The sequence below is a fragment of the Phyllostomus discolor genome, chromosome 6 (genome assembly GCF_004126475.2).
Source record: "Phyllostomus discolor isolate MPI-MPIP mPhyDis1 chromosome 6, mPhyDis1.pri.v3, whole genome shotgun sequence".
Lineage (NCBI taxonomy): Eukaryota > Metazoa > Chordata > Mammalia > Chiroptera > Phyllostomidae > Phyllostomus > Phyllostomus discolor.
In genome coordinates this window covers 170585166-170652598 of record NC_040908.2, presented here as the reverse complement: position 1 = coordinate 170652598, position 67433 = coordinate 170585166, and the positions used below count along the sequence as shown (strand labels likewise).

General features: G+C 69.1%; 2 protein-coding genes across 2 annotated transcripts; both read right to left on the bottom strand.

Moving 5' to 3' along the window:
• Positions 1-31919: 31919 nt before the first annotated feature.
• On the bottom strand, positions 31920-43908 carry IFITM10 (interferon induced transmembrane protein 10). The gene is made up of 3 exons (XM_036030035.1): positions 43378-43908; positions 42063-42518; positions 31920-32526 (listed from the first exon to the last, which is right to left on the bottom strand). The coding sequence occupies exons 1-3, from the start codon at positions 43906-43908 to the stop codon at positions 32377-32379; spliced, it is 1137 nt and encodes a 378-aa protein (XP_035885928.1). The 3' UTR covers positions 31920-32376.
• Positions 43909-46550: 2642 nt separating this feature from the next.
• Positions 46551-54887, bottom strand: CTSD (cathepsin D). Its single transcript, XM_028515429.2, has 9 exons — positions 54707-54887; positions 52706-52865; positions 51026-51149; positions 50383-50501; positions 48943-49166; positions 48062-48184; positions 47746-47890; positions 47546-47644; positions 46551-47426 (listed from the first exon to the last, which is right to left on the bottom strand). The coding sequence occupies exons 1-9, from the start codon at positions 54772-54774 to the stop codon at positions 47259-47261; spliced, it is 1230 nt and encodes a 409-aa protein (XP_028371230.1). The 5' UTR covers positions 54775-54887; the 3' UTR covers positions 46551-47258.
• Between the last annotated feature and the right edge of the window lie 12546 nt (positions 54888-67433).

The following is a 67433-nucleotide window of genomic DNA, read 5'->3' as shown; positions in this document are numbered from 1 at the left end:
AGCGCCGTGGTGGTGACGCCAATACAGAGAAGTCCAAGGGGCGGCTCCGGTTTGTCAGTGCGGCGTTTTTACTGAACTGTGACAGGTGGAGGGAAAGTGGGCGTGACGTGCGGGGCAGTGCCCAGGAAGCCCCTGCAGCCATTGGCCCCAAGCAGCACAAGGACGCTCTGGCCGCCCCCCCCCCTCCGGGGAAATGGGGCAGCGGCGGGGCCCCGGGACACCTGCTCCCTGTCACCGGCCACGGACAGGTCAGGGGACCAGGGGAGGGATGAGTCAGGGACATCGGAGTGGCCTCTGCCTAGCCACCTCTGGGTTCCTTCTATGGGGGCCGGGAGGGTGGGCCCAGGTGGGATTGGGGAGCAAGGGACGCAGGACAGGTCGTGGCTGGGGAAACCTGGGTGAGTAGGACTCACCTGAGGCTCCAGGTCGGAGCCTCAGATCTTGCACTGGCAGCAGACGGGGCCGCAGCAGCTGGACTGGCAGCAGCGGGGTTTGCAGCAGCTGGACTGGCAGCACATGGGCACACAGCAGCTGGCGCCACAGCCCCCCTTGCAGCCCCCACAGGAGCCACAGCCTCCACAGGAGCCACAGCCCCCACAGCCCCCCTTGCAGCCCCCACAGGAGCCACAGCCGCCCTGGCAGCAGCTGGAGCAGGAGCAGGCGGGCACACAGCAGGCGGGCACACAGCAGCAGACAGGCTTACAGCAGCAGACGGGCACACAGCAGCTGGGGCCGCAGCCCCCACAGCCGGAGCCACAGCCCCCGGCGCAGCCACAGCAGCCCATGGTTCTGGTGGTGTGGGTGGAGTGGGTCAGGGGAGCAGGTGCAGAGGGAGGTGGTCAGGTGTGGGGCCTCCTGAGCCTGGGACCTTTATACACCTGCCGGGCCAGGTGAGATGCTGGGCACATGGTCACTTCCTGTTTGGGGTCCTGTTTGTGCTGTTCCCCAGGGACCCGCTGCATTCCCGAACGACCTGTCGGTTTCCCGGGCTTCCCTCTGCAGCGCTAGCCTGGGTCCGCTTAGCCCACGCCCTGCGCGCGGCCCTCTCACCGCGGAGGAGCACGGATACCGGCTCAGAGACCGGACCCCGTGGCCCTGCTCGCTCCTGAGCAGCACCGCCCCGGGAGCCCCCTCTCTGCTTCAGAGGAGCCTGGGCCTGGTCCCCGCTGTCCACGGGGAGCGCCCGGCGCTGCCCTGGGGCGTCAGCCTGCTGGTCTGCAGGCCCCTTCCCCGGGAGACCTCGCCGGGGACCCTGAGTGTGAACGGAGGTCCCTGAGTCGGGTGCTCATCCCAGGACTCGGTGCGTGCCCCGTCCTAACAAGGGTGCTGCTCCGGGCCCTCGAGGGCCAGGCCCGTCCACTTGGCCCATCTCCCAGGCGGCAGTGCCGGTGGACGGAACTCGGGACGCCCAGTGGAGCAGACAGACGGACAGCGGATGCCAAGTACCTGCAGGTCTCAAGGGAACCTGGCGTGGTAGGGCTGTTCCTCCTGCTGCCACACGGTGTCGCCAGTGAGTCCTGCCAGGCGCTGGAGGGGACCTGCAGGTGACTTGCAGCCCGTGGGTCTCTTCCGCTCCCCGTTCCTCTCAGCCCCGCCCCCCAGCCCGCCCCGTCAGCACCTGCACAAGCAGGGATCACCTGTCCAGACAAGACCAGGCCGCCCCCCCACCCATTCTCTCACCGTCCACTGCGTGGGCCAAGCAGGAAAACACAAACACGAAAAAACGAAAGCTGGCCGTTCCGAGAAGCGAGCGTGCGTCTTCACCGCGCGATCGGCTCAGCGCCCGCGCAAACCCCCGCGCAAAGCAAACCACCTCGCCTGGGGGCCGGGGTTTGTTTCCTCGCGCTGTGACTCACGGTGCAAAGCCAGAGAGAGGCTTTGAAGGAAATACAACTTATAGCAACACAAACAAACAAACAAGCAAAAAAACAAACCAAAAAACCCGGCTTCACTGGGAAGGAACCAAAGCAGGAAATGAGATGCCCCGAATCACCTGGGAACGCCACACAGCTGCGGAGGTCACACGGTAACACCCGTGTGAGGTCGTGCGCGTGGGGGAGGCCGTCCGGTGGGCGCCGGGCGGGGGCGCGGTTCCTCCCGCTGGGCTCTCCCGCGGGTCACGCCTGGAAAGGAGAGGAACTCCAGCCGTGGCTGCTGGGGTCCACGTGACCTCCACGTGACCTCTCGTGGGGTCGTGGTGACCTCCCCTCTCAGTCCTCGGTTTCGTCTTCTTTTGCTTTTCTTCGCACACGCGCCCTGTGCCTGAGTCAGAGGCCATGCACTGATCTTGTCTGAGAGCCCGTGGCCAGGTGGAGGGGTGCTTGCCCGGGGCGGGGGCGGGGACTTGCAGAAACGCGTCCCTCACCTGTCACCCGAGGGCAGTGGGGGAGGCAGGCAGGGGGCGGGATAATGACGGGGTCCGAGGCAACCGGGAAGTGGCTGCAGGCGGGGACCGCGGAGGGAAGGAAGAGCTGGCCTGACACGTGGCCAACACGACACGCAGCATGTCCGGGAAGTGCGCACGCGTGCAGTGGGCGCTGGGGACGCGGGGTCCCGGCAGGTGTATAAAGAGCCCCCCCGGCCCAGGAGGCCCCACACCTGACCACCTCCCTCTGCACCTGCTCCTCTACCGACCCCACCCACACTCACCAGAACCATGGGCTGCTGTGGATGCGCCGGGGGCTGTGGCTCCGGCTGTGGGGGCTGTGGCCCCAGCTGCTGTGTGCCTGTCTGCTGCTGTAAGCCTGCCTGCTGCTGTGTGCCCGCCTGCTGTGTGCCCGCCTGCTCCTGCTCCAGCTGCTGCCAGGGTGGCTGTGGCTCCTGTGGGGGCTGCAAGGGCGGCTGTGGCTCCTGTGGAGGCTGTGGCTCCTGTGGGGGCTGCAAGGGTGGCTGTGGCTCCTGTGGGGGCTGTGGCTCCTGTGGAGGCTGTAAAGGTGGCTGTGGGGGCTGTGGCTCCTGTGGGGGCTGTAAAGGTGGCTGTGGAGGCTGTGGATCCTGTGGGGGCTGCAAAGGGGGCTGTGGCGGCTGTGGTTCCTGTGGGGGCTGTGTGCCCGCCTGCTGTGTGCCCATCTGCTCCTGCTCCAGCTGCTGCCAGGGCGGCTGTGGCGGCTGCGGCTCCTGCGGGGGCTGCAAGGGGGGCTGTGGCTCCAGCTGCTGCGTCCCTGTTTGCTGCCAGTGCAAGATCTGAGGTTCTGACCTCGGGCCTCGGGTGGCCTTTGTGGTCACAGGGCCCCAGGCTCCCAGCCCAGAGTCTGGGCTCTGTGCGGCCACTCTCTGACTTGGTCATGTCCATGCTGGGCCTTCCGAGACCATCCTCGTACCACCCGGAGGCAGAGAACCTTCCGTGCCCACCACCCACCTCTTCTCCCCACTGCCCCTCCCGCTCCCGACCTCACTTGACACCCACACCGGCCCCCGGGGGCCGTGGGGCAGCTCCTTCCCTTGGACCCAGAGCTGCCCCTGGCTCAGGAGTCGGACCCCCTCAGGCTGCCCTGTGTGTCCAGACCTGACCCCGGGCCCTCCAAATAAACTGACCAAAGCAACGGCTCCCCTTGCCTGTGTCCTCTGTGCTGGAAAACCCGCATCTCTAGCTTCCTGCTGGAGTCACACCTTGAGGACCAAGAGCAGAGTGAAGCCAGGCTCACGGCTGGGGGGTGGGCTGAGGTGGGGGGCCGTGGCCCAGGGGGAGGCGGTGGCAGTGGGCGGGGCCATCCTGCGCAAGGGGTGGCGGAGGGCCACGCGGCGTCCCAGCGATGGTCACACGCTTCTCTGCATCCCGGCTAAGTGCCCACAGCAGCGTTAGGGGTGCACCATGCCCCCCGAGGTGCCTGTGTTGGAGTCTCCCAGCAGTTCCCAGTCCCGGCCCCATTTGAAGCCAGAGCCCCCGCCGCCCCCCACCCGCCCCGAAGCCCAGGGACCGGCTGAGAGGAGTCGCCCTGGAGCCAGGGGGCGGGTGGCTGTGTCCTCGTCAGAAGGGAGTTTGGGACCCAGACCCCCACAGGGCGAATGCCGAGTGGACGAGGAGGCAGAGACGGGTGATGCGTCTACAAGCCCGGGGACCCCGCAGAGTGCCCGCAACCCCCAGAGCCGGGCGTGGGGCCTGGACCGGACTCCCCCTCTCAGCCCCGTGGCCCCTCGGCCTGGGACATCAGCCTCCGGGATGGGGGGACGGCCGTGTTCTGTGGTTTAGGCTGCCGGGCCTGTGGAGCGTGGCCAGGGGCCGCAGAGGCACACGCAGCAGAGCACCGTGGGCTTAAAGGGGCTGAGGATGGAACGACTACGTTTCTCCAGTCCTAGAGGCCATGCCCCCTGGCCGTGGGAGGACCCCCGTGGGTCCGCTGGCCCCCAGGGTCCTCTGGCCTCGGAGGCTGACTCAGCGTCCTGGGCTCCCGCACCTGCTGGGACCGTGGTCCAGGGACCGGCCATCTCGGGGCTGCTGCTCTGGCCAGCTGGGACGCCACCACCCCGAGATGCCCACGGGCTGGTGGCAGCTTGGGGGTGCAGGTCCCGGACACGGGGAATGGGCAGGGGCTGGCGGCTGCAGAACCGGCCTGGCACGTGTGGCCACCAGGGGGCGCCGGTGACTGAGACTCGGCCCTGCAGCTCCAAGGGATGACAATTGCAGGGACCGTGGCTGAGCCCCAGACCTGGGTGGTGGGGTGGGGGGGGGGGGTGGCGGGGTGGCGGGGTGACAGCCTGGCACACGGGGCACCCGATGGTTCCGTGGCTGCCGGGGGCTCTACAGTAAGAACGAAGCTTGGCCCTTGGACACAGAGCAGAGCTGGGCATTATCGCCACCTGTTCCTACCTTTGCTCTGTAGAGCCCGGTGGGGCCCGGGGAAGGCCCCGAGGGGCGGCCGGGGAGCAGAGGACAGAGCCGGAGGGAGGGAGGGAGGGAGGGAGGGAGGGGCGAGGTGCAGAGTGGGTCGGGGGCAGTCGGGGGTGAAGGCGGGCGGGGAGTGGAGCCCGTGTCCCTGCCGCCCCCCGCCCCCCGCAGGCCCACGCTCAGCCGCTCTCAGGGGCGTGGGCCTGCTCCGGCCACCCCTGACCTCCCCTAACCGGTGGGTGGCCTGCCTGGGTCCCCGTCCTGTGTCTAGTCCTGCAGGGATCCTAAGGCCCTCCTGTGGGGGACCACAGACGGGTCACTAGCAACAGCTCAGGGCCCTGGGGAGGGTGTCTCTGGGGCTCCCAGGGACCCACCCACGGGGCCCACCCACCCGCCCAGTGCAGGTAAGCCTCGCAGCCCACCGACCGGTGTGAGTCCCACTGGAAAACGCCCCCTCAGGGGCATCCGGGCTGGCGCTCGACCAGTCGGGGGCCGCGGCCAAGGGGCCCCGCAAGCTGCCACCAGAACTCGCTGGCGAGAGGCCACCGAGTCCCCCACAGCCTCCTCCTCCGACGCCCAGGCCTGTCTTCCCTGTCCCCGCGGTGGTGTGAGCCCCTGTCACCAGGGGCAGCGGTGGCCGGACAGGGCTGCCACTCTCACGGGACACGGGCCGGCCGTCCACAGTGGGGAGCGGTCCGAGGTTCCGGAGCAGACGTCCACAGGCATCTGGGTGGCAGGGATAGGTCTGCCCCCACCGGGTTCGTCTGCCCCAGGATGGATACTCAGGGCCCGGCCGGAGCAGCTGACCGCCCCCCCCACCCCGAGGCCCCTGACCGGCACTCCGGCTCCTCATGGGCACGCCCCGAGCCGGCCTTCTCCCAGCTCTCCCGCACTCTGGCTTCCCCCCCAGGCTCTTGGCAGCCCCTCCGTGAAGCACTCTCGGGGGGTGGGCTCCCCAGACCGAGGAGACGGCACTGCCTGGCCCCCGGCTGCGCCTGGGCCGCACAGGGCCACTGTCGCTGCAGCGTGCCCAGACTGGGGCCTCAGCGGAGGTGACTGTCCTTCGTGCGTGATAACGCAGGCAGGACACCGGGCCGTGGGACCCCCGTGTCCTTGCCCCGTAAGTGGAGACCTCCACTGGTGTCAAGAAGACGGGACTGATGTCCCGTGAGCAGGAGTAAGGAGCACTCTGCACTCCCGCTGGCCTTGGGGTGCGGCGTCCCTGACCTGGGGACCCGGACGGCTCCATTCTCTGCGTGGCCTCAGGGACCCGCCGTGCACCAGCGTCCTTCCCGTGGGTCTGAAGGCGTGCCACCCCCAGCACAGAGGGGCACAGGTTCTGGGTGAACATGGACACGCCCAGCCGCTTTGCAGACAGTGCTTTCAGGACGGGGCGTCCAGCCTTGTGGCGTCTCGGGCCACACGTTCAAGACACAAACACTGACGCACACCTGTGGGCAAAACCGAGGTCCGTGCATAATTTCCGTGACGTCGGCCACCACAGGCCAGCAAAGACGTCCTCACATCATCGCCCGAATGACGCAGCGGCCCTTTCAACAATCTTTTTAAAAAAATACTTGATTCATTCATTTTTAGAGAGAAGGGAAGAGAGGGAGAGAAACATCAAAGTGTGGTTGCCTCTTGCTCGCCCCCCCCTGAGGATCTGGCCTGCAACTCAGGCCTGTGCCCTGGCTGGGAATCGAACCCGTGACCCTGTGGTTTGCTGGCTGGTGCTCAATCCACTGAGCCACACCAGCCAGGGCTCGATAATCTTTCAAAACTGAGCAGGTCCCAGGGTTTTGATCACGAATACAGAATGTGTACATATCTAAGTAATAAAACTTAAACTTGCTAATAAAACTAAGTCGTGTTTTTAGTAAATTTATGATTTTGTGCAGGGCCACATTCTAGCCACCCTGGGCCGCGTGCGGCCCTCAGGCCATGGGCGGGACACCCCTGCTTTAGGAGCTTTAATTCCCTGCTGTTGAGTCAAGGTAGGTGCTTGCATCTGGCTGAGTGATTAAACAAACAACAAACAACAAAGAAACACACAGACACTTTGTCCAGGGCCTTGGCTCTGACATTTCTTCCCCGAGAGAAGAGTGCAGAGCTGGCCACCAGGTGGCAGTGTTGCCCCAGGAATGGGGCACACCCTTCCAGGGCAGACCCACGAGGCTGGTGCCCTGACCACCCTGGGGAGTGCCCGCCTGTGGGACCGTGGGTCCTCGCCCTGGCCTGAAGTGACAGCTGCAGGGGACCGGGGCGGGGAGTTGGGGGACAGGCTGCTGGGCCCCCCCTGGAGGGACGAAGTGTTGCTGGTTCTGTGTCTGGGGAGACAGGGGAGGAGGGGGAGGCTGGGGACCCAGGCCTTCTGGCGGGTTCCTGGGGGGCACCTTGTGTGCAGGACCTGGCAGCCCCGCCCCCGCCTGCCCCGGACAGCACCCCCGCCTGCAGCCGGGTGTTCCACGTCCCCCTGCCCCTCCCGCCGGGAGGCGTGGGTGGTCGGCCAGCGGCCATGGCTGTGGGCTTGACCTCTGAGCCCCGGCAGGCCACGCTGGGTGCGGGGTCAGTACCAGCCGGACCGTGGCCATGGCTGTGGTGGCGGGCAGCCTTGGGTGGGTGGCCCTGGACCATCACCTGCATCCGGGCGAGGTGTCCCCGGGCTGGGGGGGGGCAGCCCTTCCTCAGCCCGTCTCCCTGCTGTGTCTGGAGCCAGGTGTCCTGGAGCCCAGGGGGGACGTGGGGCCCCCGCATCACATGGCTGGGACCTGGGCTTCCCTATCCCCCCCAGAGAATCCCGCAGGCCGGGGGTTGGGCCCTTTCCCGTGACTCGGGAGAGTGGCAGTGCCCAGAAACCAGACGCAGGGACCCCTCTCTGACAGGGCCTAGCGTGGCCGCCGGCACTGCCGGGCGGTGTGGCCCTCGGCCTCTGGTCCCCAACAGCCAGGTGAGGGTTTTAGCTTCTGAGGACAGCAGCCCCTCCCACCGTCACCCTCCCCCCCCACTGCCCTCTCTCCTGCGGCACCTTCCCCGGGCACCGCACTGCCGAGGGGCAGGGCCCAGACTCATGGGACGGGACACGGCCGTTGTCCGGAGAGTGAGCCCCGCCGCCTCTGGGTGGCGCCCGGCTGCTGCTCCGCTCCAGGCCGGGCGCTGGCTCCCTGCCGCCCCGGTGCCCACTCCCGTGCATGGGGCCATGTGAACAGCGGCCCAGACGGCCAGGGCTCCAGCCCTGTGGAGCCGCTCTGCTCCGCTGTGCTCTGCTGTGCAGGGGCACCCTGTGCACGCCCCGCTCACCACCGTCCCCTCCCGAGGGTCCCCTCCGGGCCACCTGCCCCGCTGTGTGCACCCTCTGTGTCCTCCGGCCCTCTGGCCCCCTCTCTGTCCTTGTCTCTCTCTCTGTCCCTCTGTCTGTCCTTGTCCCTCTGTCCCTGTCCCTCTCCCTGTCCCTCTCTCTGTCCTTGTCCTTCTGTCCCTGTCCCCTCTCTGTCCGTCCCTCTCTCTGTCCCTCTGTCTGTCCTTGTCCCTCTGTCCCTGTCCCTCTCCCTGTCCCTCTCTCTGTCCTTGTCCTTCTGTCCCTGTCCCCTCTCTGTCTGTCCCTCTCTCTGTCCCTCTGTCTGTCCTTGTCCCTCTCTCTGTCCCTCTGTTCCTCTCTCTGTCCCTGTCCCTCTCTCTGTCCCTACCCCCTTTCTGCCCCTGTCCCCTCTCTCTGTCCCTGTCCCCTCTCTCTGTCCCTGTCCCCCTCTCTGTCCTTGTCCTTCTGTCCCTGTCCCCTCTCTGTCCGTCCCTCTCTCTGTCCCTCTGTCTGTCCTTGTCCCTCTCTCTGTCCCTCTGTCTGTCCTTGTCCCTCTCTCTGTCCCTCTGTCCCTCTCTCTGTCCCTGTCCCCCTCTCTGTCCTTGTCCTTCTGTCCCTGTCCCCTCTCTGTCCGTCCCTCTCTCTGTCCCTCTGTCTGTCCTTGTCCCTCTCTCTGTCCCTCTGTCCCTCTCTCTGCCCCTGTCCCTCTCTCTGCCCCTGTCTCTCTCTCTGCCCCTGTCCCCTCTCTGCCCTGTCCCCTCAATGTCCCCTCTCCCCCATGTGAGTACAAGGGAACGGCCCCCAGGGGCCCCCCACGTGCAGCAAGGAGCCGAGGCCTGGAGCCTGTGTTTGGAGGAGACGCCCTGACTGTGTCCTCGGTGCCACCCGCCTGTGACTTGAGTGAGCAGGTGGCCGACGTGGTGCCCTGTGCTGCCACACGAGCAGTGTCCCTGCTGACCAGCGGCAGAGCCAGGAGCCCCTGTGCTCACGCAGACGGGCCGACGCCCCCATGGAGCCCATGTGGACAGAGACGGCTGTGGCCACGGAGGGGCAGGGCTGTGCTGGGACGGGGGCTGCTGTCTGCCGTCCTTGACACTTGAGTGGGGGACACTGTGCTGTCCGGCCTGGAGGGTCCGAGGCCGGGGGAGGGTCACCTTGGGGCCCGGAAATGGGGCACGGCTCTCCCCGGGCTCCTCGTGGCCGGGCTGGTGAGCGGGGCTCGCCGCAGGGTGGACGCAGACCCGCGCCGGCCGCCGGCCCTGAGGCAGGGACTCCGTGACTCATCAGCGTCCTTGTCCTCTTCCCCGGAGATAAGCCTCCGTGGCCTTGACAAGAGTCCCACGTCCGACCGAGACAGAAACTGCTTGCATGGGGGAAACACTGTTTTCCAAAAGGCCAGGGGGGGTGTCTTTGTAAAACATGAGACCCCAAAGCAGTGCCCCTAAAGTGAGGACTGAGTCAGGGGGTCCCCCTTGTCACCACCGTTGTGGGGCACAGTGGGGACAGTGGCTGGGGCGTGGGGGCTGCAGGCGGCAGGGCTGAGGGGGGTCTCGGGAGGTGGGGCATTCAGGGCACACGACATCCTGGGCACACAGGGACCCCGGGCCACACTGGCACTTGCCTGCCTGGTGGGGACCGTTCCTGGGCCCCGAGTTTCTTGTCCCCTGAGCCCCCCTCGGCTTTCTCTGCCTGTTTTTCTCTGTTAGTCTTTCTGTTTTCGCCGTTTGGACTAGAATTGCAAACGCCCTTCGCCCCGCAGGGCCCCCCGGTCCCGGCCGGGATGCGTCAGCGCGGAGGCATCTGCAGGCGGGGCGCGGGCCCGAGAGGGCGTCAGGGTGACAGCAGATGGCCCTGAACAAGGGGCCGGGAGGACAGGGACGTGCATCTCAGCAGTTGTGCAACGCAGCGGATGACGGGGAGAGAACATCCTGGAGAACATTCCGGGCCCGGGGCGGCCTCGGGGGGAGGATGAGTCACACGCCCCACACAGGCCTGCTGGGTCGGGGAGTGCAGGGCGGCCCCTGCACCTACGTGCACCCGGCACCAGGCACCCGGAGGCCCCGAGGGAATGTGCTGACCCCGCGTTCCAGGGCCGGAGCGGCACCCCCCTGCCCCGCCCGCCGCCTGCTCTGTGCCTGCCGACCGGGGTCGGCGATGAAGGGACTTGACCACCGAGGGGACACCTGCTGCCCGGAGGAGGACAGTGGGCACAGGGAGACCCTTCCCTTCTGTCTCTAACTTGAAGCCCCTTGTAGCAGTGACTGACGAAAATAAAAGCGCAGAGGAGAGGGACCGAAAGGGGAACCGAAGCCCAGACCCTCACAGAGCCAAGGCCAGCTGTGGGTCTCTGGCCTCGGTGAGGCGGGTGGGGGCCCGTGCCCACCGGCACAGCCCTGGAATGTCCGTGGACCAGCTCCTGGCTCGTGGGGGGCGGCAGGTGGGGCCGCCACCGGGGACCCCGGGCACAGAGCCGCCCTTGACCGGACCGGCAACGTGATGGCTGACGCGGGGAGCAGCCAGGAGGAAGGGACACACAGAAGCAGCAGCCGGGCCCACGGTCGCGTCACCTGGGTGTCACACGGACACGGTGACGGGGGCAGGGGCCCAGGCTAGCGCGTCCCGCAGAGCCGGCCCCCGCACTCTCCCGCGTGGGTTCACGCGGCCCCCAGGGGAAGACCCCTGGCCCCCGGTCAGACCGGCGGGAGCACAGCAGGAAGTGCCCGAGGCCCCGTGAGGGCGGGAACGGGGAGGGGGTGTGTGTCCGGGACCCCCGTCACCGCGCTGTGCTGGGGACACGGGTGGAAGAAGACAGCCTCACTCAGGAGCCACAGTGGCAGTGAGGACGGACGCAGGGCAGGCCTCAGAGCGGCCGGGACTGGACTGGCGAGTGGGGGGACGGGGGCTCTTCTCCACCCCCCCTCCCCACTCAGGGGGAGGCAGACGTGAGCTCCAGTGGGGAGGGGGACGGCAGGTCGCCCTCAGTCCCCGCTGTGGACGTGCGGACGGGCAGGAGCCCGGGCGGCGCAGACCCGTCCAGTACGTGCTCGGGGACAGGAGAGTGGCCCGAGGGCACGCTGCACAATGCCTCACTCGGGGACGTGCCGGGGAGGGGGCGGTGTGACGGAGGAAGACAGAGATGCAGACGGAGATAGACTCGGAGAGCAGACAGACCTGGAGGGGAGGGGGGGCGGGCGGGGAGGAGAAGGAGGGGGAGAAGGGGGAGGAGGAGGGGGAGACCCGAGGGAGCCGGGGTCCCAGGGACAGAGACACACTCAGGGGGTGGGAGGCCGGGCCAGTCCAGGCCACGGGGGTGCCCCCCGGAGGTGGAGGGCAGCGGGCAGGCCTGTGGGCACTGAGGACACAGGCAGAGAGAGTGACCTCCGCCGTCTCCAAGGGGCTCATGGCCAAGACCCTCTGGGGACAGCCCCCCGACCTGCAGGCTGACACATCAGCCGGTCACTGTGTCAAGGACGCAGACAGCACACGCAGCACCACATGTCCTCCGGCTGCACGCGGGCCGAGACCGCTCCCCTTTCCAGAATGGACTGAGCTGGGCCCAGCTGCGTCCAGCTCAGGCCCCAGAGGAGGACCCCAGTCAGGGTGGCAGGGCCTGACCCCCAGCCCAGGGCCCTGGCGCCCTTGCACAGAGCAGCCAGCAGGGGGCGCAGGGACGGCACCGGCACAGCCAGCTGCCTGGCAGCCGGGAGCAGAGCCTGCAGCCAAGGGCAGCCCTGGCAGCCGGTGCCAGCCCAGCCCCGGGCAGCAGGCAGCACTGACCCCTGGGGGCGCCCAGGGACTGAGGACACTCGGGCGCCCTTGCCCACCCAGGGGCCTGGGTGACCAGCTGCAGGCGGGGCTCCATCGGGGGCCGGGGCTGGCCTGAGCCCACCAGCCCGGGTGCTGCTGGGCTGGGTGGCCCCAGTGGGGGGAGAGCCGGTGTCCACCTGGGCCAGGCCGTCCTCTCCCATAGAGCTGGGGGTCGGCCCACCTCGCCCCCTGAACCTGGGCCTTCACCCTGAAACCCTCATCGGGGGCGACGCCCCTAGACCTGGGCCCAGAAGCCCCAGGCGCCCCTTGCCCGGCCAGGAGCTGGGACCTCTCGGCCAAAGGCAGCTGCTGCACTGCCCAGTCCGTCCTGTGAGGACAGGGCTCCCTCTCCAGCCAGGGCCAGGGGTCAGGGGGTCATGACACTCACGTCCCCTCTGACCCAGCACAGTCTGACCCCATCGGTGTGGCTGCCCCCAGGCTCACCGGCCCCCCGTCCCCAGGTCAGACAGGAAGGGTCCTCAGCCTTCCCGTCCCACTGCAGGAGGGACACGCTGCTGGCATCGGCCACTCTGAGCAAACCCCAGCAACCAACCACCCAGGGGACCTCACAGCCAAACAAGGGCAGGGAGTGGGGGCCACCTGCCACACGCAGGGACAGAGTTGGCTGCTACATGTTTCTGGGGGCTGCACCATGCCTGAAGCACCCAAGCCAACACGAAGTGTCCCCCACGATTCTGAGGGTGCTGACCCGCATCACTGAGGAGGGAGGAAGGAGAGGAGAGACGGGCAGGACACAGGGCTGAGCCGCCCGGGTCACAGCGTGGCAGCCTGGCGGACGTGACCAGAGCCGTGTGAGCCGGGCGCAGCGGCCGGCCGGGCGCGGCAGGGACGTGGGAACTCCCGGGGAGCGGCCCGCCAGCGCGCCCAGGGCCCCAGCTGTCCCTGGGCCTGACGCACAGTTTCCTGGGCCCCTCATCTGCACAGACACCCAGAGGCCGCTCTCAGGGTGGGGGGGTGCTGGTGACAGGTTCCCACCGCTCTGCAGAGAGGAGCGGCCGCCCTTGGAATGCGAGCGAGCCCGAGCCCCGGGCGCGGGGAGGCTGATGCCGTGGGAAAGGCCCGGGCCGCCTGCACCCTTGGCAGGGGCGCCGCTCCGCGGCGGCCGGGGCAGGCCGGGCGCAGGAAGCACCGCGGGGCCGTGGGAGAGCCAGCGGGGCGCCCGGCTCAGGGTTGGGGTCCACGGTAGCCAGCGGTTGTCTGCCGTGAACGCCAAAGTGTTCAAACCTAGCCATTGTCTCTGAAAGGGAGTCACCCCACAGAACCCCCCGGAACAGGGGCTTCCAGCAGGCAGAGCAGCAGTTCTCCGGGACACCGTTGGAGAGTCCACACCCACAGTGGGTGGGGTGGTGTCAGAGGGGCCCCAACACACAGCCCGGCTTCCCCCCGCCCCCTGCCCCTTCTGCTCCACGACCTGGGCACCAGGAGTGAGCCCTTCAGGGTTGCACGGGGCTGCTGGAGCCCCTGCCATTGCATCGACGCTCCCTCCAGAGGGCAGAGAGGGGCCCGACCAGCCTGCAGTGGGGTCTGCACAGTGAGAGACTTAGGCACAGATTTGCCATGGGACCCGGCACCCTCAAGAGAGGTGTCACCCCAGATGGGGGGCACAGAGGCTCCCATGGATACATGCTTGCCCGTGTCCACAGCAGCCGGAAGGGGGCAGCCACCCGAGGGTCCCTTCCCAGGTGGATGGAAGCGCCAAAGGGGCTCCCCGACCCCCTGGGACGTGACTCAGCCTCACAAGGGAAGGACAGTCGGGAACTGCCCCACAAGAGGAGCCTCCAGGACACCCAACGTGGGGAAGGCAGTGGGAGGGAGGGCCGGCCGGCCCCCCAGGGAGTCAGACAGGGGGAGCGGGTCCTGTCTCTGTGGCCGGAGAGCAGGCGGGGCCCGGGCGGGGGGACCAGGCCAGAGCCGGCTCCGTGTCCCGTCTGAGGGGAGGAAGGGGATGTGCCCCACACCTTGAGATGTGGGCAGCCCACTCAGCAGCGAGCAGAGTGGGGTGCGAGGCGGCCCCAGGGCCCTGTGTCCTAGGAGCCAGGGGCCTGGGCGCCATGTGGTCTGCCTCTGCTGGAGCCCCCACTGCTGGAGCCACAGCCCGGAGCCTCCGTGCAGCCCCTGGTGGCTGAGGGGACTAGGGTCCAGGACAGGGCCGTGGGGCAGGGTGGGGCCTGCACCCCTGGGTCAGGAGCCCACTCCCCCCGGCTGCTGCAGCTCTGCCCTCTCCTTTGGGGCTGGCCCTGGTCCCCACCAGGCTCCTGCCCGGCCGGGGGTGACCACGGATCTCTCCCTGAGGCCTCCCCTGTACCCAGCCGAGGGGGCTTCTCAGCGTCTCTGGACAGGCACAGACCCCGGAGCCCACTCTTGGCCCCGGCTCCCAGAACACAGCAGGGGTCGCGGCCCCCTGCCTGCCAGACAGGTTTGGGGGATGGAGCCAGGCCCCTGCCCTGCTGCTAAGGCGGCTCCTGCAGGCTGCCGGCCCCTCCGCCCTCACTCAGCACCCCACGACCCTCTCCCCACACTGCCAGCCCCGCTCAGGACCCCTGGACCCCCGACAAGGCCGTCAGGGACGGCCCGGCTAGCCCGCAGTGGCCGAGGGTCCCGGGGCCGGGCGGGCGCCCTGCACAGTGTCAGCACAACATGAAAGGGGGTGGGGGAGCAACGGTGTCCTGTAAACAGGATGATTTCCCAACGCGAAGCAGATTCCAGCCCGGACAGCAGATACAAGCATGCGTCAGCGGCCCCTCCCCGGGGGCCCGGGTCTGCAGCGCCTGCTCTGGGGCCTGTCACGGTGGCCGCTGACACGTCTCAGGCCCGGGCGGGCCGCTCGCGCATTCCTTCCCTAAATCCCCCAGATCTCCGCGCTCTCGGGTCTTCTCAAACGCGCAAACATTGGGCAACCCCGGGGCCATGTGAGAGAGGCACGGGATGTTTTCTCGCCTGGAAAACGCCAGCTAAGGAAGTCGACCCGGGTGTCCGCCCACCTTGGGCCCCGCCGGCCCCTTATCTCTCTGGGAGGAATGTGCTGAGGCCAGGGCCCGGGCGGAGGGCCGGGCGGCACCCCCACCCCGGCTGCTTCAGGGAGCCTTGGAGCTGGGCCTGGGGAAGGGGCCAGCGCCCGTCACTGTGGGACACGGGGGTCTGGGTGCCGTGGGCCCCGATGCTGCCTGCGGCCGTGTGGCAGCACCAAGGACAGTGGCCTGGGCTGCAGTGTCAGGAAAGAGTCCGGCCTCCCTGCCGGCTGGCTGTGTCCCCTCTGCTGTCCCTCCCTGGGGTGTGGGGCTGGGCCCTGTGAGTGGGCAGCTAGCTGCCCCCTGTCCAGAAGGAGCCGGGACCCTCATTCCCAGAGAGGGCTCCTGCATTGCTAGGCTGGTTCCCTGTGAGCTGCCCCCCTGTTAAACCTCGTGCTGGTGACCGGGGCCAGCCCTGTGGGCTCCGGCCGGGGGCCTGTGTCGTCCCCTGGCTGCACAGCCCGTGTCCCTCACCTCTGGTCTAGGTCCCCACCACAGTCCCTACCCGGGCGTGGTGCTGGTCCCACTCTCTGGGGAGCCCCCCTCCTGCTCCCAGTCAGCCCCCGGCCTGTGGGGCGTCTGGCTTGGAGTTCATGGTGGGGGGCTGTCGGGGCAGTGTCTACTCCCCCCTGGCACCCTCAGAGCCCTGGGTCCACCCCACACCTCTGCCTGGTGAACCCCTGCCTGTGTGACCCTGACCTCCAGGCCTGGGCTGGAGACCCTGTTGGTCCCGGCCCTTCCCTGCAGCCAGGAGGCCGAGGTGTTCACAGGCCCCGTGGTTGAATGAAGGCAGGAGTCATGCTCTGTGACGCTTTGGACGTGTGGGAAGTTTGCACCTGAGCGCCCGTGGGTGCTGCTCTCCGGGGCCTGGCTGCCGCTCCCACCCCTGTTTACGGGCGGCACAGCCGGGCTGTGGCCGAGGCGGCCGTGGGCCCCGGGGGGTCTGGGCCAGATTCTGCGCAGCCCTGACCCACGCTGGCACCGGGGCCTCGGGGTCCCGCACAGCATGGTGCCCTCCCCAGTGTCCCTCTCCTCTGGCTGCCACGGCCCGGTCAGTGGGGCTGAGTCAGAGGGGCCCCCAGGGAGAGGCCCCTGCACCCCAGGAGTCGGTGCTGCTCGCTGTCCTGGGGTCCCCGGGAAGTCTAGTCGGTCCCTATAGTTGTATTCCTGGAACACTGGCTTGCAGTGGCTCTCAGACGAGGGGACCGAGGTGACTGCGTCATGGCCCTGCCCCTGAGGGTGTCCCGGTCAGTCCACGGTGACCCCGAGGTGCCATGTGGTGGCCTCTGTGGCCCACGGCACCCTGTGTTCCCGAGGCCTGGGTGGCCGACCACAGGCAGGAGTAGGGGGTCTGCTGTTTGGTCCTGAGGGCCTCGCTGCGGGGCCGGCAGGGGTCCTGCTGCACCCACAGCTGACATGCCTGGACCTGGGCAGGCCCAAAGCCCGCCGGTGACCCGTGGCCGGCTGTCACGGGGCCGGAAATGGGGTGCAGGGGGACCCCTCTGAGGGAAGGGAATGAGCCCCACCCCCCAGTTTGGTCTCAGCATCTGGGGTGTTGGAGAGCCACAGAGAAGGGGGCTTTGAGGGGACCTTGGGGGGGGGGGGGTCACTCGGACAGGCCCGGCCGCTGGTCCGAGGGGCCAAGGGAGAGCTGTTTCCCAGGAATCTCAGCGCCAGGAGGCCAGAGGGGCCTTGTTTACCGTTTCTGGCCAGCACAGCGATCTCAGGCCTCTCCTGATAAGGCACCTAAGCCTGGGCTTGAGCTCCCTGGGGCCTGGGGGCGCCAGCAGGCACCACCTGGAGCCGCAGGGATCAAGGCCGCCTCCTCCCCTCCCTGGGGCCCTGTGACCTCGTGGCCCGAGGTCAGGCCCTGCCTGGTTCAAGCTGGTGTTTGTTCTGTGGCTGCCACGTCCCTGCTGGCCCTGGGCCGGCCCTGGCCCGCGCTGGCCCGGGCGAGGGGCGAGCAGGGACCCCCATCCCCTGGGGGTGCCCGGCAGCCCAGGGCAGCGCTGGGAGGCTGGGCTGCGACCCCTCCTCCAGGTCACCCCGGAGGAGGCTGCAGCTCAGAGGGACAGAGTGGTTGGTTCACAAGGTCTCACGCGGGTGGGGGGTCCGAGCCAGGGCCTGGACCCCGAAGGGTCTCAGCGTCCTCAGATGTTGTGTGTGGGAGTCAGGAGACAGTCTGAACCCTGCACCCTTCTCTCGCGGCCAAAACAGCCCCCTCCCCGGGAGCAGGAGAAGCCCAGGGGTCCCGGGGGCTCCAGCAAGGCTCGGAGCACAGCCCCTCCCGGCCTGGTGACAGCCCACGCCCGTCCCCCCCACGCCCGGCTCTGCCTCTGAGCAACACTTCCCGCCCAGGTCGCCCCTCCATGTGCGTAGGCTTCGGGCGTCTCTGGGGCCTGGCTGTGTCACTCCGCACGACGGTTCGGGGACGGCCCCTGCCACTGCTGTGTCCGCGGCCCCTCCTCTGCCGCCCAGGGGGACCCTGTACGGAAAGCGTGGGCCTGGGTTGGGGGTCCTCAGCGCGCCCTTCTCCCCAGCTCAGCAGGCCCTGCTCCCCCCACCCCCGTGGGGCTCTGTCCATCCAACGCCTCCACCCCCAGCACTCGCCTCAGTGGCAAAAATCCACCGGGCACCGACCACGTGCCGGATGGAACACGGAGGGGGGACTATTCCAGGGAGACTCGGCAGGCGACGTGGTCACAGGACCCCGACCCCACACGTGGCGGGAGCGGTGGCCACGGCGGGAGAGGCTGCACGGGTGCCCCAGCTGCTGCGGAGGACGGGGGGGCGGGGGGCACTCAGAGAGCTAGCCAGCCACATCTCCAACCTCCGAAAGGAGACTTCAGGAGAGGGCCAGACAAGATGGCAGCTGCCAGGCCTCTGTGTCCACACCGCCGTGGGCGCTGGCGTGGGAGCGTGGGGAGGGCTGAGAACACCCAAAAGGGGGGTGACCTGCCGGCACCCCCAGGAGCTCGGCGGGAGGTCGGAGCCCCCGAGACCCCGAGGTTTCTGTTCGTGGAAACAGCCGCCGACAGCCATGCCCGCTCAGAGCCGAAACACCACACACTCCCACGGGGAGCTCCTGGGAGAAAAACTCACACGGAGACAGTTTAGTCTAAAACAAAGCACCCCCTTGGAGCCCACTCCCCGCCCAAAGGCAGGGTTCGCGCAGGCAGAGGAAGGCGCCGGGCCGCCCGGTGCCCCCCGGCCGGTCGCACGCACTCGGGGGGCCCACGGACGTCACGGGCCCCGGGGGCAGCGCGGCGAGGGGCTATTTTTACCCGCCCGAGCGCCCTCGGAAGCTCGCCTCAAAGGTCATGTGTGCGGAGCAGCTAGTAAACTTTTGAAAGCGAACCACAGAGGCCGCCGTCGAGATTTCCCATCGAGATTTCCCAGGCAGTTGGCGAGCGCTAACGCAGACAGCAGACGGCGGGGCCCGGGGACAATGGGGTCCGGACACGCCCGTGGAGCCCGGACGGACGGACCTGTGTCTGCAGTCAACAGGAAAGGGGGGGACGCAGCCCCCAGGCTGGCGCCCCCCTCGCGTGCCCGCCTGGAGCAAAACAGCTCTTCACTTGGACACGAAAGTAAACTCCGGAGCGGTCAGCAGCCGGACAGGAAGGCCGGAGGGCGGCCGTTCTGAGGTGACGTGCAGGACCCGCCGTCGCCCAGGGCCGGCTCCGGCCGCGCCCAGAATTCCGAAGCGATGACCGAAGGGTCTCGGAGACTCCCTGCACCCCAAGCAGCACCCCGGGGGCGGGGGGACGTCCCCAGGAGACGAGGGGCTGCAGCGGGCGGGGATGCCCTCGTACCGCACACGGCCGTCGGTGCAGGGCTGTGCGGGCCGCGGGCACCGGTCAGCGGGCAGAAGACCAGCCCCGACTGGGGGCCGGCCCGGGCGCGGGGATGGGGACTCGGGGGGCGCGGTGGGGGGGGCTCAGGGTCAGCTCCGTGTCTGAGTGTGTTCACGCAGGGAGTGATGTCGGTCACGGTTGTGTTCTCAGCAACCTCTCTGAGACCTGCCCGTTTAGATGTAACGCCTGCCCCGGCCCCAGGGAGCACCCTTGGGAGACGCAGGCAGCCCCGGCCCCAGGGGAGCGGGACCCCTGGTCAGCTGACCTTCAAACGTGCAAACCAGAGTCAGGCCCGAGGGACCAGGCCCTCAGGGTTCAGGCCTACAAACCGCAGTGGCCGGGAGCGTGACGCCGGGGAGGGCACAGGCAGACGGGACAGGAGGGACCCCATGTGAGGCTCCACTCGGGGCTCCCCTGCGGGAGAGCCCATGAAGGTCCCCGGGGGGAGGCTGGTCCCTTCCACCCACGGGGCTGGAGCTGACAGCGTCCCGGGGGGACCCCTGGCCCGACCCCCACACCCCCTGATGAAAAGTTGAACCCCAAGCGGACCACGGGTTTAAACGTGCAGTGTGCCACGTTTAGGAGAAAACAGGGCGCCATCTTCCGGGCGCCTGAAACGCAGCGTTGAAACTGTGACCCACCGGTTTCTAGACCGGCAAGGAGGACAGGACCCCCTCAGGAGGACCGTCTGGGCCCCCCAGGACAGCCCCGCGCTGCAAGGCCAGGACAGGCCCAGGCTGGCCCATGGGGCCCGGGAACCTCGAGGTGGGGCCGTCACGGGCAGGGCCACAGCACACCCCCCACAGCAGACCCACGGGGGGCCGAGTCCCAGGGGACGCGCAGGTGGCCGCCGAGCGCCTGGAGAATGTCCAGCGTGACCCACCAACCGGGCCGCACAGAGACGCCCCCGAGAGCAGCCCCCACGGAAACACGGCGGAGCCCCCGGCCGGCACCGGAGGCAGGAGGCAGGGCGGGCGGGGCTGCAGGGCGGGAGATGTGGGACCCCTCTGGAAAGGAGTTCGACGGTTTCTTAAAAACGCACACGCACCCTTCCGGGTCGGGCAAAGGGCGGCCCCGAGGACTGACCCCCGCCAGGAAGGGGGCCTGCGCCCACGCGGGGAAATGCACGCCCTGGGCAGGGCAGCTGCCACCCACCGCAGTGTCCTCCCCGGGCGAGCAGCCCGGCTGCAGCGGTCCGTGGGCACCCCGGGGCGCCCCCACCCGAAGGAGACCGGGGGAGGTGTGCCGAGTGGGCGCCCAGGCTCCATGCAGGGGGAGAAAGGGCCTCCAGGGCCCCGTGCCGTGTGATTTAGTCTCTGAACCGGGTCCGGAGAGGACGTGGGGACGCCGGGACGGCCAGAGAAGGTGGCCCGGCCAGGGCTGAGTGCTCGCCTCGTGGGAGAGGGGCCCGGGCCTGCGGGCCTGCCACCGGGACCACAGTGCTCACGGCCGGAGCACCCGGCGGGGGAGGGGGCAGGCGACGTGGGAAAACTCTGAACTATTTTTACAGCTTCCTGGGAATCTAAAACTGTTTCCCATAAAAGTTTGCTTTCAAAAGCCCTGACGAGCTTTCCGCAAGAACTCGCTCCCGAGTTACCTTTTGTGCGAGCAGACCACGTAAGGGGGGGGGAGTGTCGCTCACACAAACAAAGCCCCAGGAAACGTAAACCAGCCGTGAGGGAAGCAGGCCTCGGGGTCAGGGGACGACACAGGCCCCCGGCCGGAGCCCACAGGGCTGGCCCCGGTCACCAGCACGAGGTTTAACAGGGGGGCAGCTCACAGGGAACCGACCCAGCAATGCAGGAGCCCTCTCTGGGAATGAGGGTCCCGGCTCCTTCTGGACAGGGGGCAGCTAGCTGCCCACTCACAGGGCCCAGCCCCACACCCCAGGGAGGGACAGCGGAGGGGACGGACACAGCCAGCCGGCAGGGAGGCCGGACTCTCCTGACACTGCAGCCCAGGCCACTGTCCTTGGTGCTGCCACACGGCCGCAGGCAGCATCGGGGCCCACGGCACCCAGACCCCCGTGTCCCACAGTGACGGGCGCTGGCCCCTTCCCCAGGCCCAGCTCCAAGGCTCCCTGAAGCAGCCGGGGTGGGGGTGCCGCCCGGCCCTCCGCCCGGGCCCTGGCCTCAGCACATTCCTCCCAGAGAGATAAGGGGCCGGCGGGGCCCAAGGTGGGCGGACACCCGGGTCGACTTCCTTAGCTGGCGTTTTCCAGGCGAGAAAACATCCCGTGCCTCTCTCACATGGCCCCGGGGTTGCCCAATGTTTGCGCGTTTGAGAAGACCCGAGAGCGCGGAGATCTGGGGGATTTAGGGAAGGAATGCGCGAGCGGCCCGCCCGGGCCTGAGACGTGTCAGCGGCCACCGTGACAGGCCCCAGAGCAGGCGCTGCAGACCCGGGCCCCCGGGGAGGGGCCGCTGACGCATGCTTGTATCTGCTGTCCGGGCTGGAATCTGCTTCGCGTTGGGAAATCATCCTGTTTACAGGACACCGTTGCTCCCCCACCCCCTTTCATGTTGTGCTGACACTGTGCAGGGCGCCCGCCCGGCCCCGGGACCCTCGGCCACTGCGGGCTAGCCGGGCCGTCCCTGACGGCCTTGTCGGGGGTCCAGGGGGCCTGAGCGGGGCTGGCAGTGTGGGGAGAGGGTCGTGGGGTGCTGAGTGAGGGCGGAGGGGCCGGCAGCCTGCAGGAACCGCCTTAGCAGCAGGGCAGGGGCCTGGCTCCATCCCCCAAACCCATCTGGCAGGCAGGAGGCCGCGACCCCTGCTGTGTTCTGGGAGCTGGGGCCAAGAGTGGGCTCCAGGGTCTGTGCCTGTCCAGAGACGCTGAGAAGCTCCCTCGGCTGGGTACAGGGGAGGCCTCAGGGAGAGACCCGTGGTCAGCCCGGACCGGGCAGGAGCCTGGTGGGGACCAGGGCCAGCCCCAAAGGAGAGGGCCAGAGCTGCAGCAGCTGGGGGGCGTGGGCTCCTGACCCAGGGGTGGGGGCTCTGGGAATGCTCCCCGTGTCCACCCAGACTCCTCCTCGTCCTGTCAGGCCCCCAGAGCCACATGGACACAGGTGGCATCCGTGGGTCTCTGTCCCCTGCTCTGTGGTGACGGCACCACGAGTTGTGGGACCAGTGTCCCCACAGGCCACACAGAGCTTGTCTGACCCCAACCCACAGGACCCCCGAGTGGCTGAGGCCGGTGAAGGCCTCTGGGAGAGACCGTGGTCAGCAGGGAGTCTGGCTGTTGCTGGGCCGGAGCTGCCCCCCGCCCATCCCCCAGGGCTGCAGGTTTGCAAGGACCAGCCTCAGCCTCCCGGGGGTCTTCCCAGTCGCTGGACAGAGCTTCCCGGGAGAAACCCAGCCCCTCTGTGCCCAGGCCCCTGGCTCCTCAGACACAGGGCCCTGGGGCCGCCTCGCACCCCGCTCTGCTCGCTGCTGAGTGGGCTGCCCACATCTCAAGGTGTGGGGCACATCCCCTTCCTCCCCTCAGACGGGACACGGAGCCGGCTCTGGCCTGGTCCCCCAGCCCAGGCCTCGCCTGCCCTCTGGCCACAGAGATAGGACCCGCTCCCCGTGTCTGACGCCCTGGGGGGCCGACCAGCCCTCCCTCCCTCCCACTGCCTTCCCCACTTTGGGTGTCCTGGAGGCTCCTCTCGGGGGGCAGTGCCCGACTGTCCCCTTGTGAGGCTGAGTCACGTCCCAGGGGGTGGGGGAGCCCCTTTGGCGCTTCCATCCACCTGGGAAGGGACCCTCGGGTGGCTGCCCCCTTCCGGCTGCTGTGGACACGGGCAAGCATGTATCCATGGGAACCTCTGTGTCCCCCATCTGGGGTGACACCTCTCTTGGGGGTGCCAGATCCCATGGCAAATCTGTGCCTAAGTCTCTCACTGTGCAGACCCCACTGCAGGCTGTTCGGGCCCCTCCCTGCCCTCTGGAGGGAGTGTCGATGCAATGGCAGGGGCTCCAGCAGCCCCGTGCAACCCTGAAGGGCTCACTCCTGGTGCCCGGGTCGTGGAGCAGAAGGGGCAGGGGGCGGGGGGAAGCTGGGCTGTGTGTTGGGGCCCCTCTGACACCACCCCACGCACTGTGGGTGTGGGCTCTCCAACGGTGTCTCGGAAAACTGCTGCTCTGCCTGCTGGAAGCCCCTGTTCTGGGGGGTTCTGTGGGGTGACTCCCTTTCAGAGACAATGGCTAGGTTTGAACACTTCCACTGGCGTTCACGGCAGACAACCGCCGGCTACCGTGGACCCCAACCCTGAGCCGGGCGCCCCGCTGGCTCTCCCACGGCCCCGCGGTGCTTCCTGCGCCCGGCCTGCCCCGGCCGCCGCGGAGCGGCGCCCCTGCCAAGGGTGCAGGCGGCCCGGGCCTTTCCCACGGCATCAGCCTCCCCGCGCCCGGGGCTCGGGCTCGCTCGCATTCCAAGGGCGGCCGCTCCTCTCTGCAGAGCGGTGGGAACCTGTCACCAGCACCCCCCCACCCTGAGAGCGGCCTCTGGGTGTCTGTGCAGATGAGGGGCCCAGGAAACTGTGCGTCAGGCCCAGGGACAGCTGGGGCCCTGGGCGCGCTGGCGGGCCGCTCCCCGGGAGTTCCCACGTCCCTGCCGCGCCCGGCCGGCCGCTGCGCCCGGCTCACACGGCTCTGGTCACGTCCGCCAGGCCGCCACGCTGTGACCCGGGCGGCTCGGCCCTGTGTCCTGCCCGTCTCTCCTCTCCTTCCTCCCTCCTCAGTGATGCGGGTCAGCACCCTCAGAATCGTGGGGAACACTTCGTGTTGGCTTGGGTGCTTCCGGCATGGTGCAGCCCCCCGGAAACATGTAGCAGCCAACTCTGTCCCTGCGTGTGGCGGGTGGCCCCCACTCCCTGCCCTTGTTTGGCTGTGAGGTCCCCTGGGTGGTTGGTTGCTGGGTTTTGCTCAGAGTGGCCGATGCCAGCAGCGTCTCCCTCCTGCAGTGGGACGGGAAGGCTGAGGACCCTTCCTGTCTGACCTGGGGACAGGGGGGCCGGTGAGCCCGGGGGCAGCCACGCCGATGGGGTCAGACTGTGCTGGGTCAGAGGGGACGTGAGTGTCATGACCCCCTGACCCCCTGGCCCTGGCTGGAGAGGGAGCCCCTGTCCTCACAGGACAGACTGGGCAGTGCAGCAGCTGCCTTCGGCCGAGAGGTCCCGGCTCCTGGCCGGGCAGGGGGGGCCTGGGGCTTCTGGGCCCAGGTCTAGGGGCGTCGCCCCCGCTGAGGGTTTCAGGGTGAAGGCCCAGGTTCAGGGGGCGAGGTGGGCCAACCCCAGCTCTGTGGAGAGGATGGCCCGGCCCAGGTGGGCCCCGGCTCTCCCTCCCCTGGGGCCGCCCAGCCCAGTAGCACCCAGGCTGGTGGGCTCAGCCCCGCCCCGGCCGCCAGTGGAGCCCCGCCTGCAGCTGGCCACCCAGGCCCCTGGGTGGGCAAGGGCGCCCGAGTGTCCTCAGTCCCTGGGCGCCCCCAGGGGTCAGTGCTGCCTGCTGCCCGGGGCTGGGTTGGCACCGGCTGCCAGGGCTGCCCTTGGCTGCAGGCTCTGCTCCCGGCTGCCAGGCAGCTGGCTGTGCCGGTGCCGTCCCTGCGCCCCCTGCTGGCTGCTCTGTGCAAGGGTGCCAGGGCCCTGGGCTGGGGGTCAGGCCCTGCCACCCTGACTGGGGTCCTCCTCTGGGGCCTGAGCTGGATGCAGCTGGGCCCAGCTCAGTCCCTTCCGGGAAGGGGAGCCTCCTGGGTCCACAGGAGGTGGCCATGGCGTTGCTCAGAAACGCCCGTGGCTGCTGTGGTTCTGGGGTGGCTGTGGCCTCCTTGTGGTGTTGGGGTCTCCAGCTGGGGCTCCTGCAGGCCCCCTTCAGGCCTCAGACAGGGAACCCCTCTGGAGTGTTCCCGTCTGTGCTCAACCCCCCCCCGCCCCCCCGACCGGGCGGTCTGTGCAGGCGGCCTCATCCTGGCTGTTCCCCTTCCCCACCAGGGGCTGGGCCCTGTCCCCGGAGTCACAGAGGCTGGTACGGACTGGCCTGCCCCTGAAACCTGTCCCTGTTCACCTGGAGCCTCCGTCTCCCCCGGCAGCACCTAGCGATGTCTCGGACCCCCGGCCCCTACAGACAGGTGCCTGCTGTTCAGGCCGATGGTCAGTGGCGTTTGTCACGGCAGGCGGAGCTGGCCCATCACCTTCTGCCTCCGCCTGGGGACACGTAGAGTGAGACCCCAAGGGTGATGCAGCCGGACCCTGACCAGACAGAGGACAGTGGCTCACGGGGGGGCAGGCAGAGGGGGCCCCCAGGGGAGACCCACAAGGAGCTGGGAGGTCCCGTGAGCGGCACTGGCTGGGGGCGGGGGGGCAGGGGCTCGGTGCGCTGTGCTGTCCAGGCTGAAGTCCTCCCAGCAGCTGGCAGGAAGGGACCGTCCGTCCACCGGACACCGAGGCCCAGAGGCCGGGGCAGCCCCCCCAGGTGCCCCCACCCCCCGGAAAGGCGCCTTCTCAATGCCGGTGCGGCCAGAATCTTCCAGGGCAACAGGCCCGGTGGCTGTCAAGCAGTGGAAGCAGGGACCCTTCCGTGCCTCGGAGAACTCTCCTCCAGGGAAGGAAAACGGGGTGGGGCCCTCCCTGCCCAGGGTGCTCCCCTGCTCTGTCAACCCCCCTGAGCGGACGATGGGACCTTCAGGGCCTGAGAATCCCCGTGGCAGGCGGGAAGCAGAAGACTCCACCCCAGGCGGGGTCAGGGCTGAAGTGACGGTCAAGGCTGAAGGTCCAGCTGCCGACAGACCCGAGGGGGCTCCGGCAGACCCCAGCTCACCCATCGCCTGGTCACTGCTGTCCCAGGGTGTCCGGGCTGGGCCTCCGCTGTGCACAGTGCCGCCACCAGGTGGCACCCTCTCCCTCCCACTATCGGTTGGGCATCTCCCCACTTAATTTTCTCTTTAGTGGTGATGCCCCCCCCATTACGGTTGGGAGCTTGGAGCGGAGAGAAAGAGGCACGGGGGGCATGTGACTTGGTGACAGTCACAGTGGGGACTGGTCTCCCCAGGACGCAGGACGCCTGAGTGATGGGGACAGGGGCTTGCTCGGGCACGGGGACCTGGAAGGACACAGGTGCCAGCAAGGGGACGGGGACGCCACCCCTGAGGCCAGCGAGGGTGGGAGGGCACCTTCCTTGTGGGCTGTGGGCCAGCGCCAGGGAGGCGGGCCCCGAGCTGTGGCGGGACAGTGGGGGTGGCCGTGAGACCTGGGGGTGCACGTGGCGGGGGCGAGGGGGGAGCCCAGTGGCTGTCTGGCCCGAGGTGAGGTCCCTGCTCTCGTCATAGCCCCTGGAAAGCCCGGCAGAAAGGTGATGGGGAAAAGGGAGGGAGGGCACAGAAGGTCACCTCAATATGGGGGGCTCTGCTCCAGGCTGGGGGGGGGCTGGGGCCCCGCTGCTCTGAGCCCACCGCCCCCGAGGGGCCGCACCATGCCCCTGGGGGAACCCAATGCCGGGTCCAAGCTCCCCTCGGTCCTTGTCCCTGAACCCTGGGGAAGCTGGGCCTGTCCCCCAAATGTCCCCGCACAGGGCCCTTGCGAACACCAGGGGGCGCCCATGGACTGTGCAGTGGCTGCCGGCAGGCTCACCAGGCTCCGCCTGCAGATGGCGGTCGGAGGGCACCGGCAAGGGTCAGAGTGCAGCTGTGCTCTCCGGGCCTGAGAGGGGCCAGGGGCTCACCGTCCCTTCCGGGTCACCTTCCAAGCATCCGCCACTGCAGTCACTGCAGCCCCACTTCGCAGAGGGGAGCTGGGGGTCCGAGGGGCCAGGAGGCCACGTGGCTGGTGGGGGCCCAGGTGGCTCCACAAACAACTGGGCCTCGCCCTGTGGCCTGTCGCCGGGAGGTGGCCCGGAGCCCCCAGCCCATCCCAAGGGGGTGGGCGGTGACGGGTGCCGCCTCCGTGGTGGGGTCCCGTGACCCCCCAGGGCACCCAGGGCTCAGGACCAGAGTGGACCCAGGCCTGTGGCCGGCATTCAGATGCTCCCGTCGGTGGGAATGAAAATGCACTCGCAACCGCGTGCCCCTGAGAACCCACGCCGGCCCCTCCCAGGGGCGGGGGGCTGGCGGGGCGGGGCAGGAGCTCAGGGGGGGCTGGTGGTGCGCGGAGGGCCCAGGCCCTGCTGCCCCCACTCTGAACGAACATCTCCCTCCCTCCCTCCCCCCCTCCCTGCTCTCTCTTCCTTTCTGGCCGACCCCTCCCGTCCCGCCAGCCCCAGCTCTGGCGGCCACTTCTCTGCGCCCCGTTCCCGTGGGCTTGGCTCTCTGACTCCGTGGATCCCGTGTGTGAGGGACACCGCCCCGCGCTTGTCCCCTCTGTCCGACCTTGACAACGCGCCCTCCCGAGCCACGTCCCGCTGCCCAGATGCACGTCCTGCTCACACCTGTTTGGGACAGGCCCCCGGGCCGCTCCCTGGCCGCAGCCGGCGCTGGTGCCACCACCACCACCCCCGCAGCGAGCACGGGGCGCGCGGAGTCTTCCAGCCGCCTGCTGCGGAGGGTCGTGCCGACGCAGCCCTGCGCATGCGCCTTCCTGCCCGCCCTCTCCGGGGGCGCCGGCAGTTTCGTCACACCGTCCCCTGCGTCTGCGGCCCCCCCGGAGGGTCCCCCGAGGGCCGTGCGGTGCCTCTGACACTGGGCGGAGGAGGTGCTCCTGCTGGGAGCTGACACCCCCGAGGGCTCGCACTCCGCACCCAGGTGAGGTGCCGGGATAAGACCCCCGTCCAGGGGAGACCAAGGCAGCAATGCGCTCCTCGGTGCGAGACTCGGGTGGTCGGGGTGTCTCCCCGAGAAGGGTCACTACAGGCCCCCCAATGTAGGTTCAAGGCCGCAGTTCAAGTGTGTCGGTAGGCCCGGCAGCCACCTGCGTGCAAGGGGACCCGGCGTGGCCTGGATGGGGCGCAGGGACGTCAGCGAGAGGAGGAGTCCTTGACCGCGGCCTCAGGTTTGCTCCAGCCCAGGTGCACATGTGCCCACGGCCCGGAACCGGGAAACACGGGGGAGGCAGCCGCGGCCAGTGAGAGCCCCGGGAAGCCCAGCGTCACGGCAACGGGGGGGGGGGGGTGGCCCACTGGGGGCGCAGCTCCCCTCCCCCTGGGGCTCAGTGGGTGGAGCCTCAACCAGCCTGCCAATGTCTGCGAAGTCTGCTGGTTCGGTTCCCAGCCGGGGCTCAGGCCTGGGCTGCAGGCCACGTTTCTCTCCCTCTCTTTCTCCCTCCCTTCCCCGTCGCTAAAAACAATGATGACGGAGTGAAGGGACCAAGAGCATGCAGACCCGTGTGAGCTACGCCGGGTGTGCAGGGCAGGCGTCCAGCCCCCAGAGGACACTGCCGCTCCTCCGGCCCCTGAGACGGCACCGACGTGGGCCAGGCCCCCGGGGCGTGATCCCCCCGCCCTCTTCCCCGTCTTTCTGCACCGTTTGCTCCCCCAGTTCTCCGCCCGGCCAAGGGTCACGACGGCTCCCGCGCACGCTGCACGGGTAATGAGGGGACCGCCGGAGAAGCAGCTGACGGGCCGGACAGCAGGCGAGTGTGCGCAGCTCGGAGCGTGCGCTGGGCGGCCGGAGTGGGCGGGTCTTGCCTGGCCACCGCCTCTCAGGCCTGTGTGTGCCAAACGGCACATCCCGGGCCACCCAGGCTGCCGCCACTTCTCGTGGAACGCCGCTGGGCTGAGCGAAGAAACAGCCGTGTCTTTGTTGGAAACCGTGACGAGAAAGTCCCATGTCTCCTGTCCGACCATTTGACGTGTTTGGGGACGGAGCGCACATGCTCCGCGGCCTGTACGGGAGGGCCGCGCGGGAGCAAGGGCCGCATCCGCGCCGGAGAGCGAGGACAGATGGAAATCGCCGACTTCAGTGTCCAGGGCGACACGCGGGAGTGAGAGCACGTGGACCGCGCAGCACGCAGAACGAGACGCGTGGGAGGGCGACCAGTGACGGGGACGCCGGGCCACAGGGAGAGCTCGGGGCCGCCTGGCGCCGCCCGCTGCCATGGGCACAGACGCGGAGCTGGGGGCCCCCGGGCCGGGCTGCTGACGCCGGTACGTCGGCGCGAGGACGGTGTTCTGAGCCCCCCACGCCCGCAGCGCAGAGGCGAGAGTCGCACGACACACCCACGCTTCAAACGACCACCACAGAGCGAGCGCTCTAACCCCAGGCCCGCAAGGCTGCTTGAATAACAGGAACGAATCAGACAATGTGATTGGTAACGTTCCCTTCCTGCGGGGGCAAACCACGCCGTGAAGTCCAGTGGTGCAGGCACGTCGTTCCGGAACATTCGATAGTGATGCGATGAGGCACAGCCGCCCCCCAACCGCAGATCACTCCGCAGCCGCGGGGGGCGCAAGGCGTGTCCGCGCAGCCCGGCGGAGCGCTCATGGGGACACGTCCCCCCGTGTCCCTGACTTACAGCCCCGCAGGCGTCCTCACAGTTACAGGGAGACGCTCGGGACGTAGGGAGACCTTGAGGAGGGAGCTGGGACCCCTCTGAGGAGCCTGCGTGGGGCGCCAGCTGGCTCCGCGTCCCCAGGGCCGGCCCTTCCCCCGCCCCGCCGCGGGCAGCTGCCCGGGGAGCCGCGCACAGATGGGAGACCTGGGACTCGCCTTCCCTGTGCGAAAAAGGTGCTGAGGAAGCCCACCCTCTGGGTCAGGTGCTGGCATTCGCTGACGCTGGAGGGGATGTCCCCGGGGACCCCGTTGTTGCGGGGGAGCCAAGGGGAGGCCCCGAGGTGGGGTGGGGGCGGGGCGCGCGGGCGCAGGCGCGGGCCGGATCCCTCCGCCACCAGGTCGGCTCCCTGTCACTCTGCCCTCTGCGACTTCGCAGAATGCGCAGCGTTTCGCACCTGTGGCCCCACAGCCCAAGGCCGGCCCCGGGTCCGGCACAAAGAACGCCCCTATTTATTTCAAACTCTTTTACTACAAAATCACCAGCGTGCGATTCTGTACCTTAACAACCTCGCACTCCAGTACACCGTCTGGCACTTCGGGGTCCGGGTGCCACCCCCTTGGGTGCCTGGTGAGGGCTCCCTTCTTGGCTCGTCGCCGGCCACCTCCTGGCTGTGTCCGGGGGGGCAGGGTGGTGTGGGAGGCTCTTCCCTTCCCCTTCTCACAAGCACCCTACCCCCACCCGCACCTGACTCCCGCGACCTGCAGGGCCCGCCCACTCACCCTCACGCCTGAGTTCTGCCTGGTGGGAGGGGTTTTCTACCCCCCTGACCCCCCCCACCCCACCCTGAGGGGCAGGTGATGCCCACCTCGACTGTAGGTGGGTGGGCCCGCTGGGCTCGGCCCCCACAAAGCTGCCGGCTTCCCTTTGCGGTCAGAACTGTCGTTCTGGGCGGGGAGGTTCTCGGACCTCCCGGGCCCACCCTGCCTGGAGCCTCCTGGGGACCCGTTGCCGAGACTTGGACCCACGGGCTCCTGCTCCGCTCAGCGGGGTCTGGCCTTCACGGTGACTCACCGCCCCACCCCCGGCCGCTCCCTCTGCTCGGCCTGGCTCCCCGCCCCCCCCCCCCCCAGGTGGTCCAGGGCCCCTTGTCCTCGGGGTCTAACTGGGGACATCCCTGGGACCCCCCGGCCCGGTCCGTGTGGACCTGGAACCTGGGCCCGGGGGTGCTTGCTGTTGCTGGGGGTCCGAAGCAGGTAGGCCCCCTAGTAGGGGCCCAGGGGACAGAAGGACCCCTCTGGTTGGTCCAGGGAGCGGCCCCCATCTCTCACACCCACCGACACACACGGGGGTTATGGACAGGCCGATGTGTGCCAGGCCCAGTGCAGAACCACAGGAAAGTGGGGCGGGGGCGGGGCGGGCCTGCTGAGGGCCCTGACCCTGGCTCCACAGCCCATGGGTGACGGCCCTCTCCGGAGCCTGACGCAGTGGGAGCCGGGCGCTGGGGTCTGGCCGTGTGCCCTCCGCTGCCAGGAGTGGACAAGGACGGCTGTCAGCTCGGGTGACGCTGCCGGCTGCCAGGTGGACGCGCTGTCTCCCTGGCAGGAGCCTGGCAGCCTCCGCGGGCGGGCACGGCTCCAGGAGCGGCCCGGGGCCCCTCCTCCTTGCGTGCCTCACCTCCTGGAGCCCGCCCGGGCAGTCGGCCGGCGGCTGGCCTCGGAGGTGCCAGGACAGCGAGCACACCCCACCCTGGGCCAGTGTCCCTGCCCTCTCCAGGTGCGACAGAGGTCAGGGAGGGCCTGAGCTGCCCTCGTGACCCACAGCCTCGTCCGTGTCCCTGGTGCCCACGCCCTGAAGCCTGTCCCCATCATACCCCAGCCCTGTCCCCTCCAGGCTGGTCCTGCCCCTCCAGGTGGCACCGTCCCCAAAGCCGGGAGCACACAGGTCCCCCGGCCCCGGGGCTCTGTCCCACCGCCCGGGACACAGGGTCGTTCCTCCTCTGCACCTGAGCTGCGTGCACTCACTCCCCGAGTTGCCCACAGCACGGCCCCCGCCCCCCAGGGCTCTGCGTGCACACGGCCCCCCCTCCCGGGTTAACCCCGACCCCGGCTGGACCCCCTCGTGTCCTGGGAAACCCCTTGTGTTTTCCGCTTAGCCACCAGACGTGTCTTCGGAGACGGACGTCCCCGCTGGGCAGTGAGCACAGCTCCTCTCTGCAGAGCACCTCGGCCCCGGGGTGCTGACTGACCTCGACCCTGGACCGACAACCTTCAACAGGCACCTCATTGCCCTGCGGTCGGTCTTCACAGCCACTCTGAGCCGTGGGAGGCTCCACCCTACCTCACAGGCGAGGGGCCAGGGCCCCGGCCACTTGGGCTCGGACAGGTGCCGCCCTGGCTTTGCTCAGCTCCCTGCCTGGGTGGCAGCTCCTGCTGCGCCCGCCCCTCCCTCCCTCCCTCCCCAGGGGGCCGCCCCATGCTCCCAGGGCCTCCCCCCTGGGTCCCCTGGCCTGCAGAGCGGGCAGACCTCCCGGGTCAGGGAGCGAACCTTCCCTGGCAGAGTCACCGGCGTGCGGCCCTGGGGCCCGGGCCACCAGGCAGCATCTGCGTGGTGTCCCGAGACCTCAGACCACAGCCCCCGCCCTGCCCCCACGCCTGCCCACCCGCCCCCACGCCTGCCCAGGCAGGGACAGGAGGCCGGGCCGGGGAGGCTGGGCAGGAGTTTTATTGAAAATTCACAGGTGCGGTGCTCGGAGCAGGGGTACAGCTTGGAGGGGACTGGGCTGGGGAGGAGAGAGGGGATCCCCAGATTCTGGCAGCCCCCCATACTGACTGGGGGGCTCCCACAGAAGCCCTTCTTGCTGGGTGTGGGGGAGGGGCCCAGGAGAGCCTGGGCGGGGGCGGGGGGGGGGTGCGGGAGGAGGGGCGCAGCAGCCCAGGAAGAGACCAGGGCCCAGAAGCGGGCGGAGGCCCGAGAGGCCGGGCGGGGCCTGCGTGGAGCGTGCGGCCCCTCGCCGTAAGGGGAGCCTCCGAGGGCCTCGCGGCCATTCACTGCATGGGGGGGGGGGGCCTGGGGCCGGCGCCCGGCTCCGCCCCAACCGCGGCTCCCACGTCGCGTCAGTCACGACATCGAACCCTTCCCGGCGTTCCGTCTGCGCGGCGGCGGCAGCGCCTCAGTAGTCGGTGAGCGGGTACCGCAGGAAGATGAAGACCAGGATGATGCAGGAGGCGGCCAGCGCGGAGCTGGTGATGTTGAACAGCCGGGCCGTCTTGGCGTCCTCCACCGCTCCGTTCAGGTCGTTGAGCAGTTTCTTGTCCCGGACCTGCAGCCGCGGAGGAGAGGCGGGCTGGGGAGTGGGCCCGGGCAGGCGGGCGGGGCACCCACGGCAGCACCCCAGGACGCGGCCCTGGCCGCGGGCAGCACCTGGACTGTCAGAGGCAAGGGCACCGTGTCCCCAGCTCACCCCCAAACGGACTATAAAATAAATAATGTGCCTTTATAGGGGAGGAAAAGGCAGGTAAGGCGAACACAGTTCACGTTAACGTCGGGGTGCCAGGGTCTTGGAAGAGGCACACAGGAATTCTTTGCGTCTTTTTAGCCTGACATTGTTTAAAATCAAGCCCCTGGCTAACAATACTGCCGCACACTGGAAAGCCGCCGAAAGAGCAGATTTCACGTGTCCTCACAATTCTGGGACGCCGAGGCGGTCTCAGCTAGGCTTGTGATGGAAATAATTTTGCAACATCGTGTGCCTTAAACTTACACCGTGCCCCATGCCAATCATATCTCAATCACGCTGGAGAATAAGTACATCAAAGGGAAGGTGGTCTCGGAGGGGGGTACACGGCTGGATGGGGGGGGCAACACCCGTGGGTCCTGGATCAGTCCGTCCCAGCTAAGGCGAGACTCCCTGAGAATGGGTGCCACGCGGAGACTCCGCGGAGGGCCCTGGGGAGGGAGGTGGAGGGGAGGGCGTGGCCGGAGGACGCCCCGCCCAGCCCCGCCGCAGCACTCTCTCCTCGCGGGGGTCAGGGGTCGGAGCCCCAAGCAGAAAGCAGAGCTGCGGAGGAGGGGGTGGCAGGGGAGGACGGGACAGACACGGGGGGGGGGGGGGGGGCAGGAAGAGAACGTCTGTGCGTCAGCAGATTGGCAGATGGTGGGCGGGCTGAAGGCGGAGGACGGGGACGGGACGGTGGACTCGCGCACGTGTGGGCGGGTCAGGCGGACGACAGACGGGCGATCAGAAGCGGAAGGGTGGGTGGACGGAAGGCTAGATGGATGGCTAGTGTGGCGGGTACGGAGGTGGGTGCGGGACGGAGGTGTGGACGGTGGGTGGGCCTCTGTGGGTGCAGGGACGGCGGAGGAACCAGGGGAGGAAAGGTGGGGAGGGGGCCTGGGCTCCTGGGGGCTTTGATGCCAGTGATTGTGGGGAGAACCGACCCCTTAATTGGGGTCTGCCTTCCCTTCTGAGAACACGCGCAAGGCCCACTTACTTAGATCTTATTTTGTTAAAACGCAGTTTCGTAATTAAAACAAAGTTTTATAATTCTCTCCAGAAAGAACTTTTATATCTCTTGTTAGATTTCGTCTTTGTTTGTTTTGGTTGTTATTAAATTGTCATTACGTCAAGAATTACATTTCTCGCCGATTTTCACCAAGGTATAAAAACCCAAGCCCTGGCTGGCGTAGCTCAGTGGATTGAGCACGGGCTGTGAACCAAAGTGTCCCAGGTTCAATTCCCAGCCAGGGCACATGCCTGGGTTGCAGGCCACGGCCCCCAGCCACCGCACATCGATGTTTCTCTCTCTCTCTCTTTCTCCCTCCCTTCCCTCTCTGAAAATAAATAAATAAAATCTTAAAAAAAAAAAATCCAGCCAACTTCTGTGGACTGAGTGTGTATCCAGCTAAATGATCGGATTAACTAATTGTGATCATCAACCACGTTTCCTGTGGGACATAGACAACAGTCCCCATTTCTTCCTTCCAGGCCCCGGGCCGGCCCCCTGGCCCTGGACCCCGCCTCCCAGGAGCCCCGTGGGAGGCAGCGGCACGGGCCCACCCAGGCTGATGTGCGGAGGCTTTCCTGGCCCACCCCCGACGGGACAGCCCCGCCCCCCCCCCCCCCGCACCTCCCCGACCGTGCCCCCCTCATTCTCCCGAGCTGACGACAACACCCAGCACGCACAGCCTGGAGTCTCACCGCCGGCGGACACGCCGCCAGACCGGGGCTCCCGTGGGCAGGGACTGCGTGCTGCCCGCCCCTGACTGGGCGCCCGAGAGCGCACCCACTGCGCTGCGCGGGGAATACACGACTTGGCAGTGGGGGGCGCCGGTGGTTTGGATGAACCGCGGTCCGGTGATGGAGCAGCTCCTCAGGACGCGGCTCTGCGGGGTTCCCGCGTGGGAGCCGGGAGGGAGGGGGAGGGGGCCGTGGGCGTGGCCACCCGAGTGAGGTGGGGGGGATGGCTGCAGAGAGGGGGTACAGACTGGCGGGAGGAGGTGAGTGAGGACAGAACACGGGTACAGCACACCCACAGTGGGCCCCGGGGTGCACCGGACAGAAGACGAGGGTGGGGTGGGAGCGGCGAAGGAGGGGGGGACAGCGCGCGGACAGAGGGGCTGGCAGGGGCTGGAGGACTGGGAGGGGTGCGTCCGTGGGCAGGGCCAAGGGGGAGGGAGAGGCGAGGGCGGATGGAGAATGGGCGAGCGGGTGCCGGGACTACTTCGTGGTGCGCGGTGAAGAGTCCCAGTGACGCAGTAAAGGGAAGAGGGGTGGGTACAGGGAGCAAACGGGGTGCGGGGGGGCGGTGGACAGCGGGGTAGAGGGGGCGACGGGCAGTCGAGCAGAAGAGCAGGCAGGTGCATAGAGCGCCTGTGTCAGCCTGTGGACCAGTGGACTGGTGCCTGGTCACAGTGGGGGGGGGGGGCGGGGCGGGCAGAGAACAGAAGACGGGGACACGGTCAGAGACGCGTGCAGCCAGGGAAAGGGCGGGTGGTTGAATGAGGCTCGTGGGCACGTGCACTGACGAATGGACGAGGATCTGGGTAAAAACCACCCACGGGGACAGGCGAAGGGGCAGAGGTGACGGGGTCAGAGCGGAGGAGAAGGGCCCTGACCCGTGTGGCTCGGCTTGTTGGGCGTCGTCCTGGGAGGCGTAAGGTCCCCAATTCAACGCCTAGTCAGGGCACACGCCCGGGCTGCGGGCCAGGTCCCCGGTCGGGGGCACGTGAGAGGCAACCACACACTGATGTCTCTCTCCCTCTCTTCCTCCTCCCCTCCGCCTCTCGAAAAATAAACAAATAAAACCTTTAAAACAAAGGGACAGGAGAGAATGGGCATATATGAAGTAATAATGGCACTGTGTTAAGAGTACAGCTTGGGCCCTGGCGTAGCTCAGTGGGTTGAGCTCGGGCTGCGAACCAAAGTATTGCAGGTTCGATTCCCAGTCAGGTCACGTGCCTGGGTTGCAGGCCATAACCCCCAGCCACCGCACATCGATGTTTCTCTCTCTCTCTTTCTCCCTCCCTTCCCTCTCTAAAAATAAATAAATAATATCTAAAAAAAAAAAGAGTACAGCTTGGTATTAACTCAGTCAATCCTCTCGGCCACCTCTCGGTGTGAGTGAGCCACACCCCGTTTCTGTAGGGAGAAAAGTTAGATGCAGGTGGATGTGGTTACTAACTTAGGGCCCCGGGACTCACGCCAGTGTTGCAGACTGGAGTGCCCATGAACACGTGGGTGTGTGGCTGGTGCTGTGTTCAGGAAGGGGCAGAGGTGGGCAGAAGGAGGGAGAAAAGACAGAGGAAAGAATGGGTGGGGTGTCGGCAGGCAGCTGGGTGAGTGAGTCGCTGGAGCAGAAGTAACCGGAAGAAGGGGGAGATGGGAAGAAGGGGGAGGTGTGTAAGAAGACCGGTGAATGCTGGGCCACACGAGCAGGACACGGGGCCACAGCAGCTCCCCCTCACATGGGGAAGCAAACACGGTGGGGCCGCCAAAACGAGGAGACCAGGGAACACGGGTGGCCCAAAGGGAAGGACAGACGAGAACTCCAGGAAAAGAGCTGAATGAAATGGAGGAAAGCAACCGATCAGAGGCAGAGTTCAAAACACTGGTTACAAGGATGCCCAAGAAGCTCAGGGAGCACCGCAGCAGCATAAAAACGCCCCGGTCAGAAACGAGGATGCACTGACTGAAATACAGAGCAAGGCACAGGGAAACAACAGCAGGGAAGATGAAGCCGAGAACCGAATCAGTGATTTGGGACATAAGGAAGCGAAAACAAACCACCCACCAAACAAAGAATCCTGGCAGCAAGAAGAAAAGAGAATCCAAAAAATGAGGGCAGTGTTAGCAGCCTCTGGGACAACCTCAAGGGAACTGATGTTCTCATCATAGGGGTGCCAGGAAGAGAAAGAGCAAGAAATTGGAAATCTACCTGAAAAAATAGTGAAGCCCGGGCTGGCGTAGCTCAGTGGATTGAGCACAGGCTGCGAACCAAAGTGTCGCAGGTTCAATTCCCAGTCAGGGTACATGCCTGGGTTGCAGGTCATGACCCCCAGCAACCGTACATTGATGTCTCTCTCTCTCTATCTCCCTCCCTTCCCTCTCTGAAAATAAATAAATTAAAAAATCTTAAAAAAAAATAGTGAAGAAAACTTCCCTACCTTGGCGAAGGAAACAGACACGCAAGTCCAGGAAGCACAGAGAGCCCCAAATAAGACAGACCCAAGAGCCACCCCCTCCAGAAACATCACAATTAAAACGCTGCAGGGTGAAGATGAAGAGATGGGGGTGGGAGGAGGGTGAGGGGTGCAGGGTTTGAGAAGCACCAATAGGTGCTTTCAGAACAGCCATGGGATGTCAAGCACAGCACAGGAGATGGAACTTACACCCACGACCCGTGGACACGAACAAGGGTGGGGGGACTGCCTGAGGGAGTGGGGTGTGCTGGGTGGAGGGAGCAAAGGGAGGAAAGTCAGGACAACTATCATAGCATAATCAATAAAATATAATTTTAAAAAAGACCAGGAAAGGGGTGGGGAGATGAACGGGTACGTGGGCGACAAGTTGTGTAGGGATGAGCGACTGGGGTGCTGCTGGGTGGTGGTCCGGGAGAACTGAGTATGCAGCCGGGTGTGGGGGTGGGGGGAGGGGAGGGAAGTGGATGGATGGATGGAGAGGGAGGTGAAAGTTAGGAAGTTTCATGATGCAAGACAGGTAAGTGCTGGGCAGGTAGGTGGATGGACAAAGGAAATCGATGGATACAGTGAGCAGAGATGGATGGATGGAAGGATGGATGGATGGATGATGGATGGATGATGGATGAATGGATGGATGGATGGATGGATGGACAGATGGGTGGATGGATGGATGGATGGAAGGGTGGATGGACAGATGGGTGGATGGACAGATGGATGGATAAATGGATGGATGGACGGATGGACGGATGGGTGGATGGAAGGAAGGATGGATGGACAGATGGGTGGATGGACAGATGGGTGGATGGATGGACAGATGGGTGGATGGATAGATGGATGGAAGGAAGGATGGATGGACAGATGGGTGGATGGACAGATGGATGGATGGATGGAAGGATGGACAGATGGGTGGATTGATGGATGGATGGAAGGATGGAAGGATGAACGGATAGGAAGGTAATGAACTCGGCACGTGGAGTGGAAGGGAAAGGACAAGAGGAAGGAAGAGAACAGGACAATGTTGGGGAGTGGACGCATGAACAGTTGGGCACATGGGGGGTGAGACGGGAGGGAAAACAGACACAAGGATCGTGGGTATTTCACGTGGGCGGATGGTACGAGCTGAGGGGTCAGCTGGTGCCGATGAGTGAAGACGTGTGTGCAAGGGTGCGTGACGGGTGGACAGGTGAGGGCTGGCTGGGAGCGCAGTGGGGAGCAGGGATGGAAGACAGTGTGTGGCCCTGGGTGGGAGGGCAGGTGGGGAGTGACGGGGAGAGGTGGTGAGTAAAGCGGGGTGAGCGACCGAGAGTGCGGTCAGAGGGACAGTGACGTGAGCTGGCGTGGGAGACAGGTGAGGGGGCGGGGAGAGGGAGAGGAGGAAGCTTAACAGACACGTGCGAACACGGATGGGTGGTGGGTGGATGGGTGGATGGGAGATGATGGAGGATGAATGGATGATGGAGGACAGACAGGTGGAGGGGAGGACGGAGCGATGGACAGATGGGTGGGCGGGTGGATGGACGGGTGGATGGGTGAATGATGGATGGACGGGTGGGTTGTCAGGTGGTGGGTGAATGATGGATGGACGGGTGGGTGGAAGAGGATGGAGGATGGGTGGATGGAGGGATGGGGGGATGGGGGGATGGACAGAGGGATGGACGGGTGGGTGGACGGGTGGATGGGTGAATGATGGATGGACAGATGGGTGGAAGAGGATGGAGGATGGGGGGATGGGTGGATGGGGGGATGGGGGGATGGACAGAGGGATGGGTGAACAGTGAATGATGCTGGATGCCGGGTGCCGGCTGGATGGACGAGGCTGGTACTCTGAAAGCAGGGGGCGGGCAAACACGTGCACACAGGAAGGGACGCCGTGCCATCCCTCCTGACGGTTCTTCCTGATCCCTGTCACCGGGACGTCTCTCGGCCTCTGGGGCCCGCACTGAGCGGCTGCCGCGCCCGCATTCCCTCTGCCCCTCCCTCCTGTCGCCATCCCTGCCCCAGGCCCGCCCTCCTCTCTGCCCCTGGCCCCTCCCACCCTCCCTGCAGAGTTCTCGGCTCTAAGGGACCTCCTCCCCACCCCCACCCCTGCCCCACCCCGTGTCTCCAGGGAACGAAGAGCGAGCCCTTGCAAGGGGGTCCCGACCCTCCCTGCCAGGCTCCAGCCTGTCTCTCCAGGGCCACCCCCCTCTCCCCTCGCAGACCCCGGGCCACGCCGCCCTCCCCCAGTTGCCCGGCCCTCGGGGCTGTTTCTGGTTCCTCCACCCGGGACACCCTCCGAGCCGCTGCTGCCTCATCCTGGGGGGGTGTTGGCACGGGACCCCGGCCTCACCCCAGGTGTCCGTTTTCTGAGACCCCGGCTGCTCGGTCCATTTGGCCTCCTGGCCTCCGCCCACCCGCCCGTCCACCCAGCACTCTGACCCAGCCGTTAGTTGGCCCTGCCCGGGCGTGGCGGCCGGAGGAGACGGGCAGGGTCCGGCAGGTGGGCAGCCCTGGCTGGGGTGGGGGTGTCTCTGCTGGGGAGGGGGCTCAGTCAGAGGGAGAGAGCGGAGCGTTTGCAGAAGAGACTCAGGTCACCTCTCAGACTGGGGGGCAGCAAGGGGCACCCCGAGGTGCACTCATGAGTGTCTGGGGCCGGGGAGGCCAGGGCAGGGTTGAAATGGGCCTTGGTGGTGGGGGTGGGGGGCTGAATGCCCAGACAGGGAGGAGCTGGGTCTCCCTCCAGTGCGAGCTCGGGGCGGGGCCGCCACAAGCCCGCGGGCAGACCACGTGGATGGAGGACCGGCTCGGTCTCGCCGCCCCGGACACCAGGCTGAGCAAGACCAGGCGGCCCTCTGTGCGTGGCAGCCCCAGCCCGCGGCGAGCGGAGCCGGCCGGCATGGGCGCAGGGTCCGGGCGCCCGGCGTGCAGGGTGGACAGGCGGACAGGGCAGGCGGGGGTGCACCACTCACAGCTTTGCACCCACGGGGTGCCAGCTCCCGCCCGGCGCTCGGGCGCCTGCGTGTTGTTTGGTTTCTTCCTGGTTCGTGAATGAGGGAGAGCCGGGCTCAGGGAGGCAAAGCGGCGTCTCGAGAACTCCCTGCTCCCACGGGACCACGCTGGGTGCATGGCCAAGGCCTCCCGCCCCCGCGTCAGTCAGGTGCCCTTGGGCGCGCCCCGGGCGGGCTGCAGACGCTGCGGGGGCAGCAGGCCCGAGACGAGCAGCCGGACGGACAGGTGGATGGAACTGCGGGCGTGAGATCCAGGTCCGGCCCGGCCTGCCCCACCTGCCTGCCTTGCACCCCCCCTGGCAGGTGCGCCCCAGACCTCTCCGCCCTTGCCGGCCCCAGGGAGGAGGAACACTGGGGAGGGGTCCGGGGCACAGGCGCCTGAGCACCCGCTGTCCCCGAGAAGCACCCACTCTCCCCCTGCCCAGCTGGCACGAAGCCGCTCAGCAGCCCATGACCTACCTACCTACAGCCCGCAGCAGATGGACCTGCCCCGAGCCAGCTGGCCGCCCACAGCCGGCGCCGGCCACGGGAGGAAGGGACGCTTCCGGACAGGAGTCCGCGCCGCCCGACCCTCGGCCACAGGCTGCGGGCAGGGCACGGCCAGAGGGCACCCGCGGGGGCCGAGCTGAGTGCGGCCTGGGAGTCTCCACCCCCCAGCTCGCAGGGACCCGCCCTTTGGCTGCCTCTGCAGCACACGCACAGCCCCTCGCACACACACCGCACGTGCAACTACACACACATGCATGCACACACACATGCACGCACACACTGAGACGCACGCACACTCCCACATAGGTGCGCTCACACAGTCATGCGCACTGTTGTACACATGCGTGCACACACCCACACCACCGCGCACACGCTATGCGTGCATGCAGTCACACACACATGCACACACATGTACGGCGACATTCATTTGTGCGCGCACACTCATGCCCACACCCCCTCCTACCGTGCGTGCTTGCACACTCACGCCTGTATGCTCACCCACAATGCACTCACGCATGCTCACACACCTCGATGCACACGCACGCACACGCACTCACACGGCACCGGCCGCACGTGGTGACACCCAGCACCAGCTGCCCGGGCCCGGACACAGGGGTGGACGGCAGCAGGTGGTGGTGAAGCGAAGGCGGGTCAGGGGGACGGGAAAGCCGGCCGTCGGGTGGGGGTGCGGGGGCGGGCGGGGCTCCCAGGTGCCCCAGGGCAGAACTGAGTGTCCTGCCCCCCCCACCCAGCCCCTCTGGCCTGGCCCCTCGCCCTGCAGCCGGCTGCTCCTCCCTCCCCGCCATCCCCACCTCACTGGGCAGCTGCGGTCAGCGAGATGCCCCTGACCTTGGCCACTGCACTCGGGGCAGAGGGAGGATCTCACGAGGCGTGCACCAGGCCCTTCTGGAGTGACAGGGCGGCCGGGGTGGGGGGGGCGGCAGCCCTGGTCTCCGTCCTGGCACACTTGGCTGCGAGGGTCTCTCAGCCCACCCTCGGGAGGGGCCTCGGTCCTGTCTGTGTGGCGGCCCCCCGCCTGCCCCTGGCCCGCTCCTCTCACGCTTGTGAGGGGCCTCTGGACGTCGTCCCCAGGGTGTGGGGTCAGGGGTCTACAGGATGCACTCACGGCTCTCCCCACGGTCCCGGCCACCAGGAAAGACTGTCCTGAAACCACGCCTATTAGCGGGAGGCCGAGAGCCCACACCAGTGACCAGTCCGCTGGGGCCTCCCTCCGGCCCACTGTCTGCCTGGCGTCAGATTCCCGGTCGAGGGGCTGGGACCGGGCCACCAGCGAGCACCCCTGCCTTCACCCTCCTACTGCCCACGGGGGGAGGACCCAAGGCCTGTCTGTCGCCACGCGGCTCCGCCCCACACGCGTGCCCTGGTCTGACTCCCACAGGCCCTGCGGAGACGACACGACCCTGACCGAGCTGGTGAGGCCGAGCCCCCTGCCCCGAGGACGCCAGACCTCTCGGCACACCCCAAGGCTCCCCAGCTCCTCACGGGGTCTGGGGGGAGGCAGCCCAGGGCTGGCCACGCCCTTCTCTGTATCCCCCCCCCCCCCCATCCTTGTATCCCTCGGCCCCTGGGCTGCACCCAGGCCTCTCCGAGAGGGCGGGGCCGAGAGGGGCGCGCCTGCGCCTGCGCCCGCCCCCCGCCCCGCGCCCCCGCGGCCGCGCACCTTGAGGGAGTAGGCCAGCGCGATGAAGCCCAGGCAGCAGAAGTTGAGGTAGACGAAGTTGAAGATGGACCACAGGTAGTAGTCGTTCACCTCGCTGGTGTCCGGGCACACCTCGATGACCGTCGCGGGGTTGGTCATCGTCTTCTTCTCCGCGAGGTGCTTGCAGACCGGGGGGCCGCCGCCGCCGGCCCGCACGCTGTCCGTCTTGCTGCCCTTGGGCTCCATGGGGAACAGCGTGGGTGCCATGGGGGGCGAGGCCGAGGGCTCGGGCGCGGGGGCCGCCGGCGCCTGCAGGGCGGGCGGCTTGGACACGCAGGCGAAGCAGCCCTTGGGCGAGCCCGCCGGGGGCCTGGGGATCCAGAAGGCCCCGTCCAGGGGCACTCGGGCTTCCGGGGCGCCGTCCGTGGTGCTGGCCGGGGCTCCCAGCGGGGCTGGGCACTGGCCGGGGCCCTGGGCCTGCGAGGAGGGAAGAGGAAGCGTGAGCTGGGCCGCCCCGGCTCCCCACGGTGTCACCCCTGCAGCAGCCCAGCGGCAGCCCCGAGGGAGCCGGAGATCCCCGCCAAGGCGGCCGGCTGCCAGCCTGCCAGCCAGCCTGCCACCTGCCTCCCCCGCCGCCCTGGCCGCTGGCCTGCCGAAGCCCTTCACAGGAGCCTTGGCACAAACATTGGGGGCTTTTCATCGAGTTCCATCTGCGCACAAACATTCGCCCCCAGGCACACCACAGCAGCACCCCCCACGCACCCAACAAGGCCCCACTGATGCGCCGCGGCAGTGCACGGAGCTTGCCAGCTCCCCAGACACCTCTGCGCACACGCAGGGCAGAACCCCCCCCCCCCCAATGACACGGCCTCAGCCGGCCTGGCGGCGCCAGCGGGGCTGCCTGGACACCTGCAGCCCCGCGCCGCTGGCGCCTCGCGCACATGCCACCACCCCGTGGGGCGCTCCCGGCCCGGCACACCCCGTGCGCTCCCGGGCGCCGCCAGGTAAACAGCTCCGCACCGTGACACGCAGCGTGGACACACACAGCGACGCAGAGCGCCGAGGCTGCGGGGGCTCCAAACTCGCGCGCAGCGACGTCCCCACCGCCAACCCCCGGCCGGAGCGGCGCCGGGACACCAAGCGCGCGCACTCGCAGGGAGCCACCCAGCCTGCGCTGCGAGCGGGCGCACAATGACCCTCTGCGAAACCAACACTTCTCCAACGAGGCACCGAGGCGTCCGCGCCCCGCGCCCCGCTGGGGGGTGAGGGGGTCTGCGGCCGAAGCCCCACAGCCCCCGGGCGGGCCCGAGCCGGCGCAGGTCCGGGACTCACTTACGGGCGACTCCTGGGCCGGCGGGTCCGACCCCGGCGCTCCGTCCGCGCGTCCTTCCGCCGTCCCGCGGGCCGCTGTGTGTCCGGCAGCTCCGCGTCCCAGCGTCCCAGCCTCGGTGCGGGGAGAGCGCGGAGCGGGGGGCGGGGAGGTCGCGGGGCTGGCGGCGCTGCCTCCCCGCTGTCTGCGCTCGCTCCGCAGCGCCAGCCGGGCCGCGCCGCTGCAGCCGGAGCCTGACTCACGGCGGCGGCCGAGGCGGGCACAGCCACCTCCCCGCCTCCTCCCGCAGGCGGGGTGGGGGCCGTGCCGCGGGCAGGAAGCCTGACCCTCAGGGGTTGCGGGGCTGGCCAGGGGTGGCGCCCCCACAGAGCCCGACCCTGTGCCTGCACCGCCCAGGCTCCCAGGGGCCCCGCTGCCCACTGCCTCCGGCCCCTCCCTCTTGCTGTGCCCCCGACCCTTGTAGCAGCCCACCCCCTGCCTGGGTCCTCCCAGCTGTCTCCCCAAAGAGCCCCCCACCTCCTGCCCTTGCACACCCATGCCCCCAGTGGAGCCCCCCCACCAGCAGGCCCATGCACCGGACCCCTCGCTGTCCCCAAGCCCCCGGTGGCAGCCCCTCTCCAGGCAGGATGGCCCCCCCCCACCGCCTCACTGGGCTGCCTGCCCTGCACAATCCTGTCCCCAGCCAGAGGCCCCTCCCAGCACCGGCCTCCTGAGCCCCCACGTCCAGGCCTCCGGGGAGTCTCTGTGGCCCCCACACGGCCCGGCTTCTCTGAGCCCAGCCCCGTCAAGGGGGTGCCCGGCCCCCTGCTAATCCAGCTCCCTCGCCGAGTCCGGCCTCGCAGCCCCTGAGGTCCCGCAGCCCGGCCCCTCCACCCGTGGGGCCAGATGCTCTTCTCCAAGCCTGCGTGACCCTTGTCTCCTTGGAGCTCCGTCCGCTCGCCGGCCCGTATGTGCGTCTGGGAGTCCCGGCCTGGTCCACCTGGTGTCCCCCGCCGCCCCCCCGGCCCGGGCTCTGTCCCCACAAGCCACTTGCCCTGTCACAGCCTCAGGGTCGGCATCCACCCCACCCCGTGACCCCAGCTGACCTCCTGTGCCTGCAAAAGTCCCAGTGACCCCATCACGGGGAACTCCTGGCACCTAACCACGGGAGCCGCCCTGACCTGGGTCCCCCTCCCTGTCCACGACCCCCCGAGGGACCTGGACCCTCCAAAGCCCCACGAATGCCGCCCTGAAGCACAACAGCCGTCCTCCCAGCCTCCTGCTCCCAGGGGCCCTGACGGGGCTCGGCCCCCTCTGCCCACGAGCCACGACCCTCTCTTTCCCAGGGACCCCTTCTCTCCTCGGAGCCTCTGCCCGGTCCTCTCTGAACCCCTTCTTTTCCGGAAACTCTGCCTGTCCCCTCACCTGGGACAGGCCCCACCCCCTCGCAGGCCCCTCCCTGGCACCCCCAGCCCTGCCTCTCCCTGCTGGTCAGGAACCCACAGCCAGTCCTCGTCTTGCTGACAAAACCTTCCCTGAGTGGGTGGGCTTCCCAAGCACCAGCCCCGCCCCCGCTGTCCACGCCCCCTAGGAGCCCAGGGCCTCAGGCACAGGTAGGTGGGGTCTGCTGGGAGGCCAGGGGTCAGTCCTCCCTCACTTGGCTTGGGGGCGCCTGAACCCCCCTCCTCAGGCCAGGGCTGAGCCTGATGCAAGGTGCCCTCCCACACCACCGGGCCCGGCCCCCGAGCTGGGCTCCCCCTGGCCTGCCTGGCGGGGGCCGCAGATAACACCAGGGGCCTGGTCTGCACCTGGTCCACCTGGCCCACGGGTGACTGTCACAAGGCATGGTGGGTCCCCCTCTCCTGGCTGCCACCCTGAGTGGGTGAGGAGAGGGGCTGGACCTGGTCTGGCTCCTGGGCGAGCAGCCTCACTCAGGCAGGGTCAGGGGCTGCGAAAGACCACTCCCACCCTCACCCTCAGGCCCGCTGGGTCCTCCTGGTGGTGGGCAGGTCCCCAGTGAGGGGTGCCCCACTATCATCCATGTTGGAGGGACACTGGGGGCTGAGGGTGGGGTCAGGGCGGCCGCCAGGCCCCAGGCTCTGCACGGATGGCCTCATGGCCTGGCCTGGGGCTGGGGGCTCAGCCGTGCTGACCCACAGTGACAGGGGTCTGACTGGGCTGGTGGCTGGGCCCTGAGGGGGTCGGGGTGCCCTTCGGAGACCTGATGGGGAGAATCCAGCCGAGAGGGCCCCGCATGCACAGGGAGCTGACTGCTGGGGACCTCTGGGGTGGGGGCGGGGGCAGGGGCTGGGCCGGTAGGGTGGCTGACAGCCGGAGGGCACCCTCGGCAGCCCCGGCCAGTGAGCGGAGGGGGCCCTGTCCCCTGGGCCTCTCACGGCACAGCACCCGGCTGTGACGCCACCGCCCGAGAAGCCCTGCCAGGCTCTGCAGTGTGCTGGCTGCCGGCTCAGGTTTCCGGCGCCGAGAACTCTGGGTGCACACTCACTGGCCTCACCACCTCTCTGGCCGAGCGTTCTCCGGCAGACATGGCCACGCAGGCCCCCCCCCAGCAGGTGCGGACACCCCTCCGTTCCCTCAGAACCTCCCAGCTGCACAGCTGCACCGGGGCAGCTGACCCCCACCTGCCCTGGCCGAGGCCCTGAGCTGGGTGGGGGTCGTTGTGGCCTGGGGGGATCCCTAAGTCAGACCCCCGAACCCTGTGGACCCTGGTGGGCCGGCTCAGCCCATGCCCCACACAGAGGCTGCTCCCGAGCTGGCAGCAAGGAAGCCGGGCGGGAGGCAGGCGGCCCACTCGCCACCGGCCCTACAGAGGTGCCCTTCCTAGGCCCAGGCAGGGAGTGCAGGGGGCCTGTGAGACTCCAGGGGCCCTGCTGCCGAGGTCCCCTCTGAGTGGGAGCATTCTCTAGGGCAGCCTGGCAGTCACGCCTCGGTGACAGTGATGGCTGTGCGGGGAGGGGGGGGGAGGGCCCTGTGGCCTGCAGCCCTGGCCACACCCTGGTGGTCTCTGGTCCAGGCCCAGGGACAAGCTAGCCCCTGCCCCCCAAGGCAGGGCAGCTGGCTCAAGCCTCCAGGGTCCCAGGCGAAGTGCACCTCTGCCCTGGAGCCCTCGGAGTCAGCCCCCAAATGCTGGCACCCCCCACCCCCTCCCCACCCAGCAGAAAACAGGCCCACACACGGGAGGCGGCCCCAGCAACTTTATTTTCACATCAACTTCGGCCCCCCTGGCCACTCCAGAGGGGACAGCCTCAGCAAGGGTCTGGGACCACCCCCCTCCCGCCCCACCTCGGGCCAGACCACGCCCTCCCTGGTGGGGACAAGGACCAGGGTGACCCACAGGCATCGCCGGGCCGGCCCCTGTCCCCTCCCACCGCTTCTGGCTCCTCCCTGCTGGTCCCCAGGCCTCAGCTGGCCCTGGCTGGCCGGGCTGAAGACAACCCAAACGGACAGGAGAGCCGGCCAGCAGCACCCAGCTCCAGGCCCCGGGCTGGGCAGAGGGGGACCTGGGGGGGCAGCCTGGTGCCGAGTGGGGGTGCTCAGCCCGGAGGCCTGGCCCGGGCAGGACACCGGTGGGGGTGTCCTGGGGCGCACAGCCCACGGCCGCCAAGCTGAGCTGGGTCCTCCCAGTGTGAGGGGCACCCAGTGAGCCCCCCGGGGGGGGCCCCAGCACCCCATCAGACAGGCAGACAGACAGGCGGTGTTCCGAAACCAGGGAAGGAGAAATCCCAGAACAGCAGAGGCTGTCGGGCCGGCGGCCTGGAGAGCCGGGCCGCGAGCAGGCGCGTGTGAGTGTGTGTGCAAGTGTGTGCGGGGGGTGGACCCCCGGAGGGCAGCCGGCCGCCCCCTCCCACAGACGGACTCTCCTATCCCGCCGGCGGGCGGGCGGGCGGCTACAGCCTGGTGGCCTCGGCCAGGCCCACGCGGTTGTCCTCGCGATCGAACACCGTGTAGTAGCGGCCGATGAAGACGTCCCCCAGGATCCAGAGCGGGCCCGCGGGCGGCGGGATGTCCATGCCCATGAAGCCGCTGAGGCAGATGCTCTTGCCGCCCTGGGACACCTGGGGCGGCCAGAGCGTCGTCACCGCCGGCTGCACAGCTGGGTCCCCTGCCCCCCAGCACCCCACGCCCAGGCGGCCTCTGCCTCCGCCACCCCCCCCCCCCCCGCCCGCCCCCTCACCTTGAGCGTGTAGTCCTCCGCGCCGAGCTTGTAGTCTTTGCCGCCCAGCTTCAGGGTGACCTCGGGCAGGCTGGACACCTTCTCGCAGGGGATCATGTACTGGAGGAGGAGGAGGAGGAGGAGGAGAGGGCAGCGTGGAGGGGGCCACAGCCCGCGGCATCCCGGTGCTCCCTCTCACGCCCCCCGCCCGGCCCGCTCACCTCTCCCTGGATGAGGGGCACGGCCCCGATGGCCTTCTGCAGCTCCCGCACCTCCTCCACGGGGCCCACGAGCAGGGAGGTGCCCGTGTCCACGATGGCCTCGCAGCCCTCCTTGCACAGGGTCAGGCCGCTGCCCACAGCCACTCTGCGGGGGGAGCGGCGTGAGCCCCCACGGCCCCCCACGGGGCCTGGCAGGACACCTCCCCCCTCCTCTTTCTCAGGACAGGCTCCGCCGGTCAGGAGCGCACGCCCAGGCCCGTCCCACGGCCTCCACCCCCCGGGACCCCTGCCTCAGGGGCCCCAGCCCCGTACTCACTGGTCCATGTGGACCTGCCAGTAGGCCTTGCGGGTGACGTTGAGGTAGGCGATGGAGCCCTTGTAGTACTTGGAGTCGATGCCGCCCAGCATGAGCTCGCCTCCAGGCTGCGCGTTAGGGTCCCTGGCGAGGAGAGGGAGGGCGAGTCGGCCCCCTGCCCACCCGGGGTCCCGCGGGAGAGGACCGGGTGGGACGGGCACAGGCCGGGGCCAGGAGGTCAGAGGTCAGGGGTGGATGGGGCCAGCTCAGAGAGCCTGCCCGAGAGGGGGCTTCCTGGGCCTGCAGAGATGGAAGGGTCCGGAAGAGGCACAAGGAGGAACGGAACCTCCCTCGCTCTCAGGGGAGGGGCTCAGCCCCCCCCCCGCCCCCCGTCCGTGTGGGCTGCCGGCCTAGCCCCGCGTCCAGCACTGTGCTTGGGCCTCAGGGCCTCTGGGTCCGCTTAGCATGGCCAGGGTCAGGCCAGTGGCCACGAGGGGAAGAGAACGCTAGAGCCCAAGAAGGGGAACTGAGGAGGGCTTCCAGGAGGTGGTACGCCAGGCACCTGAGTCGGGCCAGCTCGTTCTCGGCCCTGGACTCGAGCCTTGCGCCCTCTGGGCTGTCAGCAACCCAGGGGCTGTCTCTGCCCATCGCCGGATCTGGCTCTGGCACAGGCAAGACCCCATGACCAGGGCTCTGGACACTCGGCCCGAGCACAGCCCCTGGGGAGACGCAGCCACCTCTGGAGACCGGGGGTTGTCCCACCTGCCTCAGGCTAGGCGCCAGGGGCTGCGGCCCGGGGCCCACCGCAGGGACACGGGGCCCCTGCAGGCCACCCCGTCCCCCCACCCCCGCCCGCCTGCACCTCGGCAGGGCTGGGCAGAGACGCGGCCCGGCCCGCCCACCTGTTCAGGTAGAAAGAGAAGACGTTCTTGTCCACCAGCTTCTGCTGCATGAGGTTGTCGAAGACGGGCAGCACGTTGTTGACCGAGATGCGGGGGTAGGCCATGCCCAGGATGCCGTCGAACTTGGCCGCAATGAAGGTGATGCCCGGCTGCTTGGTGGCCTCCCCGAAGATCTGCTTCTCCACCTTGACGCCCGCGCCCGACGCGGCCGAGTCACAGGGCACCTGTGGGCCGCGGGCGGTCAGCGCGCCGGCCCCGGGCCCCAGAGAGGCCGGCCCAGCTCGGCCACCGCCCAGCACCGGCACTTGGGACCCACCCGGGCAGGGAGACAGGGCTGGCCAGGGCGGCGGGGAGGAGGGTGGGAATGGCTGGGGGTGTGTCTGCATCCGGAAGGCCTGCCTCCACAGGGCTGGGGGGGAGGCCCCTTCTCAGCCCCAGCCCCACGACCCCACCCACTGGCAGAGAGGCCCCGCCCCCGCCCCCCAGACTGCAGGCAGAGTGCAGGATGTGGGGACAGACAGCCTGTGAGGTGACACTGAGGAGGGGGTGCGCTGGGCCACATCCTGCTTTGGGCCCGGGGGGAGGACCTGGAGCGCGCCCACCACAGACACAGGCTGGGCGGGGTCCTCACACCAGCACAGGTGCAGGCCCCCCGTGTTCAGGACGGAGGGGAGCTGCCCCCTGCTCGCTGCCTTCCTGTGCCTCCGGGGGCTGGGGCTCGGGCTTGGAGGGGCCCGACTCCCTGCGCTGTTTACCCCCCGAGAAGTCCCGGGCCGGTCCGGGGTCAGCTCCACAGCCAGAGGCCGTCAGGGGCCCACAGGCGCGTCCTCAAGTGGGGAGCACGTCCCGGTAGACCCCCTGCAGTAGGTGGGGCCCCGCCGGCACCCCCAGCCCTTCTCCTGCCCCCCCATGCACTCTGTGGCTAACCCTCTGCCAGCTGCTCCAACGGCTCCCCCACACCTCCGCCTCCCCTGTGACAGCCCTCCCCCCCCCCCCCGACCGCAGGGCTGGCCCCAGACACCCACCCGGCACCTCAAACCCAGCCCTCCCTCCTGCCTGCCCCCCGCCCGCCCATGGGTCCTGGTCCCAGGCTCGCACCTGTGGGCTGGGCCCCCGCCACTGCTGGGTGTCGAGATCCGGGCCATGGCAGCAGCTCCTCCTCTCCTCACGGCCCCCTCCCAACCCTCCCGGCTGTCCCCAGGCCCGTGTTTGGCTGGGTCCACACTCGCAGTCACTTCCCTGCTGAGCACTCGGGGCTCCTCCTCCCCTCCAGGCCCCGCCCTCTGCTCAGCTGATGGGGGCGGGCCATCCAGGCCCACAGCACCCACAGCACCCCCAGCGGGCCAGCCAAGCCCCTGCCCGGGGGTGGGGCTGGGGTCCTCGCAGAGGGAGGACCCCCACGTGGTGAGCGCGGAGCGGTACCTGGGAGGAAGGACTCACCGACACGGTGTCCTGGCTCAGGTACCCCGAGAGGCTGCCCGAGCCGTAGTGGATGTCAAAGGTCGTGCCGTTCTTCACGTACGTGCTGGACTTCCCGCTGTTGTACTTGTGGTGGATCCCTGCGCGGGGGGTGCCCCGTTAGCCTGCGCCCGTGGCCTCTGACCCCGATCCACCCCGTGGCCGGCTGCCCTCGCCAGGCCCCCAGCCACCAAGCCGCCCTCCCAGGGGCCCAGGGCAGCAGGCTGACACCCCTAACCGTGGTCTCAGCCCTGCGGGCAAGTGGCCCACGGCTGGCTCCATCCTCGGCCCTGAAGTCCGGGCCCAAGGAGAAACAAGGCGGGCAGGGACGGGCGCACGGGACAGGGGGGCCCTGGGGGCAGGGCTGGTCTGCTGTGGCCAAGAGCTGGACGCAGCGTGCCGCCCAGGTGCCGATGCAGGGCCGCGCTGCCCTCCGCCCCAGCAGCCACCTCCCAGCCACAGGGGACGAGTGGGAGCTGGACAGCAGCGCAGCCCCCCGAGGCCTCAGGCGGAGCATGCGCATGCGTGTAAGGCGGGTGGGGGCGGTGCGGGGCGAGGCGCCGCCCCTCAGTCTCGCTGCCCCACTCGGAGCGGGCGCTGGGCCGGGATGCGAGGCGGGACTCACAGCAGGCGAAGTCCAGCAGTTTGCAGTGCACGGAGGGGACCCACAGGTTGGAGGAGCCGGTGTCGAAGACCACGGTGAAGCACTGCGGGGGCGTCCCGATGCCGATCTCCCCGTAGTACTGGGCCTGCGGGGGCGGGGCCCTCAGTGCCGGCGGCAGGGCGCCCCCCCCTCCGCGCCGGGTGTGCAGGGCAGGGGCACCGAGGGTCAGGCTGTCCACCCCGAGCCCCCGGGCACAGCCCCGCCCCTGCCTGACCAGGGCGAGCATAGAGAAGACCCCCCCTTCCATCGAAAACAAGAAGCCAGCGGCCCAGTCAGTTGGGAAGGCTCCACCTGCCCCCTGCGCCTCAGGCGGGGGCGGGGCCTCTGCGGTGCCGGGGTCCAGGCCCCCGGAGGAGCGACAGCGTGCCCCCCAGGGAGGGGGCCGAGTCAGGGCCTGAGTCTGGGGCCTCACTTCCCACCCCGTCCCTGCCCTTGGGGGCCCAGCCTGGAGGACTCCCAGGAAGAGGATCTGGTCTCCCTCACGCCGGGCCTTAGTGCCCGTTTGCACGCACGGGCAGCTGGGGGCGCTCCGGGGAGCACGCGCCCCTCCGAGCTCCAAGGGGAAGCCCCACCCTCGGCCCTCTCGTAGATCAGAAGGTGCGACCACTCTTGAGAACCGGACCCTGGGGCCCCGCCTTCCCCAGGGGACGGAGCCTGGGGCACCAGTTGCCCCAGCAGTCTGCCAGCGGTCCCCCGGGCCATCTCTCCTGGCCACTGGGCTCTAGGGGCACCAGTGGCTGCTGAGTCACGACCCAGCAAAGTGTCCGGATTCGGGGTGGGGCATGACTCAGCAAGTGCCCAATGTGTGGGGACGGAGGACAAACAGGAACTGGTCAGCTGGTCTCCCTCCACCGGCCGGGTCACATGCCCGTGAGACTCCAGCTTCCTGGCACAGCCAGGACCCCAGCCAGCCGGGACACAAGGCACAGCCACCCCCCCAGCCCCAGGTGGACCAGCGGCGGGAGGGCAGCGAGAGGCCGGCTCCCGGAGACTCAGGGGTAGAGCCCAGCCAGGATGGCCCTGGTGCTGGGAGGAGGCTGACCTGGCCCCAGCCTGCCCTGTGCCTTCCAGAACACTCCACCTCTGAGCCTCTATCCCGGCCCAAGAGCAGAGGTGCAGGCTGGGTCATGGGTGGCCCCGGGCCTTCCAGCAGGATGGGTAGGGACCCAAGCTCCAAGGCCGTTGGTGACATACCTGCAGGGAGACCCAGATGCCCAACCTCACGGACCCTGGGCTGCACCCTCCCTGCAGGGGCAGGCCTGTCTCTGGTTCCCGGTTCCTCTGCGCCCAGCCAGCGGCCTTGCATCCGCTCCCTCGCCTGCCTGCAGTGGGTGACGCTGTCCCCACTCCCCACAGGGGGGCTTCAAGGAGACCCCTGCCCAGCTCTGAGCCATGGCCGGTGGCTCACAGAGGTAGACGCCAGAGAGGTGCCAAGGGCACCCAACCCTCTCCTCTCGGCTGGGCAGGAGAGCCTGGGCGGTGCAGACCCTGAGATGAGAGCTCTCCATCGGGCAGAGGGCGTGGCCAGGGGAAGCCCCGCCCCCACAGTGCCTGTCACTGCTCAAAACTGCTGGCTCACAGGGGACTTTGGCTACCCCAGTGTTTGGGGTCAGCCGGGGGACACCCCAACCCCACACTCACATCCATGTAGTTCTTGAGCATCTCAGGGACCGGTCCCCCGACCAAGGCGGGCTCCCCCTGGTAGTACTTTGAAAGGGGGCCCTTGGCGATCAGGTGTTCCACAGGGCCCGCCACCTCCGACATGGTCCGGCGGATGGACGTGAACTTGTGCAGCGGGATTCTGTCAAGAGGAGGGGTGCGGGCTCCTGAGGGCAGAGCGGGCCTCTGCTCCCCCGAGTCCCCCCCCATCATACATCCAAGAGGCACAGCCAGAGGCCAGCGGCATCCGCCCCCCCTTCGGCCACCGGGGGCTGTAGAGACACCCCACCCCGGGGGCTTCAGTCCCCACTCTGGTCTCCCCTGGGACACGGGCTGCTGGGGTCTGCAGGCATCCGTGGCCGCCTGTCCGCCCCACCCACCCGACCCTCTGGCCACGTCCCCACAAGGACCTGAGGCTGACACAGTCCCCACACCCTGCCTGCCCTCCCTGGGGTGGCCACCCCCTGGCATCAGACTGGACGTCAACATTGCCCCCTCCGAGTAGCCCTCCGTGAGCCCCTCAGTCCCCCTTCGCATCACTGTCTCCTTTGTCACCTGTCACTCCCTTGCTCCTCCCCAGGAGACAGACCGCAGGGGCCAGGTGGTACCCGAGAGCGTGGTCTGTGCCCGCTGCCAGCCCGCTGCGGTGCCTGCCCCCGGCGCCCCTCGGGACGTCCCCTCCTCCCAGCGCAGGTGCCCTCAGAGAGCAGAGGGCGGGGTCCCTGGCTCCCCGGCCTGAGCTCACTCCCTGCTGTCCTGGTGTGGAGGGCAGGGCAGGAGAGCACACCTGAGCCAGGTGACCCACTGGGATGACAAGTCTCCCAGCTGGGGCCTCGGGAGCTCAAGGTGTCGGCCAGAAGGGGACTGCAGCCTCTGCGTGCTGGGGGGCTGGGAGAGCCTGAGCTCCCTTCCTGTGGGGGGCGAACACGTCCCCCAGGATCAAGGAAGCAGCAGCCATCTGTCCCCCAGCACCTGGGAGGTGCGGGGGGTGGGGGGTGTGAAGGCTGCGGCTGGGTGGCCTGACCAGGGAGCTCCAGGCTCCCGCCCACGCCTCTCCATCCCTCAGGGGGAGGTCTGTGGGTGGGGCCGGGGCAGGACCAGGCCTGCAGCTGCTCCAATTGGGGCTACTCACCCCCAGGCTGCAGCCCACGCAGGGCAGCCCTTTGGCAAAGGCCCAGCCCCACTGGGCCCCCAGCCAGCTCCCCGGCCTCAGCGCCTCACCCACCTGCCCACGGGCAGCAGGCCTACAGCAGAGGTGCGAGAATGTGGGCCCAGACCCGTACAAAGGCTCCCTGGGGACGGCTTGGCCTGCCGGGAGCAGGAGGCCTGGCAGGGTGAGGTGCCCGGCTCAGCTGGGCTGGCACGGCCAGGCACAGCCCGAGTCCGGGTCCGGCCACTGGAGACCTCACCGTGCACCAGGGCACAGGTGCTCCTCACTGGGTCAGAGCCCCAGGCCTGAGGCCACCCACCCGGGCCTTCTCCCTAGGCTGACTCCCTCCCTGTGGGCGTCTGGGCCTCCTAGGGCCAACCGCTCTCCCAGCCCGTGGCCTGCGATAAGGCCCCACGTGACCAACTGGGGGGGAACAAGCCCCAGCCCCGAGCGGGAGAGCGACTCGCCCAGGTTCAGGCCTTCGAGGCCAACACCCAGGGTCTCCCGATTTGCGCGCGGGGGCCCTGGATAGAGACACGGCCATACCACCTGTCCTGGGGGGGCGCGGTCAGCGCGGAGCCACGGCCCCCTTCCCTCTACCCCCGCAGGGAGGGAGGAACGGGGGTCGCCGGCTGGGGTTCGCGAGCAAGCCCTGCACCTGCACAGCGGCCGTGGCGGGCCCCGCCCCACCCGAGGGTGGCCCTGCAGGACGCCGCGCGGATCCCAGCTCGCGGTGGGGGCTGCGGGGGCGCACGGAGGCGGCGCGGGGCGCACGGAGGTCACTGGCTGCGCAGGGCTCCGGGGCCCCGGCGCCCGAGGCCGGCGGACTTTACCTGACCAGCGCGGCGGCGGGCGCGGCCAGGAGGCCGAGAACGAGCAGCAGCAGGTGGAGGGGCTGCATGGCGGCGTCGGCAGCGTCGGGACCAGGCGGCCGGGTCAGAGCGGAGAGCCCAGAGGTCGCGCGCTTATAGTCCCGATGACGGCGCAACCCGGCCGAATCAGCTGACTGGCTTGTTTGCACCGGGACCGGTCACGTGGGCCACCGGCGGTGTACGCGGGGCGGGGCCTGGGCGGGGCGATCCTTGACCACGCCCCGGGCCTGCTGCTGGCACGCCCCGCCGGGTCCTCACTGGGACGCGCCCCTGCTCCCGGACTCGCCGGTACCCGGCGTAGGCGTGCGTGCCCGGGGCAGGCACTGGCAGTCCCCCGGCCTGAGCCTAAGGGTCCCGCAGCTGGTCCCCTGGACGCCTGCAGCCGCGCAAGACCCGGAGCCGTGGCTCCTTCCCGCCACGGGTCCGTGGAGTGTGTGTGGATGGGGCCCCACAGCCCTCCACCGCCCCCAGGGCGCCTCCCTCCACCTCCCCCGGCAGCGCCTGCTGCTTCTCCACCCGCGCCCTCCGCCCGGCGCCCCTGTGCCTCCCATTCCTCCTTTGCTCTGGGCATCTCCGGGTATCGGTCCTGAAAGCCCCGGGCGCCCTCAGCCTCCGTCTCCAGGTGTCCACGACCCGCGCTGCTCCCCAGAGCATCACCCGGCCTGGCCCTGTCGCGGCTCCAGCCACTCACAGGGCCCGGGGGAGTGAGCCCTCCGCTGTCACCAGGGCTCGGCCAGGGCACCCCCCCATCCACCCCATCCTGCCCCATTTGGCACTCGGTGTCCGGACCTGAATTTACTGAAGAGAGGGCCCGCTCCAGCCCCCGCCCCAGGCCCAGCCAGAGGAGCAGGCCCTAACTTTAAGGAGGAAAAGAGTTTGGAGAGGCCACTTTAGAGAAGGTCATGTCCCGGAGGCAATGAAGTGGCGGAATGTGCTAGAAAGTGACTACAGTCACAGAGGCACTTGTGAGGCTGGCAGGGCCACCGCAGGGGGTGGGCAGGTCAGGCTGTGGGCGCAGCGGGGGGAAGGGAGGGCAGAGCCTGCCGGTTGGGTCCGGCTGGGTCTGGCCAGTGGGGGCCGGGGCTGCCACTGGGCAGGCGGAGGTCCTGGCCTTGCCCTAGGACAGCGGCTGCGAAGGGGCGGCTGGTGGCCCCCGGGGTGGCGTGGCCCCGTCCCCCTGAAAGGACGGATGGCTGGCGGGTCCACTTGGTGCACAGCGGGGCCTCTCTCCGCGTTGTCCCCAGGGTTCCCTGCGCCCAGAGCCGTGCTCGCTGCGTGGTGGGTGCTCAGCAGTTATTCGTGGGGGCACAAAGGGGCGCTTGGGGTCTGAGAGGCACCGGCCCACGGGCTCAGGGGTCTCTCTGTGGAGGGCAGCACCTTGGGACTTGACTGTGGGGGCTGGGGCCCAGGCCTCTCCCGCCCAGCACCCAGGAGAGCCCATGTCCTCTCAGTACTCAGCGTCTCCGGCCTGGGCCCTGCGTCCCCACGTGAGCTGTGGCTTCCGTCAGGCACCCGGGGCCTCTCTGCTCTCCCACAAGCTGGAGCCCCTCCAAGTTGGCCGCCCCATCAGAGCCACCTGTGGTGCGATTGGCCGGAGGGCCCTGGAGGGCCCGGTCCCCTCTGACCTGCCAAATGTGGGGCGGAGCCAAAAAGAGGCACCCCTGGGGCCAAAGGCAGGCCTGGTGGGGACAGGCGCCCACGTCAGCAGGGCAGGCATGGGGCCCAGGGCAGGACCCCTGGTCCCTGGGTTGGGGCCGGGGTCTGGGGATGTCAGGGGGACAGCCCAGGCCTGGGAGGGGGCAGGGCTGCCTGTTGAGTCAGAGGGTGGGGGATGCGTTGGAAGCTACCCCTCCTGCCGTCCCCTCGGACGCCCCACCCAGTGGGCCATCCCTCCCGCAGGTAATGGTGCAGCTCCCAGCACGGGCCCGGGTGCTAGGGCATCGCAGCACCCACCCAGGAATCCCTCCTCTGTGGAATTCACGCTCCACACGAGGAGACATGCCACAGAGGCTTCTAGAAGGAGACAGGGTCTGAGGGGGAGCCTGGGGCCGCGGAGGGACACGGAGCAGCAGGAAGGGGGTTCGCAGTGGGAGCAGGTGAGGTCAGAGGTCAGAGAGGAGCCCGTGGAGGACCCCGGCCTGTCCCTGAGCGGGGTGAGCTGGAGGAGCCGGTCAGTGTCACCACCCAGTGTCGCCAGCCGGTGTGCTGCGTGCTGGAGGGAATGGGAGCCCGGCTGGGAGGTGGGGGGTGGCCGGGACTGGCCGGCTGAGGCCTACTCACTCTAGGGCTCACTCCCGAGGCAGGGCCAGCAGGGTTGCCCGGTGGGTGGGACGAGTGGGGTGCGGTGGGGGCTCCACACTCACTAGGGGTCTGTCCAAACTGGCCGGACGACAGCGTGTTATTGGCCCAGACGGACGCAGGAGGAAGGGCCCAGGGGAAGGCCGGAACCCCGGGTTGGGTGTGTCCCCCTGAAGATGACGCCCAGGGGCCGCACGGGGGCCGTGGAGGGGCAGCAGCCGCTGCAGTCGGGAGCTGAGGGGACGGAGCCAGGCTGAGAGGGAGGCCGAGCGTCCCCACCCTCAGCAGCACCTAAGGGACAAGCTGGGCGGCAGCAGGGGCTGGTGCAGCGGTGCCCTGGGGCCAACCCCCGTGAGGAGGTTCGAGAGAGGAGGGGGACCCACCGACCGGGTAGAGGAGAGGAGGGCTGGGGGTGGGGGTGGGGGGGGGGGAAGAGCAGTTCTGGGGAGGGGGCGGCCACCATGGCAGATGCCACCACAGCTGGAGCACCGACCGCCCCTGGATTTCGCCATCTGACCGTGAGTGAGGACAGCAGCCCCAGTGTGGTGGCAAGTTTAGGAGAATAGCTCTAGAAAGGTCCAGAAGCCCAGGCAGGGTGGCACTGACAGGCAAGGCGCGGGAAGAAGGCAGCGGAGGGCCGTGCGGGGGGGGGGTGGCGGTGCGGGTGGGGGTCTCCGTATGGGGGGGGCATCGGATGGAAGTGCCTTGGTCCGCCCTCCCCCCACACACACCCGGGTGCCCGGGAGGTTAGGGAGCGAGACGCCCCTGGGGGCCCTGGAGGGGAGGAGAGACGAGGGACCCATCTCCGCGACCTTGGTTGGAGTCAACCCAGGTCTGTCCCTCACACAGGCGGCGCCCCCAGCCCGCCTCGGGGGGCGGGCGCCGGTGAGAGACCAGCAGACAGGCCCGGGCTGGAGCGTGCGTGTCTGGGGTGGGGGTGGGGGGCTTGCGCCGGCCCAGGCCAACGGCCTCCGACGCCCAGCGGCGGCACGTGAGCAGCCTGGAGGAGCCGCGGGCACTGGTCTAAACACACACGTCACCGGAGAAGACGTTCAGGGTGAGCGGGCGCAGGAGGAGGCCCTTGTGTCATCGGGGAAGCGCGCTTTAGAACAACAGTGAGGCACCGCCCCACGCCCACCGGCTGGCCGGGATCCAGAGGAGTGAGGACACCGGGAGTCCCACCCTCCGCGGCTGGGAAGGCGGCCGGCTCGGCCTCGCTGGGGGCCGGTTTGCAGGTGTGTGACCAAGCGAGGCGCGCTCTCGCCTGGGTGTCCCTTGGCGTTTGCCCAGAGGGGCGGACCACCGGCCCGCACGGCTGTGCTCGTGACTGCCAGAGTCCGGGCGCCCCAGAGCTGCCGTGCGGGGGCACAGGCAGGGCGCTCAGACCCCGGCCCCTGCGTGCATGGAGCCGGTCTGTCCCACTCCGCCTCTGGGACTCAGGGCAAGAGGTGAACGCGAGGGGCACAGGGAGGCGCCCGTGGTTGTGGGGGGCAGAGGGGTGAAGGGGGTGCCCGGAGGGTCTCAGGCAGTGGCGCCGCTGTGCCTGGGCCGGGCTGTGGACAAGTGATGTTGCGGGTTTCCCAGACCCACAGCAGCTGCCGCCCCAGGAGTGAGTGCCCCCTGCGGCTGGGCCGGTCCACAATGCATCCACGCCGGCTCACCGGCTGTAGCGCGCCGGCCTTAACAGCGGGGGACCCCGTGCCGTGCCGTGTGCGTGAGGGCGGGTTGGGGACCTCTGTCCGACCTGCCGACTTCTCTGCGTGGGCGAAACCGCTCGGAACTGAAGTCTATTCGGGGGAAGAAGGAGCGCGGGTCCCTGTCGGGGGAAACGTGACTCAGACCTGCTGACGAGGGTGAGTCCCGTTCCCTCCGACCCACGGACGCGCCGTGACGGGCGGGAGGAGCGGCAGGCCCCGGGGGCGAAGAGTGCCCGTCGTGTGTGTCTCACAAGGAACTCGCGCCTGCAACATAAAAAGACCCGCAGACCAGCACAGAGTGGGCACCCAGTACGAAAAGAAGAGAAACGGGCCGCGGCGCGCCCGGCGGCTCCCGGGGGAAGCGCAGGTGCCGGAGCAGGTGTGCCGCCGCGTCCGCCGTCACGCGTCCTCGGGGAAGTGCGGCTCGGACCGCTCACGCCCCACGCACCCACCCGTGCGGACGCCGGGGAGCTCGGCTGCGGGTGGGCAGTGTGTGTGTGTGGGGGGGGGTGATTGGAACGTGCGGCCGGTGGGTGGCCTGCGAGTGGGTGCTCGCACGGTGGACGCGGCCCTGGCCCCACGCTGGGCACCAGGCAGGCCGTGCGTGCGGCATCGTCGACGACGGCCTCTGTGCAGGCTCGGCCCCCACGGCCGCAGAGGGGTCTGTCGTTGGTGGGAGGCTGCCCTGCCTGGAGGGCGGACACACGCCAGGCTGGACCCTGCCCTCCAGAGCGGGGGCTGCGGCCAGGCCGGGCGCCGCGCCCCCTCGCACCTCTGTCCCCTCAGCGACAGAGGGGGCACAGACGGGTCCCGCCGGGCAGGCGGTCTCTGCTGGGCCCCGGCCCCCTGCCCGGCCCCGGAGGCAGGAAGACCCCCCAGCAGCCCCCAGGGTGAAACAGTGCGGGGGGGGGGGTGCTGCTCAGACTGTGAGCCTGCGAGTTCCTGTGTCCCCAAGGGTCTGTGGGTGCCCGGGGGGCAGGCCGCGCTGGGTGCTGAGCAGGAAGTGGTTTCTGACCGGTCCTTCCAGGAGGTGGGTGGGAGACCAGCCGAGGTGCTGACTCACACCTGCTGGGCCGTCCTCGCCGCCCGCCCTCCCCTGGAGCCTGAGTCACCCACTCAGGGTTCCCTCAGGAGGAGGGGGGTGCGGCTCCGTGGGGCCCGCGCCGCAGACCCGGACCATTAGTTCTGCAGAGGCTGCACAAGTGGTCGCTGAGGCAATTAGCTCCGGGTCAGCTGCCTTGGACAGGGGCCTGAGCCGTGGGGGAGGGCGGGGGATGTGAGTGGCTGGCACAGTCAGGGCAGGGGGAGGGGTGGCGGGCTCTGCCGGTACAGCATGTGGGTTCTGGGTGCCGTGCAGAACAGGGACCTGCCTCAGCCGCGGGTGCCCGTGGGTGCCCTCCGGCTGCCCCCCCCAGAGTCAGCCGCCCCCGGTGTCCACCTCTGCCCAGGACAAGGTCATTCAGGGCTCCCCGGCCCGGGCACGTCCCCCTGCGCGGCACGGAGAAACAGCTCCCAGGGCCCGCGATGCTGGAAGCTAGCCGTGTGTCCACTCCAGGTGGGCCCTGGCCTCTCCCCTGCGCCCAGCCGCCAGTACCCCTCTGCTCTGTGCCCGGCGTGGGGCCGGCTCCGGAACAGCAGGGAGCCATGGGGCAGGGCCTGGTGCCGTAGGGGATGCTTGGGGACACCGGGTGCCACAGGGGACAGCTGCCTTCCTCAGTCCGGCGGGTGACCTGCTGACCTTTTAGGTTACCCACTGCCCTCAACATGCCCGCACACGCCCATGGATTGTGCCAAGATGGAGACAGAGCCAGAGGCTTTGAGAAGCCAAGCGTGTCTTGGGGTCTCAGCCAGATGCTGCAGAAGAGGAGACCGGGGTCCCAGTGGCCCACACGGCCCTCTGGAGGAGGCACTCCAGGGCCGAGGACTGACCCCCGAGCCATGTGTGGTCTTCCTCCATTGTGGCTGCCTTCGGGAGATCGCCGAGGCCTGGCAGCCGCGTGGGACCTGGGGGGCCCCGGGGAGCCCACAGGTCTGAGCAGCCTCAGCACCCCACTGCACCTGGAAAGACCCGAGCTACAGTGCTGCTCCCCACCTCGGGCTGGGCGAGACCCCACTCCCCATCAGAGCCGGGTGCCAGCCCCAGAGTGCACCCTGGGGAGGACAGGACAGACGCAGACCCACCTTCCTGGGCGACTAGACCCACGCCAGGCTCTTGACTGGCAAGGGACCCGGCCACAGCGGGGCGGAGTGTGCGGAGGGAACACCAGGCCCGGCTGTAGGCAGTGAGGGCTACCCCTCACCTTCCCGGGGGGGGGGGGACGGAGCCAGCCCAGGAGCTACGGCAGGGCGGGGGTCCGAGAGATGGCAGGGGCTGCAGCCGTGCACTTGGCCAGGCTCTGGGGGTCCCCACCCCAGGTCACTGGGGAGACAAACTGGGCACCCACAGAGCCCCTCCCGTGGGCGCCGAGAGGCCAGCGCCTGAACAGGCCCGAGGCCCAGCGTGTGGGGGTGCGGAGCTCCAGGGGCACACAGGCCGTGGTGCCGGGTGGCGGGGTTCAGGACAGCGAGCTGGGGGGGTGGGGCTCTCGGGGGCACCGGGTCCCGCCCACCCGTCCGGCCTGCGCCTGCGTCTTCTGCCCCGGGGCGTCAGGCTCAGAGGCAGGAGGACACAGGCCCCCTGCTCCTTGGATGGTGGGGGACGGGGGACTCGGGGTGGACAGCAGAGAAGGGAAGGGCAGCGGGGGTCATGTGGTGTCATGCTGGTGGAGTCCTGGTGCCCGGATAGTTCTGGATGTTTCTGCGAAGGGGATCTTTAGCATTACTTTTACTTTAATTTTTGAAGATTTTATTACTTATTTTTTAGAGAGGAAAGGAAAAAAGAAGGAGAAGGAAAGAAAACATCCACGTGTGTGGTTGCCTCTGGCACACCCCCCACCGGGGACCTGGCCCCCAACCAGGCCTGTGCCCTGACTGGGAATCGAACCGGCGACCCTTTGGTTGGAATCGCACGTTCAGTCCGCTGAGCCGCAGCAGCAGGGCTGTCCACTGGCATTTCTGATCTCCTGGGACGGAGGCCGGTCCCCCTGGTGTCCCGGGCGGGCCTCACCCAGCCCGCTGGCGGCCCTGAGGGGGCCGACCCAGGACCCGGAGGACGAGGGTGCTCAGCCTCCGGACAGACTGGCTGGCGGGGCGGCAGCATGAGCTCCCCTGGGACCCCTCTCCCCCCAGCCTGCAGGACTGCAGCCACGCGGGCCAGTCCCTCTAAACCTGCCTCTCTGGTGTGATTGAAAACGGGACAGACTGACCATAGACCCCCGACTGATGCGGGTGGGCCCCCCAGCAGCGGTGGCCCTGGGGTTGTGAGCCGGACAGCGGCCGTGTCCAGGCGGAGGGTGGGGAGCTGGGCGGGCGAAGGCCTCGGGGGCTGGAGGCGGCTGAGAGGCCCGGTGGGCAGGCCCCGGGGTGGGGGGACAGCCGGGTAACGGCGGTGACACGGGAAGGGGAGGACGGGGCCCAAACTCAGTGTGGGCCCTGTCCTGCTGGGTGACTGGTAGGCAGCCTCCGGGGGGAAGGGGATGGACTTGAACTTGGACGGAGCCGTTAAGACTGGGACAGAGGGGCAGCAACGGGCACCAGGAAGGGCGGGGGCGGGGAGGGAGGGAGAGGAGGCCGTGGTTGCGGTGCCCCCCTGCTCCTCCCGAAATCAGGACGTCACCCTGGCTCCAGGGTGAGTCGCCGGGGAAACGGGGCTGGCCGCACCCACCAGTGTCCTGGGGCTGCGGTGACGCACGGCCACCCACCGGGCGGCTCCGGACAGCACAGAGCTGTCCCCTGGCCATGCGGGGGCCGGAGGCCGGACACCAGCCCCACAGGCCGGGGCCCTGCTCCGCACCGGGGCCTCCACGCTGGCCCCGTCCCCCTCTGACTCTCAGCCACGCGCCTCCCAAGCTTGGGGGTCCGCCGGGCCCTCCAGGGTCCTCTCGCATCTCTAGGCCCTCGACCGGACCTGCGGAGCCCCCCGCCCGTGAGGGCGCCTGCTCACAGGTTTGGGCGTCAGACCGTGGATGTCTCCGGGGGGCCCTGTTCGACCCCCACACTGCCCTCCGTCGGCAGGGGAATGTTTGGGTTCGGGGGCCCGGGGCGCGTGGGGTGCCGGCGGCTGGACTGCAGGGAGCGGCGTCCCCCAGGATCTTGGACCCCTGGTCAGAGTTGGGACGAGGCCAGGGGTGGGGTGGAGAGGGGGGAGGTGGCCGGCTGGGAGCATGTGCCGGGGCCAGGGCCGGTGGGCAGGCTGGGAGGAGGAGGAGCGAGGACAGGGGTCCTGGACACCCCAGGGCGGCTGAACTGGGGCTGAGGTGGGGTGGGTGGGTGGCCGGACTGGGGGTGCCGTGCAGGGCTGGGAGGAGGGCCCGGGCCGGCTGGGTGGCTGTGGTGGAGGCGGGGCGGCCAGTGAGGGGTGTTTCGGGGCCGGCTGGCTGGGCTCACGGGCCACGGCGGCCTGGCCGCTCCCCTGGACGGGACAGGGTGGCGGCCTGCTTTTCGGCGTGGGCTCCGTGAGGGTCAGGACTTGAGCACCACGTGTGGCTTCACCCAGGCGCCCGGGCCTCCGCGTGTCCTGCCGGGCAGAGGCGGGACTGGTGCCCCCCAGCCGGAGGCCGATGGGGTGGGGGGGCCACCCAAACCTCTGCCTTCAGCTCCACCCCCCATGGGACCACCTCCGGGTGGCTGGCCCCTCCCCACGGCCACACGCCAGGCCAGCCGTCCTGGAGGAGCCCAGGCGCCCTGCCAGGAAGGGGACCCGGCCGTCTGGGCCCAGCGCCCCTGAAATGCCCCTGCGCACACCCGTGTCGCTGCCCGCCGAGGGCCGGGCCCCCTGCGACCCCCACACGACCTCACAGCAGTGGGCGCGCAGGTGGGCCCCGGGGAGCCCGGGGGAGGCCTCGCCCCGCTCCCGGGAGAACCTGCTCCAGCCGGCCAGGTCCGGCTCCCGGAACAGCCCTTATCGGCCGGCCGCGGCCCTCCCCGCCCTCCGCCCACGCCGGCGGGGCCGGTTCCCAAGGCCGGGCCCGTGGCTGGCGGTCAGCACCTGCCTGCTCTCCGGGATGCCAGCCGCCCTGTGGCGCCTGGCTCCGCCCCGGCAGCTGGACGGACGGGTCCCGGGACCCTGACGCCCCTCCCTCCGGGGCGGTGACTCAGAGGGTAGGGAGGGTGGGCGGGGCCCGTGGCCCAGGTGGCCCGTGGCCCACACACACGCATGCACAATGCTCTGGAGTATTCTCCCGGAGCCCCCGGGGGCCTGGCGGGGAACCCCTGGACCAGCCCTCGCCCCGAGGCAACCCCTCATCCGGTCAGGGACCCGGCCACCCCCGCCTGGCCCTGCTGCACTCGCTGACCCACGCTCCCCAGTCTGCTCTGAGCTCCCCAGACCCTGGCTGCCTCTGCAGGTGGGGGGCAGATGGGGGGCAGTTGGGGGCTCTGCTGGAGGACCAGAGGAGGTTCCACCCCTGGGCTGCCACCTGCTCCCCCTCCACGTGGGCTGAGTCCTGGGTCCCCCTCGGGAGCCCCCGGGGCTCCCGGTGCTGGTGGGGGAGGGAGCCCTGCAGCCCCCGCCGGAGTCCCGTCCCCAGAGCAGGAGTCGGGGGCCCTGCCCCGGGACCACCGGGGACGAGGCATCGGCGTGGCAGCCCTGGGGACACTGCGATGAGCATCGAGTGGGGACGGGAGCGCCTCCCCTCCAGGAGGACGGCCTGGAGGCGGCGGGGACACGGCCAGGAAAGCGGGTGGGGGGGGCGCACCGGGAGTCAGGAGGGGCCGTGACCGGAGGGACCGTCTGGGGAGAGGGCCTGGTCGGGACGTCAGGAGGGTGGCCCGGGGAGGAAGAGAAACTGCTGACCGTCGGGGGCCAGCGCCCGGCAAAGGGACAGGTGGTGGTCAGGAGGCCCCTTAGTGAGCAGAGATAGTGGGGCCAGCTGACGGGGGCGGGGGAGGGGCTGGGTCAGCGGGGGGGGGGGGCAGGGAGCGGCTACTGCCCCCACCCCGCCTGCCGTGTGGCTGGGAGGGGGAGCAGGGTGGGGGCGGCTCAGGCGCCCTTGGGGGTCTGGATGGGTCCTGAGTGATGTGGGCAAGGGCGGGGCAGCTCGTGACACTCGGAGCCGTGTCCCCAGGCAAGGCCACCCAGAGACGACGGGCCACCCAGGCGAGGCGACTGCGGCCTCTGGGCCCCTCGCCCCTGCCCCCCCCACCAGGCACAGGGGCAGGACCCCTCGCCGGCCCTGCCCAGGGCTGAGGGAAAGGCCGCCACCCCCCTGTCCCGGAGGGACCACGGGCCCAGGCCCTGCTGACCTCCGAGCACATGACGGGGGCCCGAACCCCGGTCAGCAGCTTCGGCAGCAACTTCCTCCCATCGGGGCGCCTGCCGTCCGGGTGTCAGCGGTCACGTGAGGCTGGCCGTGGCCTGTGGCACCTGCTGCCCTGTCCCCCAGCCCCCGCACAGCTCTGTGCCCGGCCCCCGGGGCGAGGAGGCCCCTCTTCTCGGCCCCGCTGCCCTCCCCACACCACGGGCCGGGGCCTTGCAGGGGGACAGAGGCTCCTGAGGGCGAGGGCCCTTCCAAAGTGTGGCCACAGCCCTCGGTTCTCTGCTCAGGCCTGCCCCTCTTCATCCCCCGCCCCCCCCCAGGCTGATGTGCCCCCGCCTGGCCCTGCCATCCTCCCCTGCCGAGACCACGACAGGGGTCATCCCGTTGGGAAGCCGTGGGCATGACACCCGCGGGGACCTGCACGGTGGGTGTGCAGCCCATTCCAGGGAGGCACCCGGGGGCGGGGCCTCCCAGCAGGTGGGACGCGGCTGGGGTCTGGAGCAGAGAGGGGTGGCCGGTCTGGGCACCCAAGGGGGTCAGGCGGGGCGTGAGGTCCAGGCTGCAGAACTGGGGGCCCCAGCTCTCCTGTCCAGCCTCTGCAGGAGCAGCTGCCCTGGCCCCTCTGCAGCCTGGCCCAGTCCCCGACGGGCAGCGGGCTCTAGTGCCCCCTGGAAGCCCTGCCCCCACCCCGAGGGCAGGCGCCCTTTGGGTCAGGACGTCCCTGGTCCCTGGAGGTCGTCAGCGGCAGAGGCACCGGCCCTCGTGCTGCTGGGCCCCCACCCCCCCGGAGGGACAGGAAGCGGGGGTCCTGAAGCCCCGGGGTGGCTCTCGGACCTGCCTGGTGGCGGGGGCCGCTCAGGACCCTTTGCTACAGCAAGTGCGGGGCCCCTGCTGGCTCCGGGGGCCCCTGGCCCCTCAGTCCTGCCCGCCCTGCTCGGTCCCCTCCTGACACCGGCCCTTCGTCCTCGTGCTGGTGGGGGTAATAGTCCCCGGAGACACCCACATCTGTGAGGGTCGGTTCCGGGTGACCGGACTGGCTGAGGGGCCCAGGCCCGTGAAGTTCTGGACAGGGTGGGCGGTTGCAGTCGGGGGTGGGGGGCTGGAGTGAAGCCGCCCATGCGGTGGGTGTCGTCTGACCAGCCGGAGGCCGGGGTGGACCTGCAGGCCGACCCCCCTGAACTCGAGGGGGGGTCTCACGCCCGGCCACCAAACTGGGGGGCGGTCCTCCCGCAGCATCCCCGAGAGCTCCCCTCCCGCCCTCCTGGGCCCCACCCTGCCGACTGCGCACCCTCCATCCCAGCCGTGGTCACGTGACCCGTTCCGGGCCAGGCTGACAGCAGGTAGATGACGGATGGGGCAGGTGAGGGATGCGTGTGCAGGTGACAGACGAGCAGCGAGCCCTGGTGTGTGGCAGGCCGGTCGGTGGGTGACAGGCACCGGACAGGCAGGAGGGCATTTTGCGTGCTCTTTCCAGGGCGCCCTGACCCGTACGACGTCCTGACCCCCGGACCCTGCACTGGGAGACCCCACATGGCGACCGGGTGAAGTATCAGGAGACGGTGGCGGGGCCCTCAGGGGCCGGGGGGGGCCCCAAGGAGGGCAGCAGGAAGGTGGCGTCACAGAGGGTCAGAGAGGCACTGCCTCTGGAGCTGGGGGGTCAGGGCCCGAGCAGGGTCAGAGGTCAGGGCGGGGGCGTTTCCTAGTGAAACTGGGGGAGCTGGGAGGGGGTCTCGGCCTCCAGGAGCAGCCTGGGCTTCTGTCCAGCCGTCGGGGTGACCAACCTCGTGGTGTCTCTGGGCCCCACCGGAGGAAGGAGAGTCGCCTGGGGCCACACGTTAAACACATCGTGACACATCAGCACGATAAAATCTCATCGTGTTTTAAGTGAATTTACGGTTCCGTGTTGGGCTGCGTTCACAGCCGCCCCGGGCCGCAGGCTGGACGCCCCCGGTCCAGCGGGACCCAGCTCCTGGGCTGCGGGGTGCAGGATTGACCCGGTCAGTGCCAGCGTTTATTGCCTCTCGCGGCCGCCGCAGGAGGGAACTGAAAGTGTCCGGGTGACGGTGACTCACTGTCCAGCCAGCCCGAGGCCTGTCTGGCTCCAGCAGTGAAAGTCCTGCCGCGGGAGGGAACCTCTCCTCCCGGGCTAGCTGCCACCCTGCCTGCCCTCCCTGGTGGTGCCGGTCCCCGACCTGCTGTCCTCTCTGGCCTGAGGAAGGACGGGGCGTCCCCCCCCGCCCCTGGGTCCCCCCAACCCAGGCACCCAGCTCACGGGCTCTTTGTCTGTGCACCTGCAGGTCTCTGGTAACGGTCGCGACCCTGTCCCGGGCTGCCTCA

What these genes read in the sequence shown, in the direction of transcription:
- CTSD (XM_028515429.2), bottom strand. Translation starts at nt 54,774, where the DNA reads ATGCAGCCCCTCCACCTGCTGCTGCTCGTTCTCGGCCTCCTGGCCGCG. An exon ending in ACTGCTGGACTTCGCCTGCT is followed by an intron (nt 50,502 to 51,025) that starts GTGAGTCCCGCC and finishes CCCCCCGCGCAG; the next exon opens with GGATCCACCACAAGTACAAC. An exon ending in CGGAGGACTACACGCTCAAG is followed by an intron (nt 47,427 to 47,545) that starts GTGAGGGGGCGG and finishes TGGCCGCCCCAG; the next exon opens with GTGTCCCAGGGCGGCAAGAG.
- IFITM10 (XM_036030035.1), bottom strand. Translation starts at nt 43,908, where the DNA reads ATGGGTGTGCAAGGGCAGGAGGTGGGGGGCTCTTTGGGGAGACAGCTG. An exon ending in CGCCGGCCCAGGAGTCGCCC is followed by an intron (nt 42,519 to 43,377) that starts GTAAGTGAGTCC and finishes CCCTCCTCGCAG; the next exon opens with GCCCAGGGCCCCGGCCAGTG. An exon ending in CGCTGGCCTACTCCCTCAAG is followed by an intron (nt 32,527 to 42,062) that starts GTGCGCGGCCGC and finishes CCGCGGCTGCAG; the next exon opens with GTCCGGGACAAGAAACTGCT.